Here is a 72,089-nt window from a genome sequence, read left to right on the forward strand (position 1 = left end):
TATTTTGCATGTAAGATAATATTTACAGGTTTTTAAGATGAGGAAATAAATATATCTTTGGGGGATGATTTATTTAGCCTACCACACTAAGATTGCTTGACATAGTTGATTGCTTATATAGTTGATAAATTTAGTGGCTTATATGACTTGAGCAAGTCTCTATCTTTCATCTGAACTCTAATTTTCCCATATTTAGTCTGAGAGGGTTGGATCATTTAACCAGTTTGAATTGATGTGAGATGGAACAACAGTAGAACATTTAATGAAGAAAAATCTCATGAAATACAGATTAATCCAGGTGTAGGGTTGAGTTTGATGTTGTTCATCCCATACTTTACTCATTCAGTAAGAGAAAGAGATGTGTCTGTGTCTTCCTATTTCTGAGTTGGTTTGTTATAACATATCAGTCATTAAAGGCGATGTAATAAGATTTGATAGACTTCATTTGCTAATTGTTTAGAAAACACAGAGATGTTCTTACTGTAAATGCATATGTGAAAGTGGGAGAAATCTCTGTAACCATATGATACTCACAATATGTTTGGTATAGTCCAGAGCCTCAAAATTCTAAACCATAAAGAACCCTATTTGAATTATTTTCCCAAATATTATGAAACCTAACACTGTAGGGGAAGTATAGTGCCATACCAGAAAAAACCATCTTTTTGATAACTAAAATTTTAGTGAAATGCAAATAGCTCACAGTGGCTATGATTTCAGAACATTGGAATTGTTAATATTTTAAAATAAAACTTATATCACCATTTCAAACATTTATGAAATCTAAATGCTATAGAAATTTGATACCTGCTATTATTTATTTAAAAATATGCAAACTTTTACTTCAGAACATCTGAATATGTAGGAAATTTCTATTTGAATTCATATTTCCATTTAACTACTCACAAAAGATTAATATATATTTGTTTGAAAATTTCATACTGGTTTTCAAAATTGCTGCTGGAGCAACTGTACATAAGTGTGTAGCTTACAAAACATTTAATATTTTTTGTATTTATGTATTTATTAAAATTATTTTTTAATTGGAGAAAAGTTGCTTTACAATGTGCTTTCTGCTGTCAAAATATTTAATACGGAATGCTGGGCTGGATAAAGTACAAGCTGGAATCAAGATTGCCAGGAGAAATATCAGTAACCTCTGATATGCAGATGACACCATCCTTATGGCAGAAAGTGAAGAAGAACTAAAGAGCCTCTTGATGAAAGTGAAAGAGGAGAGTGAAAAAGTTGGCTTAAAACTCAACATTCAGAAAACTAAGATCCTGGCATCTAGGCCCATCACTTCATGGCAAATAGATAGGGAAACAGTGGAAACAGTGGCAGACTTTATATTGGGGGGCTCCAAAATCACTACAGATGGTGACTATAGCCATGGTATTAAAAGATGCTTACTCCTTGAAAGGAAAGTTATGACCAACCTAGACAGCATATTAAAAAGCAGAGACATTACTTTGCCAACAAAGTTCTGTCTAGTCAAGACTATGATTTTTCCAGTGGTCATGTATGGATGTGAGAGTTGGACCATAAAGAAAGCTGAGTGCTGAAGAATTGATGCTTTTGAACTGTGGTGTTGGAGAAGACTTTTGAGAATCCTTGGACTGCAAGGAGATCCAACCAGTCCATCCTAAAGGAAATCAGTCCTGAGTGTTCATTGGAAGAACTGATGTTGAAGCTGAAACTCCAATAATTTGGCCACTTAATGAGAAGAGCTGACCTATTGGAAAAGACCCTGATGCTGAGAAAGATTGAGGGCAGGAGGAGAAGGAGGCAACAGAGCACATGATGGTTGGATGGCATCACCGACTCAATGGACACGAGTTTGGGTAAACTCCGCAAGTTAGTGATGGACAGGGAGGCCTGGTGTACTGCAATCCATGGGGTCACAAAGAGCCAGACATGACTGAGCAACTGAACTGAACTGAATTGAACTGAGAGTTTTGAATTTACAGATAATTCACAATAATTTTTTTTTTCAAAATCTAAGTAAATACATGATGAGAATAAGTGAGTAGACTATTCACTGAGGAAAGACAGAAAACAGAAGACTCTTGCCAGAGTTTAAACAGTGGATACACATTTACAGTATTCAGTAACCTTTCAAGAAATGGGCATTGTTTATCCTCAGACTTAATAAGTGTTTAAAATATAAAATGCTGAATTTTTTGGATACATTCCTTTTGCTAAAAATGTTCTGTTAGAAGAAAATTGTAGACCTTCACCCTCCTCTTCCAAATCATGCGACATTTAGACACAATCTGAAATAAAGTTATGGCAGTAATCTCTAGGCTGTTATATATGAGGATGCTGAAAATGCAAGAGCATGCTTTATAGCAGATAGGTATTAATATTTCCTGTGATGCTCTTATAAGTCTTAAAATATTTCAGTTATAAAATAGACAGTTAACAAAGCTTTGCATATATTTGTTACCTGGATTTAAAAAAGGACAATATTTCTTATTGTCTCTTTGCTTTACTTGGAGTCTCCTTTAAAAGCTATACATTCTTTGAAAATTCTTGGAAGGTTGAAGAAGCAAAGTCATTAAACAATAGTTATCCCCACTGTTTTACTCTTTAATATATTTCATTTTCATCACACAGAGATCAAAATACTGTTTCTAACCAGTTATTTGTTACTAACCCAAATATGTATAAACATATGAGTTTATGGGGCCTTCATTAAAAAAGGCTTTAAAAGCAACATTTCAAACTGTTACTTTGTCAGCCTGGAGATCTTTAAGCCTGGCATAGTATAGTAAGATTTGTGATACATGGAAATATACCTTTATTATAAAGTATGCAGGGGATAACTACAGACATATTCTCAAGTACTTTATTTTTAGGAAACAAAGTGACACGTGAAAGCGTTGGTCTCTGAGTCATGTCTGTTTCTTTCTGATCCTATAGACTGTTGCCTGCCAGGCTCCTGTGTCCATGAGATTTTCCAGGCAAGAATACTGGAGTGGGTTGCCTTTCCCTTCTCCAGGGGATCTTCCTAACCCAAGGATGGATCCCAGGTTTTCTCCATTGGAGGCAGATTCTTTGCCAACTGAGCCACCAGGGAACAGACACATTCTCAGGTACTTCATTTTTAGGGAACAAATTGTATGGCAATTGAGTAGCTAGAAATTGAATCTTTAAAAATAATTCTCATTTTATATCCCTTGGAAAATACCAGGGTACCACCAGGCTTATGTGCTCTCCAGTTAGAGACCAGTAACTTAGTAATAACGGTTCACTAGAAGGCTACATCACACAGCAACAAAAGAGTCAAATATTTCAGTCAAAACTTTGAATAAATAATTTGAGATTCAGGGTATATTTTTGGCTGATAAGAGAAAGAGTCATTCAGATTAGTTGTTTGGTTTCATATAAATTAATTTGCAAACTGACTCAGAAACTTACTTTTCTACTGGTAGATGAACTGCCTTAATAGTTCAGGGTATTTGTTTATCTACTCATTTGCCCAAAATAAATACTTAAGGCTTAAAGAACTATATTTGCTGCTATGTGTTTTTTACTGGTTTTCTTCCTTATCTTCCAGGAAGTTTGAGTACATTAATTATCTACAAATCACTTTCTTTTAAAATATATATTTAGTATAATAAATTTTACCATAACCCATATCCTCATATTTAGAAATTCTTTATTAATGCCTCTGAATTAATGAGATTTGTTGTTTACTTGTTTTGCATTTCCAGCTTTATTGAGATATAATTGACAAAATAGTGAGGTATTTAAATTGTATATCATGATGATTTGATGTACATATATATTGTGGAAGAACTCGTCTTATCTACTTAATTAACACATACATCACCTCAAGTTTTTGTGTGTATATGAAAACATTTCAATTCTACTCTCTAGCAAATATCAATTATAAAATATAATGTTTTCAATTATGGTCTCAATGTTATACATTAGATACTCAGACTTTATTCATGATATGGCTGAAAGATGATACTTCCTTACCAATGTCTCCCTTTTCCTCTTACCCATGAGACACTGACAACCATGTTTCTATTCATTGCTATGAGTTTTCTTTTTTTTAAAGATTCCACATATAAATTATAACTTGCAGTATTTGTCTTTTTGTGTGTCACTTATTTCACTTACCATAATGTGCTGAAGTGCCATTTCATTTTTTCTTAAACTACAGGATTTCCTTCTTTCTTGTGGATAAATAAGATCCATTTGTTTGTGTATCGTATCTTTTTATCCATTCATCTTTTGATGGTCACTCTGGTTGTTTTCATATCTTTGTTATAGTGAATAATGCTGCAGTATACATGGGATTACAGATATACCTTTGAGATCCTGTTTTCATTTCTTTTGGATACATACCTGAAAGTGAGATTACTTATCATATCGAAATTCTATTTTTAATTTTTTTGAGGCGCTTCCATATTGTTTTCCACAGTGGCAGAACTAATTTAGATTCCCACCAACAGTAGATGAATATCCTCTTATACACACACACACACACACACACACACATATATATATATATATAAAATCCATCTGGAAAAGTCTGTCTAATCTAACGTGTTCTTTGAAGTCAGTGTTTCCTTGTTGATTTTCATTCTAGGTGACCTGTCCATTGATGTAAATGAAACATTAAAGACCCCTATTATTGTGGGCTTTTTTTTTTTTTTTACTGTCAGGCTCTTTATTATTTTTAATATCTGCTTTATGTATTTAGGTGCTCCTTTATTTGGTGCATACATATTTAAAATTGTTATATCTTTTAGTTGGATTGATAACTTTATTATTATGTAATAAACTTCTTTGTCTGTTTATTTTTTTTGTCTTTATTTTAAAATCCATTTTGTTGGGCTTCCTTTGTGGCTCAGCTGGTAAAGAATCCACCTGCAATGCAGGAGACCTAGGTTCAGTCCCTGGGTTGAGAAGATCCCCTGGAGAAGGGAAGGGCTACCCACTCCAGTATTCTAGCCTGGAGAATTCCATGGACTGTATAGTCCATGGGGTAACAAAGAGTTGGGGTCACAAAGACACGACTGAGGGACTTTCACTTGTCCCGCAAAGTATTGCTACCCAAGCTTTATTATTTTTTCCATTTGCAAGAAGTAGTTTTCTCCATTCCCTCAGTTTCAGTATTTGTCTTTAGGTCTGAAATGAGTCTCATGTAGATGGCATATAGACGGGTCTTGTTTTTTCATTTATCACTCTATTTTTTGATTGGAGCATTCACTTCATTTGTATTTAAAACAATTATTTATAGATGTGCATTTATTTCATTTTGTTCATTGTTTTGATGTGTTTTTGTAATTTTGTTGTTGTTTTGTTCCTTTCTTCTTTAGCTCACTTTCATTGTGTGTTTGAATTTCTTTTTGTATATGGTGATCGTTTAATCACTAAACCCACTCTAATCCTACTAATCCCACTCTTGGGACCCCATAGACTATAGCCCATCAGGCTCCTCTGTCCATGGGATTTTCCAGGCAGGAATACTGGGGTGGGTTGCCATTTCCTTCTCCAGGGGATCTTCCCAACCCAGAGATTGAACCCGAGTCTCCTGCACTGCAGGCAGATTGTTTACCAACTGAGCCACCAGGGAAGCCCTTTTGGTATATGTGTGTGATCTATTTGAACCTTTTGGCTTGTGTTTACCATGAGGGTTATATATGGTAACAAGTATAACATGTAAGAGATTATTTTAATTTGATGATCCTGTAAGTTAGAAATCATTCCAACAACCCTGAATTTTTACTCCCCTACCCCATGTTTAATGTTCTTGACATAATATTATATATCTTTTTGTTCTGTGTATTCTTTAACTACTTATTGTAGATATGCATAATTTTGTTATTTTTTTAAAAAACTTCATTGGTATTATGATCATTCTAGAAGTTCTCTAGGCTGGTGAGCAGTGGCAGTGGCAGTTCATGGGTCAGGTTTCTGGGGAGCTTGGAGTAGGTACTAGCCTCCTGTTTGGGGGGCTGTGCCCCCATATGCCTAGCTACTCAGCCTGGTGTGTCATGGGGTTGATGCCAACCAGTTGGTGGGTGGGGCTGGTTTTCAAAGCTATAGTCTGTAGGAGGACTCAAAAATAGTGATTTCTGTCACCAGTGTCATGGTGATAGAACAAGCTCCCATAAAAGGCTGCTGCCAGCATGTATCTCCCCAGGGGAAATCCCAGTAATCTCTCTGGTAGGTTTCTCCAGGATCAGCAAATGGGCCTCAGGATTTTTTAAAGTTACTATCTCTGCACTGTATCTTGGAGTGTGTGAAATTTTCTGTGTACCCTTTAAGGGTGTAATTTCTGTTTCTGGTAAACTTCCAGGTCTGTCATGACATCCTATCTGGCCTATAAAGCCAGATGTTCTTATGGCTTATCTTCCCAGTGTAGGAGTCTTGGTCTGGGGAGTCCAATGTGGGGCTTTGACCTCTTACTTACTGGAGGGAATCTCTGCAATTGTGATTTTGGTTTGATTACCGAGGGGTGTGAATCTTGACTATACTACATTTCTGCCCCTTCTATTTCCATTGTCATGGTTACTTCTTTATACCTTTAGTTGTGGAAAATCTTTTCTGCCAGTTTTCTACTATTGTAAGTAAACTTTATCCAGAGTCAAGATCACAGAACTACTCCCCTATAATTTTTTTAAAGCTTTATAGTTGTGTCTTTTTCTCTAGTAGTTATTTCATCCATTTAGTTTTTCTTTTTTCTTTTTTTTAACCTCATGGAGTAGAGATCAGTCTTTATTCTTCTCCATAGAATAAACTCCTTTTACCAAGCCATTTAGTAAATAATTTTTCTCATTGTTATACCACCTGTGTTCTGTTGTTCTTTCAGTTTCTAAAATAATATTTTTATCATACTGGCTTTATGCTTTCTTAACACCTATGGGGGTAAAATTCCCAACTTCCCATTATGTATTATTTTTATAAGTTTTCTTACTTATAGACTTTTCTTATTTCATGTAAATTTTAGATCAGCTTTCTAATATTGCTAGAATTTTATTGGAATTGAATTGTTTATATATTAAAATATGGAAAATCAACATTTCTATATTAGTTTGTCATATGACCTGAGTAAATCTCTCATTTTGTCAAGACTTTCCTTAAAATACTGTCAGTCTTCAGTATCCATTGGGGATTGGTCCCAGGTATCTCCCACATATACTATAATCTGCAGATACTCAAGTCCCTTAATAAAATATGTAGTATAATTGGCCCTTTGTATGTGTAGGTTTTGTGTCTGCAGATTCAACCAGTTGGGGATGGAATTTTCTATCTGTAGTTGTGAAAAGCCAACTGCACATTTATTGAAGAAAATCCCCATATAAGTGGACCTACAAAGTTGAAAAACCCATATTATTTAAAGGCAATAGTAAATGCAGTTGTTTCTTTGCATGGGTGAGAGATTGATTTGGTACCTTCCAGAGATACCAAAATCCTCAGATGCTCAAGTCCCATAGTCAGCCTTTCATATCCATGGATTCAACCCACCTGAGATTATATTTTGATGTTGGAAACAATAAATTTCTAGGAATTTATAAGGGTGAAGGGCTTATAATGAACAAAGATAACACACATTTCCAACTTGGAAACATGGTTAAAGCATGGTGATGTTACTGAGTAGGGAGCTGCTTTGCATGAGCCAAGAAGAAAAGTCAGACATGGCATATGGACTAATTATTTTTCAGGTAGGGTGAGGACTCTGTGTATACCACCTAGGCAAATGGAATACATGTGAGGTTATAGACTCGTAAGTCCTTAGAAGCTCTAAATCAAAGTTATAAATATGATATTGTATTATTCCTCTTAATTTCTAAGTAGTAGTGTTCATACCTTATTTGATTTCTGCCTCTGAGCAAATAATATAGTGGAAATCTTATGTGTATTAGATATTTCTAAGTTTGAATCTAAGATCTTCCATTTTCTAGCTTTTTGAATTTGGGAAATTATTCAACTTTTCTGAGGTTTTGTTTTCTTATCTATAAAATTATTATACAGTATGTATTTCATAAAATTATTGTGAAGATTAAATGAGAATTTAGTCATAGCACATGTTTGGCCCTGAACATATGTTTGCAAGGTATCTCTTCTCTCATGTTCTTGTTTCCATAGATGAAATCTAGCTAATAAAATAGTAGGACTATTTCAACTTTTAACTTTAAAGGGCAATAACACTGTGATGCTTGATCTTACTTCCTATAAACTGGTAGACTTCACTTTATAAAATTTTGTGCATTTAAAAACTTTAATGTATATTTTCCTAACTAAAACCATTTTCAAATATGTTGAAGATGATGGAATTCTATTATGAACCATATTTAAAGTGAAAGCCACTCTCTCATTCATGTATTCCTTTTCCTCTATTGTGGCATTGTCATTTCATGAGTATGGTTTTCATTAGATGTAAATCTCTTTATTAAGAAAGTTAAATATAAGCAGCTTAGAAATATATGTATTAAAATATATCATTCTTTACAGAAAATTTAAAAGTAAATGCTAAAACACAAAGCACAAATAATATACTGCTATGGAATTTAATTTGGGACTTGTGTAGAAAGAAAGAATACATTTTCTTTACTGCATGTACTTATTGTGACAGATTCCATCACACTACACCAGTGTTTTAAGTCATTTATCCCATGCTGTGCTGTCAGCTGTGATGACTAGAAATGCATATTGCTCCATGACAAGTTTAAAAAATGAATGACCATTATTTTGAGTAACAGTTGTTATCAAATTGTGAGTGCAGTTAAACCTCAAAATGAGAATTTACTATTTTTAAAGATGCTTATGGGGAGGGATAATGTCAAGTGTAAGAGGGCTTTATTTAGTGGAATTTTTGTTTCTCTTTTGTAAAAGTAATAAATCTAGGAAGTTTTGGAAAGTTGGGATCTGGGAATATGCATAAAGGAACAAGAAAGAACACCAGTAGTTATATTTGTGTTAGTATTTTCCAAGTTCTTACAGGTTTTCCTCATTTTTAAAATATAATTAAGATAATCTTCTATATGCACTTCTGCATCCTGCTATAGGAGGGAGGGGGGTTCAGGATGGGGAACACGTGTATACCTGTGGTGGATTCATGTTAATGTATGGCAAAACCAATACAATATTATAAACTAATTAACCTTCAATTAAAATAAATAAAAAAATAAAGTTCTCAAAATTGAATGCATTCACATTGCTATTTTAAATCATTATTTTTAGTAGTGTCAGGGATTCCATTATATATATATATGTGTGTATGTGTGTGTGTGTATGTGTGTGTGTATGTGTGTGTATATACACATATATGTGTGTGTGTGTATCCTAATTTATTTAACAAATTAAGGATCTTAAGGCATTAGAATTGTTTATAGTGCTTGCACTGTTGCCAGTTAGCCATTATAGTCCTGTGGAGTATACCTCATGTTCTTCTGGAAACTATGCCTACTCTAGCAACCTTGTTACCAAAGGTTCTGTCATATTCTGCATGGCGTTACCCTCTGGGCCAGAGTTGAAAGGTCATGGTGCTAGTACCTAACCTCAAGCTTGGGAAATCACTTTCTTCCTTAGAGGCGCTGAATTTACAACGCCAGAGAACACTCTCCCTCTTAATAGCTAAAAGTGTAAGTTAAAAGCTTTGGAAACTATGGGCATTTGCAAATAGGATCATATGCAAGAGCTGATCTGTAGAGAAAGATAGTAAAACAGATATTCAGAGAAAATAGAGTTGAGGGACAGTATTTGAATTCTTGGTTCAGTTGCTCCTGAGGCAAAGTTGTTCCCCTGTCCTTTCCACAGCTTGGTTGATCCCTCTTTGGATCAATGAACTAATAGACTACTTGTTTTTAAAGCTAGTTTTAGTTGAGTTTCTGAAATTTAGAACAAACGAAGATGACTTTTAACACTGCATTTGACATCTTTGAGGATAGAACGTGGTCTCCATTTGAGATGAATTCCTTAAGATACAGTATCAAAATAGAATTACTCTATTAATTGTTTGTATATTTTAAATATCACTCAGTCTTGTCCAACTCTTTGCGACCCCGTGGACTGTAGCCCACCAGGCTTCTCCATCCATGGGATTCTCCAGGCAAGAATACTGGAGTGGGTTACCATTTCCTTCTCCAGGGTATCTTCCCGACTCAGGGATTGAACCTGGGTCTCCTGCATTGGAGGCAGATGCTTTAACCTCTGAGCCACCAGGGAAGCCCAAATATCTGAATAAGGGGATCTAAATATAACCAGGTTTAAAGAGGGTTTCTCTGGTGCCTCAGACAGTAAAGAATCTACCTGCAATGCAGGACACCCGAGTTCAATTCCTGGGTTGGGAAGATCTCGTGGAGAAGGAAATGACAACCTACTCCAGTATTCCTGCCTGGAGAATCCCATGAACAGAGGAACCTGGGGAGCTACAGTCCATGGGATTGCAAAAAGTCTGACACAACTGAGCAACTAAACACTCATGTGTGCATGCGTGCACGTGCACACATACACACACACAGAGGTTTAAAGAAATCAGAGAAAATAGTCATAATGAGCCATCAAGTTTTTGCTTATTCCTAAAGTTAATTAATTGTGAGAAAGAGGCCAAAGAGTTATAGTCACATAAAGAAGCAAGTGAATCTCACCATAAAAGAAGTTTTTGTGAAACATTATGAAGTTTTCTGTGGAGAAAAGGACACATATGAAAGAAATGCATAGAAATAATAGATATTCAACATTTAATATGAGTTCTACTAATTTTAAGTGATGCTAGACAACATTAATTTAGGGATAAAATAGATTTGGTAACATGTTTTTAGAATGCCATGCAAATAATGCAAGTATCTTAAGTGGCCAAGTCTTACATTACTCAAAGCATTTTTCATGGCTGAACCACATGTGACTATAAATCAAAAGTCAACATGAAGAACTTTAAATTTGTTTTAGTGTTGTATCAATGGCAATTTTTCACCAAAATCTGTTGATTCCATTCATGTGTGGATTATAAGAAAGAAACCAAAAAACCCACAAAATAAATAAACAAATGACACCAAATAGAAAGCAATGTAGATACACAGAAACGATTAGTGGTTACCAGAAGGGATGTGGCAGAGGGTGGGAGTGATGAGAGTGAAATGCATAATCAGGGTCAAATGCATGGTGATGGAAGGAAACTAAATTTTTGGTGGTTTTCCTGATACAGTGTAGATAGACATTGAAGTGTAGTGTATATTAGAAACATGTTACAAACCAACGTTACATCAATTTTAAAATGTATTTAATAAAGTCAAGCATCCTGCCAATCTTCTTGTGTAACAGTTTGGAAGAATTTTTAGTTTTGTGATTGGATTCTGTGTCATAGGATATCTTCTTTGAAACGTTTTAGACCAAAACTGATGTTATTCAGATTTATCATCCATTTCTTTTACCAAATTATAGTTTTCTATGACTGTATTTTTTCTCAACAATGAAATTCATTTTTAAAGAGTAAGGTTTCATTATAATTGTGTTACACACATGTATTTAGATGAATGTATAAAGAAACGCTAAAATGTCTAAAAATATCAAGGACACATTGTAAATGTATTTTTGAGCAGTAACTATGATGTTGTAATAACTAAATTACCTTTGATATGACTAGCCTGAAGTGAATGTCACTTCTTTACATACATATGGGGAAAATACACAATTTACTTAGGGGCATATTTCTTTTAGCAAAGAAACATTTCTTTTATATCCTAAACTTCATCCCTGTCTGAAGCTGACTTTGTGACTGATGCCAAATTGTAACTTGATAGCAAAAGCTTCTGTGATACGTAGCACAGTACCTTGTTCATAGAATGCCCTTTGCTACTATTCATTGTATATATGTGAAGTATAATAACATTTCTGTCCTGTCATTCAGCCTTCAGACTGTATACTGCATTCAGATCTCAAGAAAGTAGTACTCCCTAGATCTTTTCAGGAATGAAAAGCTTTTTATTTAATTAAGCAATGTCACATTCCATATGTAAATTAACATATTTCTACCTTTGCAATAGTCTTATTATGAGAATTTATTTTGGTTGCATGCATAAAATGACTGAATTCCATTACCAACTAGAATTTAAAAATACCTAAGGAAGTAGATTAATCACTTTTGTACCAGACTCTATTATTGCTCTCCCTGCAGAATTCTTTTTTCCTGCAGACATCTTTCAGGAATAGAGAAAACTACTGTGGGAAAGAAATGTACAATATACATGCAAATATTTACTTAATCTCTTCTTATCTTGGATTGTCTGGCTGCAACACTTGCCTTAATCACATGTTTTTGCTAAAGCCCTTTAGCAGTGGACCATGGATTGAAGGAAAGTAAGGTTCTCAGCCTCCCTTCCATCTATTCTGATGTCCATCTCCAACTCAGAAATGTACCAAGATCCTAGGAAGTTTCTGCCTTGGTTTTCCAGACTATTTGGAGGGACTTAAGGGACACTCATGTGGTTGGAAGGTAGACTAAAGGGCTTGTCTCATAGCTACCTTTACACAGAATGTGTACAGTTTTTACCTACTCTGTGTACTTATTTGTGATTACTTGAGAATGCAATGATGAAGATTCTTGAAGTACTTTTACCACTTATCTGCTACCACTCCCTGGTTTTACTACTGTCCAAAATCATCACAAGTTTAACCCCCATTTAAAAAAAAAAACATATTTAGCTCCTTGTTATAACTAATAAAAATCTATGGGACATTGAGAAACATTTCTGTTAGGTCCAGGGTACTTATGCTATTTGGCATAGATCTCTATCAGACTGAGTGCCAAGTCACCTTGAATGAGTTGGGAGGGAAGGAGAAGAATCTCTGCCATGAAGGGTGAGAGAACTGCAGTAAGAGAACTTTGTTTAACATGATTTCAGTAGGAGAGATACATTTTATGATTTTTACTTTTGAAGAGTGGTATATATTCAAGATGGAATTAAAATGAAGCAATGAAAAGAAATGTTAAGGTATGATAGGACACTTTTAAATGAAAATTTTGAAATACATATTTTGGAGTATGTCCAGATTTTTTTTTTCTCAGCTGGAATTAGTTTACAAAATTAATACATATCCTCCCAAATATTGCAGGATTGGAGAATAATCAAATTTGACTTGATAAAAATGGAAAATGTCCTTTGATACCTCTGAAAACCTGTACTTTCCAAAGTGAGTGAGAAGACACATAAATCAATAGCCGAGATATTCCCTATCTGAAAAATTTTATGTGTAATTGATATTTTGTGACTCTGGAACAGTCTGTTTCCTGGTGCTCATTAGTGAAACCAGAAAGAAAGAATTAAGGCCCATGAATATGGGATCCAGAGAGGCTGACTTAGAATAGTAGGAAGCAGAGGAGGACGGGCCGTTTGACAATTCTCTGACTGAGGCTGCCTTAGGTTGCTCCATCATTGCTAACTTCTGCCCTCCTCCCTGCCTAACAGTACTAAGTGATAGTTCAGTAGGATGAACTCAGGTTATGTCCCAGCCAAGACTCTGGCTTACTATGACCTCTTCTTCTTCCTATATTTACATCTCTGAGTTTACATTTTGACCCTAATACCCACCCTCACTTTTTGTATGGAAGGAACTGCCTTTCCATTTACTGCATGCTGGGATTGGGAGAAGAGATTTTAATAGACACAATACCCACACTTCCCACCCACCATGGGTTTTTAGGTGATATAAAAGAGATTTTTTTTTTTTCCCTAGAGAAGAAAAGTTAATGTTCAGTTCAGTTCAGTTCAGTTGGTCAGTCATGTCTGACTCTTTGGGACCCAAAGAATTGCAGCACACCAGGCCTCCCTGTCCATCACCAACTCCAAGAGTTCATTCAGACTCACGTCCATCGAGTCAGTGATGCCATCCAGCCATCTCATCCTCTGTCATCCCCTTCTCCTCCGGCCCCCAATCCCTCCCAGCATCAGAGTCTTTTCCAATGAGTCAACTCTTCGCATGAGGTGGCCAAAGTACTGGAGTTTCAGCTTTAGCATCATTTCTTCCAAAGAAATCCCAGGGTTGATCTCCTTCAGAATGGACTGGTTGGATCTCCTTGCAGTCCAAGGGACTCTCAAGAGTCTTCTCCAATACCACAGTTCAAAAGCATCAATTCTTCGGCGCTCAGCTTTCTTCACGGTCCAACTCTCACATCCATACACGACCACTGGAAAACCCATAGCCTTGACTAGACGTACCTTAGTCGGCAAAGTAATGTCTCTGCTTTTTAATATGCTATCTATGTTGGTCATAACTTTCCTTCCAAGGAGTAAGCGTCTTTTAATTTCATGGCTGCAGTCACCATCTGCAGTGATTTTGGAGCCCCCCAAAATAAAGTCTGACACTGTTTCCACTGTTTCCCCATCTATTTCCCATGAAGTGATGGGACCAGATGCCGTGATCTTAGTTTTCTGAATTTAAGATTGGCTATTTAAATTCAATAATCTAAGAATTAAAGATTTTAAAATTTAAAAAATAAAAAACTAAAAACAAAAAAAACAAAAAAAAACCCCAATAAATAAATAAATAAATAAATTCAATAATCTAAATGTCAGCTGCAGTTTCTTGAAAATATCTCAGGCAAGAGATTTCTGTGTGTTTTGTAGAGAATTTGTGAGCGTTCAACCGCAAAATTTACCAAAGTTGCTCTATCAGTTTTACATCGGCTAAGGAGAAGGCAATGGCACCCCACTCCAGTGCTCTTGCCTGGAAAATCCCATGAACAGAGGAGCCTGGTAGGCTGTAGTCCATGGAGTCAGGAATAGTCAGACACGACTGAGCAACTTCACTTCCACTTTTCACTTTCCTGCATTGAAGAAGGAAATGGCAACCCACTCCAGTGTTCTTGCCTGGAGAATCCCAGGGACGGGGGAGCCTGGCGGGCTGCCGTCTATAGGGTTGCACAGAGTCGGACACGACTGAAGCGACTTAGCAGCAGCAGCAGCAGCAGCAAGAATTCCTGAAAGTGAGTCTTAAGTGTCTTCCCAATCTGCGTACATTATTTTCTCTTATTTTTCTCCATCTGTCTAGTCTTGTGTAGAAATTTTACAGTTAAAATTGAGGGCATCAGGGTGAAAATCACGTGTATATTCCATGAGGAACAACTGAAAACGTTTCCATAAATCACTGTAGCAGGGCTGAAACCAGTGGATGGCATTTCTACCTTTTTCCCTCCAGGGTGTCTCCGTGCTCCTGGCGTTGTCCATTCCACTTTGATTGAATGGCCCACCTCTCCTGTTCTTTGCCATCACCAGAAGGCTATGCCACAGTGCCCAGCACAACATTCACTTCAGTTCCTTGGGTGCTGCTGCTTCTGAGTAGCTGGGAAGGAAGGCATCTTGCTTTTGTCAGCTCTTTCCTTGAAACTTGTCAAGTAGAACTGAGCTGCCTATTAGAGCAGTGGTGACGTCATTCTGTATTCTTGCAAGGGCCTGAGTTGGGCTTTGAGAGGTGCGAGACAGCTGAGCATTATTTGAATGCTCTGCCAAAGAAGTACAAGACCAGACGGAACTCTCCTTCAATAGACGCTAGATCAAAAACTTCCATTCCAGTGACAACTGTAGCATGAAAGTTTCTTTCATGACTCTTGTACATTTCCTCCTCTTTTCACTGTGTTGAGCTGGAGAATCTGTGTGTCTCCTTGATGTCAGGTAGCCTGGGGATTTTCAAATAGTTTTTTTTTTTTAATCTGTTGTATGGTAAGCAATACAATTTACAACTGTGCACACATATATACATGTATATGTAACAAATAAAAATTTCACGAAACGTTCAATGTGAGTCTCTGCTGTTTTCTGTTATATCCTATTCTATTAAAAATCTGCTTGTGACCCACACACTGGATTTTAAAACCTACTATTGGGTTGCTATCCAGAAATGAAAAACATTGATCTAGTCCAATAACAGTTTGACCATAAATTCTTTTTTGTGTGTGCATTTATCATTTACTCGTTTTCTTAATGAAACTATCGATTTTTGATCTCTGTGAAGAAAACTAGGCCCTACATTGATAACAGTTTAAAATCCAACAACAAAGAAAGGTCATTTCCTGTGTTTCCTATATTTTCTACGTGTAGAAGAGGGAGTATGATAAAGTGAAAATAGCACTTGTGTCATGTCCCTTCCCTAGGTTTCAATTCCTCAATTGTATTATGAAGAGACAGGATTATAGAAGATTTATGAAATCTGTTTCTAGTAGAGTCTGTTATTTTATGTTGCTTCTTTCAGGGAATTGTTATAATGATGTTAAGAGATAATATAACTTTTAAGTCTAAGTAAAATTTTGTGAGTCTCATTTTTTTTTATAACAGGTAGTGATTTTTTTCTACCTATGTCGTTTACCTGTTGTGCCAGATAGGTGAAGGACTACAAAAATAGAGTGAGCAAATATGCTGGCAAAAATAACAATCTATAAGCTCATAGCTGCTGCTGCTAAGTTGCTTCAGTCGTGTCTGACTCTGTGTGACCCCATAGACGGCAGCCCACCAGGCTCCGCCGTCCGTGGGATTCTCCAGGCAAGAACACTGGAGTGCGTTGCCATTTCCTTCTCCAGTGCATAAAAGTAAAAAGTGAAAGTGAAGTCGCTCAGTCGTGTCCAACTCCTAGCAACCCCATGGACTACAGCCTACCAGGCTCCTCCGTCCATGGGATTTGCCAGGCAAGAATACTGGAGTGGGTTTCCATTGCCTTCTCCGAAGCTCATAGCACTGCTTTACAAATCAAAGCTTCAAGGACTCTTCAATTTAGATCATAGCTCCCTGGTGGCTCAGATGGTAAAGCGTCTGCCTACAGTGCGGGAGACCCGGGTTCAATCCCTGGGTTGGGAAGATCCCCTGGAGAAGGAAATGGTAACCCATTCCAGTATTCTTGCCTGAAAAATCCCATGATAGGAGAAGCCTGGTAGGCTACAGTCCATGGGGTCGCAAAACTGAGCAATTTCACTTTCACTTTTAAGGCACTAATTTAGTGTCTCTGAGTATCACTTTTCTTACCAGTTTTTAAAATACTGGAGATAGAATCACATAATCACAGTGTCAGACGTAGAAAAGAACTGTAGATGATTTAATTTGGAGGGCACAAGTAGTGTGGTCCACAGTATTCCAGACTTGGCGAAGAAATGCAGAGTAAATGTTGATATGGAATTAAATGAGTCTGCAGAATGCGGAATTCAGAAATCTTCCCTAAGTGGAGAGAAACTTGTTTTCGTAGAAACCTAGTTTTAATTAAATCATTCATAAGTTGATTTCGGAGATGGAAAGTAAAATTCTTTTTGGATTTTTGACTGTTTGAAAGAATACTTTGTAATGATACATTAGTTTTTCCCTTTGGACTAAATCCAAGTTAGGTACTTAACTTCAACAGATTTAAAAGTATGATCTCTTTGTGGCTGAGCAGTCTCATAGCTTTCACAAGCAAAGATGAACACTTTAAGATGTCTGTAAGCAGTGAGCAGTCTCATAGCTTTCACAAGCAAAGCTGAACACTTTAAGATGTCTGTAAGCAGTATTCAAGTGAACCTTGTCACACTTGTGAAATGATAAGAAAATTGGTCTCTTTTAACCATAGGAGGACCACTCCATATTAAAGCAACAGATATGTTTGTAAAGTCTATTGTGGGCTGATACCAGGCACAGATATTTTTGACACAGCCTTTTGACTTCCTGTGACTTTTTTGGAAATGACTAAAGCTTTGTAATCAAGGTGAGAGTTGATATACTGTTCAGAATTAGCAAACATGCTGATTTAATTAGGAGTAAGGGTTTTTCAGCCAAATTTCTGCACTTTTCCATTAAGATTCAAAACTAAACTTATTATTTATGATGAGAAAGAGTGCTTAATTTGTTGGGTAGATTTTAACTTCTTGATTCCTCAGTCTAAAGGAAACAAGTTTATTGTGTCAGCAGGAAGAAAGTCTCCCATGTGAGAAATAAAACTTTATGTCTCTTTTAAACTGCATGATTTAACTTATTGACTAAGTTACCTGAATTAACCAGTTGTTTTAACATAATATACACATGACTTTATGATTTAAAATGTGTATGCAATTGATGAGATCAGGATCTCTGAGCTCTGTTTCCCTGTATTACAAATCTGTGGCCCTAAAGGCATTTGCTTCTAATTTCTTGGAGAGATTTGGTAGTACAATATAGGGGCCAGAAAGCTATGGCCAGTTGTTTATTTTGTAAACAGAAAAGTACACCCATGTAGGAATGCATTGTCTATGAATGCTTTTGTTCTATAGTGGCAGAACTTAGGAGTTGCAATGGAGACTGTATGTCTCCAGCGCCTAAATTAGTATTTACTATCTGGCCCTTTATAGAAAAAGTTTGAATGCCTTTGGTATAATATACTTTTAAACAGCATGAAGCAAAAAGTCAATCCTTTTTTATTTTTTTTTAATGGCTGGTAATTCCTCTATCTGGGTTCTCTGGGTTCTTTATCTTATTATCTTATTCCCTCCCTCTGTGGACTTTGTCCAGTGTGTCATTCTCTCTTCTGAGTTTTCAACTTTCTGCTCTCTATTGAGTTTCTAAGAGTCTATAATATATACTGTAGTCTCTCCTAACTTAAAAAACAACCAACACCCCTCCCTAGCTGTAGCCCTATTTTGCTCTTCTTTTTCTGAGATGCTCTTCCTTTTCATTTACTACCAACTCATATTCTTCAACATGCCACATCCTGGTTTCTGTTCTTCCTCTTCAATGAAGCTGGAAAAGGTCACCAATCCAATGGACAGTCACAGTCAGATAGTTACTCAAGTCATTGTCTTGTGTAACCTCTTTGCGACATTTTATGTTACTTCTCACTGAATCCTTGAAAATTTCCCTTCTTTGGTTTCTATGACATTACTCTATCCATAGTTTATTTAACAGTTTCATTCCTCAGTCACTTTTATGAGATTTTCTTTTTTGCTTGCTCTCTCCATAGTGATATTACTATGTGTTCTTTTCTCTCCATAGAATGTGTGTATAAAAGGAGAAAAGCAGAGGCTAGTCTAACTCAGTCATATAAATGGAAGAAATACCTCTGTGCCTAGATCCAAAATACATATCTGCAAACCAAACATTTTTCCTTAAGTCAGGATCACATATGTCTAGTTGAAAACTTTTCCCAGATGTCCTATAAACATACCAAAACATGACCTCACTGTTAAATCTATTTCTTGCTTTATCAAATGGCTTCACCATCCAGCATGACATACCTCAGAAATCTCAGAGTTTTTGCCTTTAAATCATTTTGTATTTTACTCGCTAAACTCATTGATTATCAGGTCTTATAGATTATAGCTACCTCTCTTTAATATCTCATATCTCTTCTCACCTGTCAATCTTATCTAGAATTCTTATCTAAGAACTCTTCAATAGGACATACCTGGTCTTTTAAGATTGCTTATGGTAAAAAAAAATGAAATTTATATGTTTATAGAGTGCTGACAGCTGAAGGAGGGAAGATAGTCACAGAGGCGTCCTGTCTGTGAAACAAATGGATGTTAACTTATACCATAAGCATAGTTAATATACATTTGTTACTTTGAAACAAAATGTATCTCACTGTTGAAAAGGGAAAATTATATGGAATGATGCTAAAGCTGAAACTCCAGTACTTTGGCCACCTCATGCAAAGAGTTGACTCATTGGAAAATACTCTGATGCTGGGAGGGATTGGGGGCAGGAGAAGGGGATGACAGTGGATGAGATGGCATAACTGACTTGATGGACGTGAGTCTGAGTGAACTCCGGGAGTTGGTGATGGACAGGGAGGCCTGGCGTGCTGTGGTTCATGGGGTTGCAAAGAGTCGGACACGACTGAACAACTGAACTGAACTGAACTGATACGTGATATTGGGCTTCCCAGGTGGCTTGGTGGTAAAGACTATACCTGCCAATGCAAGAGATGGCATTTGATTCCTGGGTGAGAAGATCCCCTGGAGAAGGAAACAGCAACCCACTCCAGTATTCTTGCCTGGGAAATCCCATGGACAGAGGAGCCTGGTGGGCTACAGTCCATGGAGGTCAGACATGCTGCAGTGACTAAACAGCAAGAAGAAAAATGGAAAATTGATAGTACTTCTCTCCTTGTGTTCCTCTACTTTTCTCATTTTCTACCACCCTACCCAAAGCAAGGACTATCTTGAGTATTGTGGTCATTAGTCTCCTGTTTGTTAATATTATTTTGCATATTTCTGTGTCTCAATAAAATGTTTAGCTTAGTTGTTTTGAATATTAAGGAAAATATAGCATGTTGTGTGTAATCTACTTGAAATTACTGTTTTCATCCCAAATTCTTTTCTAAAGGGATTGCAGCTTTACATTTCTACTAGCAACATATAAGAAATCCTGTTGACCCATACTGGATATTATAAGAAACCATAGTTTTGTAAATTGAATGCATATAAAATGGCTTCTTATTGTGACTCTGGTTTATATTTTCATCACTGTTAATAGGATTATTCATCTTTTCATATATTTATTGATATATACATTTCTTCCTCTATGGGAGTCCTCTTTATATATTTAGTGTTTGAAAAATAATCTTTGGTTGTCTTTTGTTGTTTGTAGTACTCATATATTTTCCTGATGGTCCCATTTGGCTATATAATTCATAAATATTGTAAATATTTTCTCCCAGTTTCAGGCTTATCTTTTTTCCTTCTTTGAGTTGTTGTTTGCTAACTCAAAATTCTTAGTATAGTAAATTTTATCAATCATTTCTCTGAGATTTAGCACTTTTTATAATTTGTATAATATACCAACTCAATGAGCATATATTTGAGCAAACTCCAGGGATAGTGAAGGGGACAGGGAAGCCTGAAATCTTGCAGTTCATGGAGTCACAAAGAGTTGGACATGACTTAGCAACTGAACAACAACAACAACAAAATCCTTCACTGTCCTGATTACAGAAATATTTTCATTTGTATTTTTTACTAATATTTTATAATTTTTATTCTGAAATTTATGTTTAACTCAAATTGATTTCTTATTTAAGGATAACTATTTTTTTGTACCTCCCTTATTCAAACTGTATATTTTTCCTCCTGATCTGCTATGTCATATTCTTAATACATCAAAATATGTATAATCTTCACTTCTGAGCTCTCTTTTATATTCTACTGATTAGTTTGTCTATACTTATGCCAGGTCCACTCTGCTTTATTGTTATATCTTCCCAATGTTTCCTGTGATCCAGCAAAACACATTTCTGTACAATATTTTGCTCCAGAATAAGAAGTTGATTATGCTTTGAACTATAGTTTGCCACAGGAGTTTTTCTAATCAGCCTATCAAGCTTATCAACAACCCACTTGGTATTATAATTGAAATTTAAGTTAATATTTAAACTAATTTGGGAACATTGATATCTTTATTATGATAAGTTTTCTGTCTCATTTTAATTGGGTCTTCTCTAATGTCATTCAGTAAAACTTTATAATTTCTTATTCACATATTTTACATATCTTTTGTTAGATTTAAGGGCTTCCCTGGTGGCTCAGAGGTTAAAGCGTCTTCCTGGAATGCGGGAGACCTGGGTTCGATTCCTGGGTTGGGAAGATCCCCTGGAGAAGGAAATGGCAACCCACTCCAGTACTCTTGCCTGAAGAATCCCATGGAGGGAGGAGCCTGGTGGGCTCCAGTCCATGGGGTCACAAAGAGTAGGGCACGACTGAGCGACTTAAAGTACTTCACAGTATTGTGACTAATATATATTATATCTTAAACTCTGCTTTGCTAACTATTTGTCTGTAGTATACAGAAATGCATTTGACTTTGGGAGGTCTGTCTTATATCCAGGCTCTTATTAAATTTCAGTTATTTTATTTTTTATTGAAGTATAGTTGATTTAAAATACTTAGTATAATAATCTTTAGGTCCATCCATGTTGCAGCAAATGGCATTATGTAATTGATTTCTATGGCTGAGTAGTGTTCCATTGTGTATATACACCACATCTTCTTTATCAATTTATATGTCTGTGGACATTTAGATTGTTCTCACATCTTGATTATTGTAAGTAATACTGTTCAGAACTGGGGTGCATGTATCTCTTTGAATTAGTGTTTTACACTTACAAAGTTCAGTACACTTACCACTGTAGTATTAGTTAACGTCTCCATCTTGCCACATAGTTAGTTTTCTTTATTGTGTTTAGAAGTTTTAAGATCTATTTTCTCAGCAACTGTTGAGTATATAATATAGTAATTTAAATTATAATAAAACTGCTGTTCAATATGCTTATAGAACTTATTCATTTTCTAACTGTAAGTTTCTACCCTTTGATAGCATCTCTCTAGCCTACAACTCCATTTATTCTCTTTTCTACTTTATAAGCTTGGCTAATTTCACAAATAAGTTATATCATACAGTATCTGTCTTTCTTCTTCTGACTTATCTCACTTATGATAATGCCCTAAAGGGCCCTACATTTGACACAAATGTCAGAGTTTCCTTCTTTCTCAAGGCTGACTATTCCATTACATATACATGCTACATCTTCTTTATCCATTCGTTCACTGATGGATACTTAAGTAGTTTCCATATTGTGCTTGGTGTGAATAATGCTGCAGTAGACATGGGAGATATAGTTTTGATATCCTGTTATTTCATTTGGATAAATACTAAGAAGTGGGATTGCTGGATCAGAGGTTAGCTCTTAAATTTTTGAAGAATCCCCATACTACTTTCCAGACTGGCTGCACCAATTTACATTTCCACCAGCAGTGCATAAGGGTTCCCTTTTCTCTACATTGTTTCCAACAGTTCAGTTCAGTCACTCAGTCGTGTCCGACTCTTTGAGACCCATGAATCACAGCACGCCAGGCCTCCCTGTCCATCACCATCTCCCGGAGTTCACTCAGACTCACGTCCATCGAGTCCATGATGCCATCCAGCCATCTCATCCTCTGTCGTCCCCTTCTCCTCCTGCCCCCAATCCCTCCCAGCATCAGAGTCTTTTCCAATGAGTCAGCTCTTCGCATGAGGTGGCCAAAGTACTGGAGCTTCAGCTTTAGCATCATTCCTTCCAAAGAAATCCCAGGGTTGATCTCCTTCAGAATGGACTGGTTGGATCTCCTTGCAGTCCAAGGGACTCTCAAGAGTCTTCTGAAACACCACAGTTCAAAAGCATCAACCCTTTGGTGCTCAGCCTTCTTCACAGTCCAAATCTCACATCCATACATGACCACAGGAAAAACCATAGCCTTGACTAGACGGACCTTAGTCGGCAAAGTAATGTCTCTGCTTTTGAATATACTACTAGGTTGCTCATAACTTTTCTTCCAAGGAGTAAGCGTCTTTTAATTTAATGGCTGCAGTCACCATCTGCAGTGATTTTGGAGCCCCCAAAAATAAAGTCTGACACTGTTTCCACTGTTTCCCCATCTATTTCCCATGAAGTGATGGGACCAGATGCCATGATCTTCATTTTCTGAATGTTGAGCTTTAAGCCAACTTTTTCGCTCTCCTCTTTCACTTTCATCAAGAGGCTTTTTCATTCCTCTTCACTTTCTGCCATAAGGGTGGTGTCATCTGCATATCTGAGGTTATTGATATTTCTCCTGGCAATCTTGATTCCAGCTTGTGTTTCTTCCAGTCCAGTGTTTCTCATTATGTACTCTGCATAGAGGTTAAATAAGCAGGGTGACAATATACAGCCTTGACGTACTCCTTTTCCTATTTGGAACCAGCCTGTTTTTCCATGTCCAGTTCTAACTGTTGCTTCCTGACCTGCATACAGAAGAGGCAGGTTAGGTGGTCTGGTATTCCCATCTCTCTCAGAATTTTCCACAGTTTATTGTGATCTACACAGTCAAAGGCTTTGGCATAGTCAATAAAGATGTTTTTCTGGAACTCTCTTGCTTTTTCCATGATCCAGCGGATGTTGGCACTTTGATCTCTGGTTCCTCTGCCTTTTCTAAAACCAGCTTGAACATCTGGAAGTTCATGGTTCATGTATTGCTGAAGCCTGGCTTGGAGAATTTTGAGCATTAGTTTACTAGCATGTGAGATGAGTGCAATTGTGCGATAGTTTGAGCATTCTTTGGCATTGCCTTTCTTTGGAATTGGAATGAAAACTGACCTTTTCCAGTTCTGTGGCCACTGCTGAGTTTTCCAAATTTGTTGGCATATTGAGTGCCGCACTTTCGCAGCATCATCTTTCAGGATTTGAAGCAGCTCAGCTGGAATTCCATCACCTCCACTAGCTTTGTTCATAGTGATGCTTTCTAAGGCCCACTTGACTTCACATTCCAAGATGTCTGGCTCTAGATTAGTGATCACATCATCATGATTATCTGGGTCGTGAAGATCTTTTTTTGTACAGTTCTTCAACATTTTTTATCTTTTTTCTTTTAGACAATTGTCATTCAAACAGATAGGATGAAATATTTAATTGTAGTGTTGCTTTGCGTTTCCCTGATGTTTCACATTGTTCAGCATGTTTTTATGTACCTGTTGACTGTTTCTATGTCTTCTTTGGAAAAATGTCTACTCAGTTCCTCTATGTACTTTTTCATTGGATTATTTGTGAGGATTTTTTGTTATTGAGTTGTAAGAGTTCTTTATATATTTTGGATATTAACCTATCAGACATATGGTTTGCAAGTATTTCCTTCCATTCTGATTGCCTTTTCATTTTGTTGATGGTTTGCTTCCTTTGATACACAGAAGCCTTTTATTTTGATGTATTGTCACTTGCTGGTTTATATTTTTATTGACTGAACTTTTGTGTAATATTCAAACAATTGTTGTCAGGGCCAGTATCAAGGAGCTTTTCCCCCAAGAGTTTTATAGTTTCAAGTCTTGTGTTTAAGTCTTTAATCTATTTTATGTTAATTTTTGTGAGTTCTGTAAGATAGGGGTCTAATTTCATTTTTCTACATTTAGTTATACAATTTTCCTTATATCATTTATTGAAGAGAGTGTAATGTTTCCATTGATTATTCTTGGCTACCTTGTTAAATTGTTTTAGTCACTAAGCTGATTCTGACTCTGTAACCCCATGGACTGTAGCCTGACAGGCTCCTCTGTCCTTGGGATTTCCCAGGCAAGGATGCTGGAGTGGGTTGCCATTTCCTTTTCCAGGGGATCTTCCTGACCGAGGGATCAAACCTGCATCTCGAGTTTTTAAAATATAGTTTTAGACTATATATGTGTTGGTTTATTTATGTACTCTAAAGTCTGTTTCATTGATCTTTGTGTCTATTTTTATGTAAGTACACTGCTTTTTGATTGCTATAGCTTTGTAGTATAGTTTGAAATCAGTATGTGATTTCACCTTTGTTCTTCTTTCACAGGATTGCTTTGGTTATTCTGGGTCTTTTGTGATTCCATACAGATTTTAGTATTTTTTATATTTTTGTGAAAATTGTCATTGGAATTTTTATACAGTTTGCATTGAATCTGTATATGGCTTTAGGTAATAGGACATTTTAACAGTGTTAATTCTTTGGCCCATGAGCACAGAGTGTTTTAACATTTGTTTGTTGCTTTTTCAATTTTTCCTAATTTTCAGTATATGAATCTTTCCCTTCCTTATTTAAATTTATTAAGTACTTTATTTTGTTTCTTTGATGCTGTGAATGGGTTAGTTTTCTCTGTTTTCTTTTTCAGTTATTTCATTATTAGTGTAGAGAAATGTACTTGATTTCTGTGTGTTGATTTTATATCCTACAAATTTATTGAATTCAGTTAATTCCAATAGACGGTTGAGTTTTTAGATTTTCATATATATAATCAGGTATAGTGTGCATGGACTGGGTGTCACAGTCTGTCTGAGGGTCAACTGGCAGAGTCTTTACTAAATATGGCATGTCAATTTTAGACTTTATCCTTTATTTTTTAAATCTATCAAACCTCAGAGAAGAGTGTTAGAATCTTCTGCAAGGACTGTGTATTTTCCAATTTCTTTTTAAAATTTAATCTTCACATTGTAAGTTACACATGTGTTATTAGTAAAGTATAAGTTTATAATGTTTACAACACATCTTGAATTTCTTCTCTTTTATTATACATTTATCATCTTTACCTTTATATTGCCTTTTCCCCAGAAATCTATTATATTAGCATCTCTGTATCTACTTTTCTTTTGCTAAGTACTATCCTGGTATTCTGGAGCTTCCCAGGTGGTGCAGTGGTAAAGAATTTGTCTGCCAATGCAGGATGCACAGGAGATATGAGTTTGATTCCCTGGGTTGGAAAGATCCCCTGGAGGAGGAAATGGCAACCCACTTCAGTATTCTTGCCTAGGAAATCTGATGGACAGAGGAGCCTGATGGGCTATAGTCCATGGGTTTACAAAAGAGTCAGATACGATTAAGCAACTGAGCACACACATACTGTTATTTTATTTTCCAATTACCTTCAATCATTTGAAATCCCTGTATCTTTGCCTAGTAGATATATTTTTGTTATGGAAAAGACTACTCTCAGTTTTATTTTTATTTGTTAGTGGACAGGCATCTTTCATTTTTGTTTGAATTTCAAAATATTTTCTTTGTGTTTTATGTTCTGAAGTTCTATGATGTGTGGGGGATAGGTTTAGATTTTACTTAAATTGCAGTTAGAATTATGTTGATTAACATATCTGAGAGTTTCACTAATTTTCAATGATTCTCAAAAGATATGACTTTTATTATTTCCTTTCCCTCATTTTCTCCCTTTTCTTTTTTTATGTTGCCACTTGGATTGTCTCAATTTTCCTTATCTCTCTTACATTCCCCTGCCCCTTCCTCTCTAAGTTGCTTTTTGGTTCATTTCTCTCAATTACTCTCTAGTTCATGACTTTTCTTTTTAGCAGTGTATTATCTGATCTCTAATTGTATTTTTCCTTCTTAGGAACATTACTTTTTAATTTCAAACTTGTCTGGTATTTTAAAAATAAAGAGTTTGCAATTTTTGCTTTCATTTCTTCCTTTTATATATTTACTTTTAGGTAAATTTATCAGAAAAATTTTCATGTATACACAAACACAGGGTCCAACAAATCCCAGGTAACATCACATGCTTTTAAGAACTAACATTTCATTGTACTTATTTTATGGCTCAGCTGGTAAAGAATCTGCCTGCAATGCGAGAGACCTGGGTTCAATCCCTGGGTTGGGAAGATCCCCTGGAGAAGGGAAAGGCTACCCACTCCAGTATTCTGGCCTGGAGAATTCCATGGACTATATAGTCCATGGGGTCGCAAAGAGTTGGACATGAGTGAGCGACTTTCATGTGCCATTTTTTGCTAAAGTATTTTTATATAAATCTCCCAGACATAATTTATCTCCCCCCACCAACCCAAGTACTTCAGTATATATTTTCAAACAAAACAAGAAAGGGCTTTATTTTTCTTTTACATAGCCAAAATGACAACATAGTTAAGAATTTCCTTAATACTATCTAAAGTCATGTTCATTTTCAAATTTTCTTAATTTTTTACCATTTTGTTTTACAGTTAACTTGCTTTCATCAGGATCTGTGCAGGGTCTATTTGCTGAAAACTGTTTTTACTGTCTTATGTCCCTTTAGATCTCCTTCAAAGGACCAAGTCAGATCCTCTTCCCATTGTTAGCTATATATTTGTTGATGAAACTAGAGTACCCCATAGAATGGTCCATATTTGAAATTTAGTTCAATGCCTTATATGTTTAGCACATAAAGTGGCACATATTATCTAAGTGTCTCGTTTGTACTGGTGTACTAGCATTTATTTGTGAATTTAAGTGATGACAGTCTGCTCCTTTTCCTAATGACAATTATTGGCCAAATGTCATTTTTTATTGGAGGTTGCAAAATGTTGATTTTTTTCACCTTTAAAATTTTCATAGCATTTAATGCCTTGGATTTCACTCAATAGAAGATTTAAAAAATCAACTTTACTCTTCCTAGTCCTCTCTCCTTTTATACATTGGAAAATATATTTCTCTTTAATATATAAATTCTTTCAATATCTTATTCAGAATTTTATTTTCTTTTAAATACTGTGAGTTTTTTTTAAGTTTTTTATATTGTGTGAAATTGAGCTTTTTTTAAAGTTTTATAGCTTTTATCATTAGATATTTATATTTTGGGGCTTCCCTGGTGGCTCAGATGGTAAAGAATCTGCCTGCAATGTGGGAGACCTGGGTTTAATCCCTGAGTTGGGAAGATCCCCTGGAGAAGGGAATGACAACCCATTCCAGTATTCTTGCCTGGAGAATCCCATGGACAGAGGATCTCGGCGAGCTACAATCCATGGGGTCGCAAAGATTTAGACACAACTGAGCAACTAATACACATTTATATTTTAATACCTGATGTTTTCTCAGGCCTTCATTACCATTCTTTAGGGTTTGAAAAAATGAATTACATTTATTTATTGTCAGTTTGATCCTAAATCCATACTTTTTAGCTCTGTGACATTCATTATGTTCCATCTTTGTGAAAGAAATTGAAATTTTAAAAGTAATAAACCTCCCTGTATGTGAATATATTAATAGTCTCCATAGTTCATGTTTTTCAACGAAGTTTTATTATTTTCTTAAGATAGTTCATGTATATGTTATTATGCTTCAAAAGCAGGAAAACACCTACAATATCAAAACCTGGTCTTTTCCCTTTTATTACCTTAGAAAAAGTCCTCATGCTGTGGACAGTATAGCTGATATTTACAGTTGACATGCACTAATATATTTTTATTGTGGTAAAATACACTAACTTTAATATAAAGTTTAGCATAAAGTTTACAGTTTCAACCATCTTAACATATGCAATTCAGTGGCATTAAATATGGTCACAATAGTATGCAACTATCATCTATCCCTAGTCTCAGAACTTTTTCATAAACCCAGAAGGAAACTACAGACTTATTAAGCAATCTTTCTCTATAATGCAGTATTTTTTATGCCATTGAACATGAAATTGTTTTTCAGACTTTCCTTTTCAGATTGTTTATTACTAGTGTATATTTCTACTACTGATTTTGTATATTAATCTTAAACCCTGCAACTTGTGCTGCATTCATTTATTAGCCCTAGTAGTTTATGTGTGTGTGTGTCTGTTCCTTGTATATAAGATCAGGTCACCTACAAATATTGATAGGCTTATTCCATTCCACTTTGGATGACTTATTTCCTTTTCTTGCCTTTTTTTTCTTCTGTCTAGGACTTCCTGTACAGTATTAAATAGAAATGACAAAAGTGTGCATCCTTGTCTTTTTCCTGTACTTAGTGGGAAAATTTTCTGCCTTTTATCTTTTATTGTTATGTAAACTTTGGATTTTTTCCATAGATGCCCTTTGTTCTATTCCTAGTTCGTTGAGCGTTTTTGTCATGAGTGTATTTTTTTATGTATCAATTGAGACATGTTTTCTCCCTTATTCTCTTAATGTTATTCTGTTCCATTAATTGATTTCACCCATTTAGACACCTCTTCATTTCTGAGATAAATTCCACTTGATCATAATAATCATTTAACTGTGTTTCTGGATTTGGTTTGGTGGTATTTTGGTGAGGATTTCTAAGGGATAGAGGTGTTTTCTTGTGATGTCTTTGTCCAGCCGTGGTGTCTGGGTTATCCTGGCCTCATATAGAATGATTTAGGAAATGCTTCTTTTTATTTTATTATTTTTCAAGATTTTGAGGAGGATTGGTATTTTTTAAATTTTTGTTAGAATTCATCAGTTGAGGATATATGTGGCTAGGCTTTTCTTTGTTTAGAGACTTTTATGGTTCAGTCTCTTTAACTACTTATAGGTGTATTTCTATTTCTTCTTAATTTAGCTTTGGTAGTTTGTATTTTTCTAACAATTTGTTTCTTTCATCTAGACATGTTAGCATGTAATTTTTCATAACACTCTCTCAAAATCATTCTTATTTCTGAAAGGTTGGTAGTAGTGGACAAACTTTCATTCATTATTTTAATTGTTTAAATGTTTTATTTGCTTTGTCAGTCTACCTAAAAATTTTTCAATGTGGTTGGTCTACTCAAAGAGCCAGGTTTTTTTCCCCTGTGTTTTGTATTTTTCTATTTCTTTTTCATTGAGGTATAGTTGATTTACAATAATGTACTAGTTTAGATGTGAAACAGTGATTCTATATTTTTATAGGTTATATGTATTCTGTATTTGTTTTATCCTCTCTAGTCTATTAATTCCTTTCTTCTGATAACTTTGTCTTTGTCTTTAGTGTGCTTTTATCTTTCTATTTTTATATGAGGCTCTATGTTAGGTGTGTATAAGTTATAATTGTTATATCTCTCTGAAGGATTGACCCTTTTATCAATCTATAATAGCATCCTTTTTCTGTTATAATAGTATAGTTTAGGTACCTCAGCACTCTTTTTGTTTCCATTAGGTGATATCTTGTTCTAGCCTTTTGCTTTGAAAGTATTTGCTTCTTTGCATCTAAAATGAGTCTCTTGTCAATAGCACAGAGATAGATCACATTTTTTTTCATTCTTCCAATGTCTACCTTTTGATGGGATAATTGCATTAGTAACTACTGCAATAGAAAAGACTCTACTGTTTTGCTAGTCTTATTTTCTGTTTTTTATACCTATTTTAAAAATTCTTTTACTACATCCTTCTTTTGTGTTTAACTGAAGCCCACACATAGCCCACAAGTCAAAAAAAAAAAAAAAAACTCAATTTTTAGAACAAGATCTCTATCACAGAACTAAGAATTCACACTGGGAACATTAGCTATTACCTTAAGACAGTTGCAATATTGGGAGGGGTAAGGGATAGGCATAAGGAGAAAAGATAAGGGATAAGGATAATTGATTAGAATAAAGGACTAGGGATAAGGCATAACAGATAAGGGATAATAATTGGGAGGAATAAGGGATAAGTTAAAACAATATGAAACTCAGGGGGTGGTCCTAAGATGGTAGAGGAATAGGACAGGGAGACCATTTTCTCCCCCACAAATTCATCAAAAGATCATTTGATTGCTGAGCAGCTTCCACAAAACAACCTCTGAATGCTGGCAGAGAACACCAGGCACCCAGAAAGACAGCCCGTTCTCTTTGAAAGGAGGTAGGACAAAATAGACAAAAAGAGAGACAAAAGAGTTAAGGATGGAGACCCATCCTGGGGAGGGAGTCATGAAGGAGGAGAAGTTTCCAAACAGCAGGAAATCCTTTTACTGAGGGGTCTGTGGGGAGTTTTGGAATCTCAGAATACAACATAACTGGGAGGGAAAAAACCCCACAGAATACAGGCCTAACTGCAACTCCCAACAGAGAAATAGTCCAGATGCTCACATCCACCACCAGCGAGCCGGGCTGAACAGGGAGGCGCGGGTTACATGCTTTGGGTAAGGATGGGGCCTGAATGCCCTGAGGACAATCTGAGGGAGCTAACTGTGAGATAGCAACCCCAAATGTAGGATAGCCAGAGAGAGGGAGAGATAACTTTCCCAGAACAAAGGATTGAGCAAATACCAGAGGAGAGCTAACCAGCTACGGACCAGCCCATCCCACCACCAGAGGCCTATCCCCAGGCTGGAGGCAACCGCTAGAGCCAGAAGGCAAGGGGCAATCTTGGCCCCAGAGATGGCATCCTCCACCAAATTGTGAACAGGCTCCCAGTTGCTAACCAAATCTTCCTGGGATCCCAGACGGTTGACATCTGCCAGGAGGGTCACAGCCAGAGATTAGCTCCCCAGAGGAGACACAGGGCATACCTGAAATGGTGCTCTCACTGCACACCCAGGAAACTGAGCAGCTGGGACCAGGGAGGTGATTAAGATGCACAGACTACCTAGGACCGTGTGTTCATCAAGAACCTGGTCGCCTGAGCTGCTCGGAACTGGGAAGGGCACAAAACGCATGCCCAACTGACTCTGTGCCTTTGTGGAGTACTGGAGAACCTGAACCTGAGCAGCTTAGACCTAGGAAATGCACGAAACCCAGGGTCTGCTTTGGACAGTTCCCCTGCAGAGCAACCTGGAGCCTGAGCAGTGTAGACTGGGAAAGCACACGTGCCATGAGCTAGGGCAAACCCAGTGTGGTCCATACACTGCAAGCACTCTCCACACATGCCAGTGATATTTTTTTGCAGTGTTTCTCCCTCCCAGCAGCACAATTGAAAAAGTAAGCCTAAATAAGTAACCACCTTTGTGCCGTTGTGTCAGGGTGGAAATTAGACACTGAAGAGGCTTGCAAACAGAAGAAGCCAAAATAAACAAAGAGGGAACAGATTTGGAAGTGACAGGTGCAACAGATTAAAACTCTGTAGTTAGCATTGACTAAGCATTGGAAGGGGCCTATAGACCATGAAAAGAAGTATAAGCTGGAACAAGAACTATCTGAAACTGAACTGACCCCACACAGCCCTCAATAACTCTAGAGAAATTCCTAGACATATTTTACTGTTATCATTTTTAAATTTTTTTCCATTTATTTTAAGTTCTTTATTACTCCTTTAATTTTCATTTTATAACCTACCATCACCTTGCCAAAAAAGACCCTATTTTTAAAGCAAATTTCATATATATTTTAAAAATAATTTTTGTGATTTTGTTTTGTATTTTTAATATTGTATCTTCGAGAGTCTAACCTCTACTCTAGATTTTTAATCTTTGCTTTTTGGTATTTGTTATCAATTTTATACCTTTAACAATCTAATTTTCAGTACCCATTTTTACTTAGGGGTGTGATTACTGGCTTGATTGCTCTCTCCCATTTTGACTCTCCTTTTTGACCCCCAGGTCACCTCTATCTCCTCCCTCCACCTTCTCTTCTGTACTTAATTTTGTGAATCTCTTTGGGTGTTCTAGGCTGTGGAGAACACTTAGGGAACTGATTGCTGTGTAGATTTCTCTCTCCCCTTTTGATTCCCTCTCTTCTGCTCCTGGTCACCTCTGTCTCCCTCCTCCCGCTTCTCTTTTCCAAGTAACTCAGTGAACCTCTCTGGATGTCCCTTATGTGGAGAATCTTTTCAAAATTGACCTAGATGTTTTATCATCGGTGCTATATGGATGGAGAAGTTTTAAGGCTACTGTAAGAATAAGACTGAAAGCCAGAGGCAGGAGGCTTAAATCCAAAACTTGAGAACACCAGAAAACTCCTGACTCCAGGGAACATTAATTAACAAGTGCTCATCCAAAAGGCTCCATACCTACTCTGAAACCAAGCTCCACCCAAGAGCCAACAAGTTTCAGAGCAATACATACCATGCAAGTTCTCTAGCAGCACAGGAAAATAAACCTGAGCATTAATACACAGGTGGCCAAAAGTCACACCAAACCCATAGACATCTCAAAACTCACTACTGAACACTTCATTGCACTCCAGAGAGAAGAGATCCAGCGCCACCCACCAGAACACCGATGCAAGCTTCCCTAACCAGGAAACCTTGACAAGCTACTCGTCCCCCTACCCCCCCCCCCCCACACACACAGGGAGGAACCTCCACAATAAAGAGGAACCACAAACTTCTAGCACACAGAAAGGTCACCTCAAACACAACAATCTAAACAAAATGAAAAGGCAGAAAAATATTCAGCAGGTAAAGGAACATGATAAATACTCACCAAACCAAAGAAAAGAGGAGGGGATAGAGAGTCTACCTGAAAAAGAATTCAGAAAAATGAAAGTAAAGATGATCCAAAATCTTGAAAACAAAATGGAATTACAGATAAATAGACGGGAGTCAAGGATAGAGAATTTGCAAGAAATGTTTAACAAGGACCTAGAAGAAATAAAAAAGAGTTGATCAATAATGAATAATGCAATAACAGATCAAAAGCACTCCGGAGAAGAACTGAGGCAGAAGATGTGAGTTGGAAGATAGAATCGTGGAAATAAATGAAGCAGAGAGGAAAAAAGAAAAAAAAAGAAGTAAAAGAAATGAGGGCAACCTCAGAGACCTCTGGGACAATGTGAAGTGCCCCAACATTCAAATCATAGGAATCCCAGAAGACAAAGACAAAAAGAAGGCCATGAGAAAACACTTCAGGAGATAATAGTTGAAAACTTCCTTAAAATGGGGAAGGAAATAATCACCCAAGTCCAAGAAACCCAGAGAGCCCCAAACAGGATAAACTCAAAGCAAAACACCTCAAGACACATATTAATCAAATTAATGAAGATCAAACACAAAGAGGAAATATTAAAAGTATCAAGGGAAAAGCAACACATAACACACAAGGGGATCCCCATAAGGATCTTTCAATAGAAACGCTTCAGGCCAGATGGGAATGGCAGGACATACTTAAAGTGATGAAAGAGAAAAACCTAGAACCCAGATTACTGGACCCAGCAAGGATCTCACTCAAATATGAAGGAGAAATAAAAAGCTTTACAGACAAGCAAAAGCTGAGAGAATTCAGCACCACCAAACCAGCTCTTCAACAAATGCTACAGGATCTTCTCTAGACAGGAAACACAGAAAAGGTTTATAAGCTCGAACACAAGACAACAAAGTAAATGGCAACAGGATCATATCTATCAATAATTACCTTAAATGTAAATGGGTTAAATGCCCCAACCAAAAGACGAAGACTGGCTGAATGGATACAAAAACAAGCCCCTTTATATGCTGTCTACAAGAGGCCCACCTCAAAACAAGGGGCACATACAGACTGAAAGTGAAGGGCTGGAAAATGATATTTCATGCAAATGGAGACCAAAAGAAAACAGGAGTAGCAATACTCATATCAGATAAAATAGACTTTGTAATAAAGCCCATGAAAAGAGACAAAAAAGGAGACTACATAATGATCAAATGATCAATCCAAGAAGAAGCTATAACGATGAATATATGTGCACCCAACATAGGAACACCACAATATGTAAGGTAAATGCTAACAAGTATGAAAGGGGAAATTAACAGTAACACCATAATGTGGGAGACTTTAATACTCCACTAACACCTATGGATAGATCAACTAAAGAGAAAATTAGCAAGGAATCACAAAATTTAAATGCTAAAATGGACAAATAGGATCTAATTGATATCTATAGGACATTTCACCCTAAAACAATAAATTTCACCTATTTCTCAAGTGTACACAGAACCAGGATAGATCACATCCTGGGCCATAAATCTAGCTTTGGTAAATTCAAAAAAAATTGAAATCATTTCAAGCCTCTTTTCTGATCACAATGTGATAAGGTTAGATGTCAAATACAGGGGAAAAAAACTATTAAAAATACAAACGTATGGAGACTAAACAACACACTTCTGAATAACCAACAAATCACAGAAGAAATTAAAAAAGAAATCAAAATATGCATAGAAATGAATGACAATGAAAACACAACAACCCAAAACCTATGGGATTCAATAAAAGCAGTGAGAAGGGGAATGTTCATAGCAATACAGGCATAGTTCAAGAAACAAGAAAAAAGTCAAATAAATAACCAAATTCTACACCTAAAGCAACTAGAAAAGGAAGAAATGAAGAACCCCAGGGTTAGTAGAAGGAAAGAAATCATAAAAGTTAGGGCAGAAATAAGTGAGAGAGGAACAAAGGAGACTATACCAAAAATCAACAAAACTAAAAGCTGGCTCTTTGAGAAGATAAATAAAATAGATAAACCATTAGGGAGACTCATCATGAAAAAAAAGGGAGAAGAATCAAATCAATAAAATTAGAAATGAAAATGGAGAAATCACAACAGGCAACACAGAAATCCAAAGGATCATAAAAGACTACTATCAGCAACTATATGCCCAAAAAATGGAAAACAGGGAAGAAATAGACAACTTCTTAAAGAAGTATAACCTTCCAAAACTGAACCAGGAAGAAATAGAAAATCTTAACAGACCCATCACAAGCACAGAAATTGAAACTGTAATCAGAAATCTTCCAACAAACAACAACCCAAGACCAGATGGCTTCACAGCTATCTACCAAAAATTTAGAGGACAACTAACATCAATCCTACTCAAACTCTTTCAGAAGACTGAAGAGGAAGGTAAACTTCCAAACTCATTCTATGAGGCCACCATAACCTTAATACCAAAACCAGACAAAGATGCCACAAAAAAAGAAAACTACAGGCTAATATCACTGATGAACATAGATGAAAAATCCTGAACAAAATTATATCAAGCAGAATCCAACAACACGTTAAAAAAGATCATACATCATGACCAAGTGGGCTTTATCCAGGGATGCAGGATTCTTTAATATCCACAAATCAATCAATTTAATACACTACATCAACAAATTGAAAGCTAAAAACTATATGATTATCTCATGAGATGCAGAGACAGCCTTTGAAAAAATTCAACCTCCAATTATGATCAAAATCCTCCAGAATGCAGAAATAGAAGGAAAATACCTGAGCATAATAAAAACCATATATGACAAAACCACAGAAAACATTATCCTTAATGGTGAAAAGTTGAAAGCATTTCCCCTAAAGTCAGGAACAAGACAAGGGTGCCCACTCCCACCACTACTATTCAATATAGTTTTGGAAGTTTTAGCCACAGCAATCAGAGAAGAAAAAGGAATAAAAGGAATCTAGATTGGAAAAGAAGTAAAACTCTCACTGTTTGCAGATGACATGATGTTCTACATAGAAAACCCTAAAGACTCCACCAGAAAATTACTAGAGCTAATCAATGAATATAGTAAAGTTGCAGGGTATAAAACACAGAAATCCCTTGCATTCCAATGCACTAACAATGAGAAGACAGAGAAATTAAGGAAACAATTCCATTCACCATTGCAACAAAAAGAATAAAATACTTAGCATTAAATCTACCTACAGAAACAAAAGACCTATATAGAGAAAATTATAGAACACTCATGAAAGAAATCAAAGAGGACACTAATAGATGGAGAAATATACCATGTTCATGGATTGGAAGAATCAATATAGTGAAAATGAGTATACTAGCCAAAGCAATCTATAGATTCAGTGCAATCCCTATCAAGCTACCAACGGTATTTTTCAGAGAACTAGAACAAATTATTTCACAATTTGTATGGAAATACAAAATACCTCAAATTGCCAAAGCAATCTTGAGACAGAAGAATGGATATAGAAGAATCAACCTGCGTGACTTCAGACTATACAACAAACCTATAGCCATCAAGACAGTATTGTACTGGCACAAAGACAGAAATATAGATCAGTGGAACAAAATAGAATGCCCAGAGATAGATCCATGCACCTATGGACATCTTGTCTTTGACAAGAGGCAAGAATATACAATGGAGAAAAGATGATCTCTTTAACAAGTGGTGCTGGGAAAACTGGCCAACCACTTGTAAAAGGATGAAACTAGAACAATTTCTAACACCATACCCAAAAATAAACTCAAAATGGATTAAATATCTAAATGTAGGACCAGAAAACATAAAACTACTAGAGAAAAACATAGGCAAAAAACTCTGACATAATTCACAGCAGGATCCTCTATGACCCACCTCCCAGAGTAATGGAAATAAAAGCAAAGATAAACAAATGGGACCTAATTAAAAACTTTTGCACAACGAAGGAAACTAAGCAAGGTGAAAAGACAGCCTTCAGAATGGGAGAAAATAATAGTAAATGAAGCATCTGACAAACAATTAGTCTCAAAAATATACAAGCAGCTCATGCAGCTCAATTACAAAAAAATGAATGAATCAAAAAATGGGCCAAATAACTAAACAGACATTTCTCAAAAAAAGACATACAGATGGCTAACAAACACATGAAAAGATGATCAACATCACTCATTATCAGAGAAATCTATATCAAAACCAGAATGAGTTGCCATCTCTGGCCATTCAGAATGACTGCTATTAAAAAGTATACAAACAATAAATGCTAGAGAGGGTGTGGAGAAAGGGAAACCCTCTTACACTGTTGGTGGGAATGCAAACTAGTACAGCCACTATGGAGAACAGTGTGGAGATTCCTTAAAAAACTGGAAATAGAACTGCCATATGACCCAGGAATCCCACTGTTGTGCATACATACTGAGGAAACCATAATTGAAAGAGACATGTGTACCCCAATGTCCATCGCAGTGGTATATATACACAATGGAATATTACTCAGCTATTAAAAAGAATGCCTTTGAATCAGTTCTAATAAGGTGGATAAAACTGGAGCCTATTATACAGAGTGAAGTAAGTCACAAAGAAAAACACCAGTACAGTATCAGTTCAGTTCAGTTCAGTCGCTCAGTCATGTCTGACTCTTTGCGATCCCATGAATCGCCGCGCGCTAGGCCTCCCTGTCCATTACCAACTCCCGGAGTTCACTCAGACTCACGTCCATCGAGTCAGTGATGCCATCCAGCCATCTCATCCTCTGTTGTCCCCTTTTCCTCCTGCCCCCAATCGCTCCCAGCATCAGAGTCTTTTCCAATGAGTCAACTCTTCGCATGAGGTGGCCAAAGTACTGGAGTTTCAGCTTTAGCATCATTCCCTCCAAAGAAATCTCAGGGCTGATCTCCTTCAGAATGGACTGGTTGGATCTCCTTGCAGTCCAAGGGACTCTCAAGAGTCTTCTCCAACACCACAGTTCAAAAGCATCAATTCTTTGGCGTTCAGCCTTCTTCACAGTCCAACTCTCACATCCATACATGACTACTGGAAATCCATAGCCTTGACTAGACAGACCTTAGTCAGCAAAGTAATGTCTCTGCTTTTGAATATACTATCTAGGTTGGTCATAATTTCTCTTCCAAGGAGTGTCTTTTAATTTCATGGCTGCAGTCACCATCTGCAGTGATTTTGGAGCCCCCAAAAATAAACTCTGACACTGTTTCCCCTTCTGTTTCCATGAAGTGATGGGACCAGATGCCATGATTTTCGTTTTCTGAATGTTGAGCTTTAAGCCAACTTTTTCACTCTCCTCTTTCACTTTCATCAAGAGGCTTTTTAGTTCCTCTTCACTTTCTGCCATAAGGCTGGTGTCATCTGCATATCTGAGGTTATTGATATTTCTCCTGGCAATCTTAATTCCAGCTTGTTTCTTCTAGGCCAGCGTTTCTCACGATGTACTCTGCATATAAGTTAAATAAGCAGGGTGACAATATACAGCCTTGATGTACTCCGTTTCCTATTTGGAACCAGTCTGTTGTTCCATGACCAGTTCTAATTGCTGCTTCCTGACCTGCATACAGATTTCTCAAGAGGCAGGTCAGGTGGTCTGGTATTCCCATCTCTTTCAGAATTTTCCATAGTTTATTGCGATCTACACAAAGGCTTTGGCATAGTCAACAAAGGAGAAATAGATGTTTTTCTGGAACTCTCTTGCTTTTTCCATGATCCAGCAGATGTTGGCAATTTGATCTCTGGTTCCTCTGCCTTTTCTAAAACCAGCTTGAACATCAGGAAGTTCACAGTTCATGTATTGCTGAAGCCTGGCTTGGAGAATTTTGAGCATTACTTTACTAGCTTGTGAGATGAGTGCAATTGTGCAGTTAGTTTGAGCATTCTTTGGCATTGCCTTTCTTTGGGATTGGAATGAAAACTGACCTTTTCCAGTCCTGTGGCCACTGCTGAGTTTTCCAAATTTGCTGGCATATTGAGTGCAGCACTTTCAGAGCATCATCTTTCAGGATTTGAAACAGCTCCGCTGGAATTCCATCACCTCCACTAGCTTTGTTAATAATGCATATATATGGAATTTAGAAAGATGGTTAACGATGACCCTATATGTAAGACAGCAAAAGAGACACAGATGTAAAAACAAACTTTTGGACTTCGTTGGAGCAGGCGAGGGTGGGCTGGTTTGAGAGAATAACATTGAAATGTATAGTAGCATATGTGAAATAGAATATCAGTCCAGGTTTGATGCATAAGACAGGGTGCTCAGGGCCAGAGCACTGTGATAACCCTGACGAATGGGATGGGGAGGGAGATGGGTGGGGGGGTTCAGGATGGGGAACACATGTATACCCATGGCTGATTCATGTCAATTAATGGCAAAATCCACTACAATATTATAATTAGTCTCCAATTAAAATAAATTAATTAATTTAAAAAATATGAAATTATTCTACTGTTTTTCAGTTGCTTTTTATTTTACTTTCCTTATTTGAATTTGATTTATAATATTATATTTGTTTCAGGTATATTGCACAGTGAATTTTTTTATGACTGTTCCATCTCTATGGAAAATGTATTTGTATTTTGATCGGAATTTCATTGAATTTATAGATTGCTTTTAGTAGTATGGCCATTTTGACAATATTAATTCCTACGATCCAAGAGCCTAGGTTATCTTTCCATTTCTTTAAATCATCTTCAATTTCCTTTATGAGTGTTTTACAGTTTTCAGTATATAGATCTTTCCACTGTTTCTCCATCTATTTGACATGAAGTAATGGTACCAGATGCCATGATCTTTGTTTTCTGAATGTTGAGCTTTAAGCCAACTTTTTTACTCTCCTCTTTCACTTTCATCAAGAGGCTCTTTAGTTCTTCTTCACTTTCTGCCATAAGGTTGGTGTCATCTGCATATCTGAGGTTATTAATATTTCTCCTGGCAATCTTGATTCCAGCTTGTGATTCATCCAGCCCAGCATTTCTCATGATGTACTCTGCATATAAGTTAAATAAGCAGAGTGACAATATAGAGCCTTGACGTACTCCTTTTCCTATTTGGAACCAGTCTGTTGTTCCATGTTCATTTCTAACTGTTGCTTCCTGACCTGCATACAGATAACTTCATGCGAAATAGATGGAGAAACAGTGGAAACAGTGGCAATCTTTATTTTTGAGGGCTCCAAAATCACTGCAGATGGTGACTGCATCCATGAAATTAAAAGATGCTTACTCTTTGGGAGAAAAGTTATGACCAACCTAGACAGCTTATTAAAAAGCAAAGATGTTACTTTGCCAATAAAGGTCCATCTAGTCAAGGCTATGGTTTTTCCAGTAGTCGTGTATGGATGTGAGAGTTGGACAATAAAGAAAGCTGAGTGCCGAAGAATTGATGGTCTTGAAGTATGGTGTTGGAGAAAACTCTTGAGAGTCCCTTGGACTGCAAGGAGATCCAACCAATCCATCCTTAAAGTGATCAGTCCTGATGCTGATGCTGAAACTCCAATACTTTGGCCACCTGATGCAAAAAGCTGACTCATTTGAAAAGACCCTGATGCTGAGAAGGATTGAAGTCTGGAGGAGGAGGGGATGACAGAAAATGAGATGGTTGGATGGCATCACTGACTCACTGGACATGAGTTTGGGTAAACTCTGGAAGTTGGTTTATGGACAGGGAGGCCTGGCATGCTGCAGTCCATGGGGTCACAAAGAGTTAGACATGACTGAATGACTGAACTGAAGTGAATTGATAATGGATCTTTCATCTGCTTGGTTAGGTCTATTCCTAGGCATTTTTTGAACACAATTTTGAATGATTTTTTAAATATAAATCTCTTTATGATTTTTCTTTATTAGTATAAAGAAATGCAACAGATTTCTATGTTTCAGTCTTGTATCCAGCTATCTTGCTGAACTCATTTGTGGAAAGTTTAAGATTCTCTATATAGGCTATCATGTCATCTGCAAATAGTGACAATTTTACCTTTTTCCTTCAAATTTAAATACCTCTTTTTCTTGTCTGATTGGTATGGCTACAACTTCCAATACTTCATTGAATAGAAGTGGTGAGAGGGACACTCTTGTTTCAAAATATAGCGAGAAGGCTTTCAGCTTTTCACAGATACTTGGTTGCCTTTTTCTTGATTTGTCATTCACATTGTTGCTATAAACATTTTACTATTTTTTAGAGTTTGAACAAAGTTCATTCTGACAATTTTGCCAGATTTTTTTTCAGTATGTCTTGGGAGTGATCAGTCCTTGGAATTCACTAGTCTGAAGTTTCAGTCTCCTTGTTTCTTGTTGACTCTTTTTGTAAATGAAGTTTTATTGGAACACTGTACCATTTGTTTGTTGATATAGTGACTATGGCTACTTTTGCTCTACAATTACAGAGTTGAATGGTTGCAACACAGACTGTTTGGTCTCATAACCTAAAATATTGTCATTTTCCCAATGAATTAAAATGCTAGTTTAATCAGTCAAATATACACTTATTTTCTTAAGCTGTCTATTACTACTTGTGTTCAAAAGCTCTGTTATTGTAAGGGTATGTACTCTTAATTATTTCACTGTTAGTTAATGTTGATCAATATGTGTCATTTCATTATTGTTTTTTTTTCAATTTTAATATATTGCTCATTGCTATAGATGGAAATTAGAATTGTTTTATCAAGATTCTCAAAATCCACATAGTCCCTTAGGAAATTGAATATCATGTGATATGTAATCTTTGAAATATCAGGCTTTTCTTTCCTAGAAAATAATGTGTGTCAATTTATCCAACTTGTTTTCATTTCTCCCAGTAAACTCTTCTCATATTTAAATTGAACTTGTATATTTATTCTCATTAATTCTTATACTTTTATGTTTAATTGTTATTTTGTATATGTTAATTCATTTCATGTTAAATAATAGTTGAGTTATACAGGCAATATTTTTGATACCATATTTCATAAGAATGCTCTTAGTGCTCTGATAGATGAAACAGGATTTGTCTCTTGTGGCAAATGTTATATGCTGATATGTCTACATAGATTAGTGATTTAGAAAGATTTTTAGGTGCATTGTAACTCAACTGTACAGAGGACTTTTATAGCTAAATTCAATAATTTCATGGATATATATACTAGGAAATGGAAATACATGTCTTAATTTCAGATACCTGCTCTTCTATTTCACCATTAAGCATGATCAATAACTACTAACATCACTTACATATTATCAACAAGTTAAAGAAATTTCCTTCAAGTTTTCACTTTACCTAGTGTGTTTTGGTCTGAAATTGGTGTTGAAGTTTATCAAATAAATGGCCTATAGCAACTCTCAAAAACCATATTTTTTCATTAAACTAAAACAATATACAGAGTAGTTTAAAAATTCCAAATGATAACTGACCTGTCATCTCCTGTGATAAGTTCAGATTAGTCATAATAAATTATTTTTTAAATTAACATATGACTGGATTTGTTAGATATTTGAATTTTCATGTTATATTTATTAGTAAAATTTATCAATGTTTTTATTCTTTTCGTGACAAGGTATATCAGATGTAACAGCTTGATAAAAAATAATTCCAATATTTCTTTTTGTTCTATACTCTTAAACATTTTGAATAAAATAAGAGTGTCTTTTACCTTGAGATTTGAAAGACCCTGGACAACAGCATTGAAGTATAGTGTCACTCTTGGGGTTATTTCTTTCAGAAACTTCAAAATTGTTTCATGGTTGTTGCTATATTTTTACACTTTTTGCTTAGTATAACTTGGTCATATATACTTCCTGATAAAATAGTCCATTATATCATTTTTCAGAGAAGGCAATGGCACCCCACTCTAGTACTCTTGCCTGGAAAATCCCATGGGTGGAGGAGCCTGGTAGGCTGCAGTCCGTGGGGTCGGTAAGAGTCAGACATGACTGAGCAAATTCACTTTCACTTTTCACTTTCATGCATTGGAGAAGGAAATGGCAACCCACTCCAGGGTTCTTGCCTGGAGAATCCCAGGGATGGGGGAGCCTGGTGGGCTGCCGTCTATGGGGTCGCACAGAGTCGGACATGACTGAAGTGACTTAGCAGCATATCATTTTAAATTTTTTATTCGAATGAAGTACAGAATTTGTATTCTTCTCTTCTAATTTTATTAAATATAATTTATTTTATCAGGATAATATATATGCAGTAAGTTTTGAAAGTCATATTTATTAAGGTCATTTACTGGATAATCACAGTATCTTGATGGAAATGTCCCATTACTAAGCCTTGTTCTTCAGATAGAACAACTTTAAACCTTAAGGTGTTTCTTCTAGTGTTACCTCTGGTTTTCAAAGGAATATGCTCATGTCATTATTTATTTAGTGATTTAGAAATTATGCATTTATTTCCAGTTATGGCATAGGAAAAATTAGACTCTATTATACAAGTCAACTTTTTTTTCTTCCATCTTTCAAGTATAATTATAATTTTAATAAAATTTTGATGTTTACATTATTATGACTGTTATTATCATTAACTTCTGAGCCATCTATAATGTTTGTTTTTTATACTTCTGAATTGTCATATATTTAATAATTATCTTATTTTCTAAGTGAATTCTTATTAGTTATTTCAGTACAGAAGTAAAATGCTCATCAATATTAATTTTTAAACAGTCCAATACATTGTTTAGTCTAGTATTTCTGTTTTTTCCCTGGAGATCTTTTTGATTCTTTAATCCCTCCATTCTTTTCCATTCCATACTTTCTGGATACACTGTAGATTTTAGTACTTTTATTCATCTCCTATGTTATACTACATGTTTTCTAAATCTCATGACTATCCAGTTTACTTACACATTTTGTTGGAGTAAATTTACCAGTAGCCTTCTGTGAAATGACATGTACAGAATGTAAATTTTTAAGTCATGGTAAGCTTGAAAACCTCCTTATACTGTCCAGAAAATTTATTTAGAGGAATGATATTTCAGAATTTTAAAGACATTGCTTCATTTTATTCTAGCAAATAATGTTACACTTGAGAATTTTGATGCTATTCTATTTCCCAGTCCTTTTAGGATCATCTCTTTTATTTCTAGTGTTCTCAAATTTTACAACTATGTGCTTTGGTATATTCTTTTCCCCAGTCATTTTGTTGATAGTTCATTGCTTCTTTTCTTTAGGAGATCCATATCCTATAATTCTGTGAAATTTTCCATTTTATTCCTTTGATAATTTTGTCTTTTCTATTTCCTTAGTTTTAAATTTAAGATTTAGTGATTCTTGAATTAATCCTTCAATTAAAATCTCCTCCATCCCACTGTCTTATTTTTCTTGTTGCTGTCAATATTATTTAAATTTCTAGGAAATTTAACTTTGTTTTTAATTTCTAATATTTATTCTTTTAAAAACTGTGAGCTTGTTTTTAAATTCCAAGGACTCATTTTATTTTTTCCTATATCTTCCTCTTTTTGTAGCATTCTGTTCTTATTTCAAAGAGAAAGTATGTTCTCTGAAGCTATTAATTATTGACATTTTTGAAGTTTTATCTGTTTCTTGAATTTTCTCTTTTTATCTTGCTTCGTTTTCTGTTGTTTATTTAGGGGGCTATTTTATGTTGGAGAGTTTCCTGAATATTTCATTATCTTTCACTGTTGGATTACATTTAGGAAAGAAACATAAAAGAACTTCTTAGAAACTCTGTGTGTATCAGTTCAGTTCAGTTCAGTTGCTCAGTTGTGTCTGACTATTTGTGACCCCATGGACTGCAGCACGCCAGGCCTCCCTGTCCATCACCAACTCCCGAAGTTCACTCAGACTCACGTCCATCGAGTTGGTGATGCCATCCAGCCATCTCATCCTCTGTCATCCCCTTCTCCTCCTGCCCCCAATCCCTTCCAGCATCAGAGTCTTTTGCAATGAGTCAACTCTTCGCATGAGGTGGCCAAAGTACTGGAGTTTCAGCTTTAGCATCATTCCTTCCAAAGAAATCCCAGGGCTGATCTCCTTTAGAATGGACTGGTTGGATCTCCTTGCAGTCCAAGGGACTCTCAAGAGTCTTCTCCAACACCACAGTTCAAAAGCATCAATTCTTCAGTGCTCGGCTTTCTTCACAGTCCACCTCTCACATCCATACATGACTATTGGAAAAACCATAGCCTTGACTAGATGGACCTTTGTTGACAAAGTAATGTCTCTGCTTTTAAATATGCTCTCTAGGTTGGTCATAACTTTTCTTCCAAGGAGTAAGCGTCTTTTAATTTCATGGCTGCAATCACCACCTGCAATGATTTTGGAGCCCCCCAAAATAAAGTCTGCTACTGTTTCTACTGTTTCCTCATCTATTTCCCATGAAATGATGGGACTGGATGCCATGATCTTAGTTTTCTGAATGTTGAGCTTTAAGCCAACTTTTTCACTCTCCTCTTTCACTTTCATAAAGAAGCTTTTTAGTTCCTGTTCACTTTCTGCCGTAAGGGTGGTGTCATCTGCATATCTGAGGTTATTGATATTTCTCCCGGGAATCTTGATACCAGCTTGTGCTTCTTCCAGCCCAGCGTTTCTCATGATGTACTCTGCATATAAGTTAAATAAGCAGGGTGACAATATAGAGCCTTGATGTACTCCTTTTCCTATTTGGAACCAGTCTGTTGTTCCATGTCCAGTTCTAACTGTTGCTTCCTGACCTGCATATAGGTTTCTCTTGTGTATAAACAGGGCTTTCAAATAACAAACTTCAAATTACAGTGATAGTGCAGTAATCTAACTCTTTCATTAGGAAAACTCACAAATGTCTTTTCTCTAAAGTCCTATGTTTCTGCAGTTAAATTATCTAATTATCTGCCTCATTTAAGACTGGCTGCTCAAATTCTGAAAGCAGGATGACTGAGCCCAGAATTTCCAAGGTTCAGTATATTTATATTTAATTGTTACATATGGAGCTTTGCACTCCACCACATCCTCTCTTATGCTCATAGAAACAAGTGCCTTTTTCATTTGTCATTTATTTTAAATTTGTAGTTTAATATCATTCAGTATAAATTTTAAAATCTTAGACCACTAATATAGTTGTACTGTTCATTGTTGTTTCGTGCAATGCCAGTTTTAAATATAAACATAAAAACATTTAAATCATATATGAAATCACAGAAATTATACAGTTTGTTTTAGTTCATACATGCATGTGGATTTCATTCTTTCCACAGCTGTGAAAATGCTGCACAGAACTGAACTGTTTTTATTTTGCTTATTGATATTTGCTTTTTCTGTAGATACTCTCTGTCTGTGGCTTACTGTTGAGTGAAAAAAATAGAAAATAAATTTTGGTTTCCTTTACTTTTTTGAGAAAATTATTTTCAATGTAAGTAGTTGGCTAATTATGGAAATAATATAAGAAAGGATATGGTAGGATTCTTTAGTTATTCCCATGTCTTAAAATGTCATTGTCTTTGTTTTCTGCATTTGGAGTAAGTTCTGGTTCAAACAGAAAGCATGGTCTTTGGGAACTGTTAGCTTCCTTGCTTAGTTAACAGATATAACACATCTACCTTGTACTCACTTGGGATCTTGCTGAAGTGCAACACATTACGAGTCTCCTAAAATTCTTTGCTCATGGATCACCCACAAATGCTAAATACACATTATGTGCTAATGAAAAACAGGTAGCCTGCATATTGCACCAGTCTCATTTGCTCATGTATATGCTCCATTGTCCCATGGAGTTTCATTTATAATACCCACATTGAAAGGTATAATTATTAAGAACTTCAAGACAGCAACAGCAGAGCTTTAAACCAAAGTGCTGCTATTTTGAGCCCAAGGCCATACTTATACATGGAACCAGATCTGTTTGTATTGGTCTTTTCAAGTAAATGATTTAGAAAATTGATTTTGGTTTCTAATTCATTAATTTCTTCTAAAAAATATTTATTTATCTGCAGCATATGGATCTTCCATCTTTGCTTTCAGCATGGAGGATCTTTTAGTTGTAGCTTGTGAATTCAGTTGTGGCAGCATGTGGGATCTAGTTCCCTGACCAGGGGTCAAACCCGAGTACCCTGCATTGGGAGTGCAGAGTTATCCACTATACCACTAGGGAAATCCCATCTAATTCAGTAATTTCTACTTTTCTTTCTGTCATTTCCTTCCTCCTATTTCCCCTTCATTTTTATTGTTTTCTTTCTTACTTTTCCATTTGAATATCCAGTTTAGTTATTTTCATTCTTGCTTATTTAATAAAAATATACTTGAGGCTATGAATCTCACTTGGGTGTGATTGTAACCAAGGGCTTCCCAGGTGGCACTTGTGGTAAAGAACCTGCCTGCAATGCTGGAAATGGAAGAGACGTGGGTTTGATCCCTGTGTTGGGAAGAGCCCCTGGAGGAGGGCATGGCAACCCAGTACAAATATTCTTGCCTGGAGAATCCCATGGACAGAAGAGCCTGGTGGGCTATAGTCCATGTGGTCACAAAATATGCTTGGTTTGCACACTTGTATAGGACTCATGACCCCTTTATTCCTTTAAATTTCTCCTTTTTGGAATGGGTGTGTCTGTCCTAAGCCTGCCCCACCACTGCATTTTAGAAACAGTTTCTAGTTTTACATGTCACATGTGGAGAGTAATTTTGTCTGAAGTTCAGCCATATCCAGAATATTACCCATACCTGATTAGATGATTTAGAAGATGAGATTTAAGACCTATTGAGTTGACAGCCATAAAAGACAATGAAAGAATGACATTTGCAGCAACACGGATGGACCTAGAGATTATCATACTAAGTGAAATAAATCAGAAAAAGAAAGACAGATACTACATGATATCACTAATATGTGTAATCTAAAATATGACACAAATGAACCTATCTATGAAACAGAAACAGACTCACAGACATAGAGGTTAGACTTCTGGTTGCCAAGGGGAAGGGAGGTAGGGGAAGAAAAGATTGGGAGTTTGGGATTAGATGCAATCTATTGCAACCTATTATATATAGATGCAAAGTATTATATATAGGATGTAAACATATATACATATACTCATACATATACATAAACATATATTACATATGTAGATGCAAACTATTATACAGTAGGAAGGAATTTATTGTTTATTCAACCTATATACTTTGCTATACAGCTGAAATTAATACAACATTATAAATGAACTATAGTTTAATAAAAAATTTTTAAAAGGAATAAGACCTATTGAGTTGATATTTAGATGAAATTTTGGCCTTAGTGTTACTGCTAAAATGAGTTAAGGCATTATTTGTGTTGGGATGAAGTGAATGTATATATTTTGCACATGGGAAAAATGAGAATTGTGAGGAGGAGACAGAAGGCACACTGTAGTGAGTTAAATTGTGTCCTTCCCAAAAATATGTTAAAGTTTGATCTTTCAGGATATAGTCTGCTGCTGCTGCTGCTGCTGCTGCTGCTAAGTTGCTTCAGTCGTGTCCAACTCTGTGCGATCCCATAGACAGCAGCCCACTAGGCTCTGCTGTCCCTGGGATTCTCCAGGCAAGAACACTGGAGTGGGTTGCCATTTTCTTCTCCAATGCATTAAAGTGAAAAGTGAAAGTGAAGTCGCTCAGTCATGTCTTACTAATTGCTTCAGTTATGTACTTACTGGCAGCTTCAGTTATGTACTTGTTCCCAATCTCATAGAGCCTTGCTCACTACAGGGAGCCTCCTGCCCTTTTTTCCTCTGTTCCTAGCTGCCACAGGTATCTGGACTATGCTGATTCTTTCAGCACTCTTGGGGTCTGAAACCAGAACCTTGGTGAGCACATTAAAAGTCCAGAGATGTTAGAGTCATACTTCTCTGCTCCTTTGCTCTCAAATGAGAAGTCTCAGTTCTGCTCTTTCTCCAAGTTTTGCAGAGTTATCTTGGGCTGCAGAAAGGTGTCTACCCCTTCTTTGCTCCTAGTAGCCCCAGGGATTCAGAATGTTTTATTGTTTGATATTTATCTGGCTGGGAGTTAAGCTGTGTTTACTGTTTATTATTTTCTTTATCTGTAAGTATCAGAGGGTGAAATTTGCTCCTTGTTTTTGTCTCCCATGTTGTATAGGAGTCCTCCTGGCTTGGTAAGGCGTTGGGGAAGATGAGACATTTTGTAGTCCTTGATTAAGTCTTAGTCTTTTAGGAAGCCTGTGTTCCTGAGTTGTGACTTTTGCAAGTGCTTCTCAGGATTTTTGCCCCCATTAGGTGAGACAAGAAGGTTTCAAAAGCCTACAATTGGATAGTTTCCTTTTTCTATGTTGGTTAGGTTCCAATAAAACTCATTGATGTGGATCTAGCAAAATGATTTCCTTTGAGGGTGGGCCTTGGTAGGAAGAACAAATGCTCTAGGCATATTCCAGAATGGTTACTTTTTGCTTCCTCCTACTGGAAGAGTGAAGAAATTTTTTATCTTCTGATTTTCACTGTGAGAGCTTAGTGGGGCTCCTGGAGGTTTCAGTTCAGTTCAGTCGCTCAGTTGTGTCCGACTCTTTGTGACCCCATGAAACGCAGCATGCCAGGCCTCCCTGTCCATCACCAACTCCCGGAGTTCACTCAGATTCACATCCATCGAGTCAGTGATGCCATTCAGCCATCTCATCCTCTTTCGTCCCCTTCGTCTCCTGCCCCCAATCCCTCCCAGCATCAAAGTCTTTTCCAATGAGTCAACTCTTCGCATGAGGTAGCCAAAGTACTGGAGTTTCAGCTTTAGCATCATTCCTTCCAGAGAAATCCCAGGGTTGATCTCCTTCAGAATGGATTGGTTGGGTCTCCTTGCAGTCCAAGGGACTCTCAAGAGTCTTCTCCAACACCACAGTTCAAAAGCATCAATTCTTTGGTGCTCAGCCTTCTTCACAGTCCAACTCTCACATCCATACATGACCACTGGAAAAACCATAGCCTTGACTAGACGGACCTTAGTCGGCAAAGTAATGTCTCTGCTTTTGAATATGCTGTCTAGGTTGGTCATAACTTTTCTTCCAAGGAGTAAGCGTCTTTTAAATTCATGGCTGCAGTCACCATGTGCAGTGATTTTAGAGCCCCCCCAAAATAAAGTCTGACACTGTTTCCACTGTTTCCTCATCTATTTCCCATGAAGTGATGGGACTGGATGCCATGATCTTCGTTTTCTGAATGTTGAGCTTGAAAGGTTGTTGTTGAATAATGACGCTGGGATTTTTGGCCCCCGGAGGAGAAGAAGAATTTAATCTGAGGCTAGAGACGAGGCTTGATCACTCAGAGCTTTTGTGTAATAAAGTTTTATTAAAGTATAAAGGAGATAGAGAAAGCTTTTGACATAGGCATCAGAAGGGGGCAGAAAGAGTACCCCCCTGTTAGTCTTTAGCTGGATGTTATATAGTCACCAGCAGTCTGTTAATGAAAGAAAGGAATGTCTCAAAAGTTAGAATGGCACCAGGCCCCTCACCCATAAGATGTATTTTGGGATAATCTTGGCACCAAATGGTTTATCTTGGGCCATAAAAGTATTAACTTGAATCTTGAAGAAGGGCAGAGCACCATACAAACAGTTTTATTTACATAGATTAGAGGAACAATATCGGACTATAACATACTGGTTTATCAAGTAGGTTTTGAGCCCAAAAGGCGGAAGGGACTTGAAGACAGAGTTTGGGGTAAATGCATAGTACATTAGCATAGCTTAAGATAAACATTTTCATAAGAAAAAGGCAATGGTTAACTTTAAGTGAAACCAGGTGTCATAATGGCAACACAGAATTTTAAGAGAAACCTACTTTTAAATTTGTATAGAGAAGGAAAAAATATCGCGTTTGTTTTTTCCTGCCGTTTAAGAGAGATAAAAATGTCTGACACTTGCAGGCTATTTTTTCTCCGTTTGGAGACTCCTGGCTTTTCTGCCTGTTACCCTCTCAAGCTTTAAGCCAATTTTTTCACTCTCCTCTTTCACTTTCATCAAGAGGCTTTTTAGTTCCTCTTCACTTTCTGCCATAAGGGTGGTGTCATCTGCATATCTGAGGTTATTGATATTTCTCTCAGCAATCTTGATTTCTGCTTGTGCTTCCTCTAGCCCAGCGTTTCTCATGATGTACTCTGCATATAAGTTAAATAAGCAGGGTGACAATATACAGCCTTGACATACTCCTTTTCCTATTTGGAACCAGTCTGTTGTTCCATGTCCAGTTCTAACTGTTGCTTCCTGGCCTGCGTACAGATTTCTCAAGAGACAGATCAGGTGGTCTGGTATTCCCATCTCTCTCAGAATTTTCCAGTTTATTGTGATCCACACAGTCAAAGGCTTTGGTATAGTCAATAAAGCAGAAATAGATGTTTTCCTGGAACTCTCTTGCTTTTTCCATGATCCAGCAGATGTTGGCAATTTGATCTCTGGTTCCTCTGCCTTTTCTAAAACCAACTTGAGCATCTGGAAGTTCACGGTTCACATATTGCTGAAGCCTGGCTTGGAGAATTTTGAGCATTACTTTACTAGCATGTGAGATGAGTGCAATTGTGTGGTAGTTTGAGCATTCTTTGGCATTGCCGAAATTCCACCTCTTCCCTAAGATTGATCTCTCTAGTGTTATAACTCTCAAATTTGTCTGCAGTAAGCTTCTCAAAATTCTTCAAGTATAGGTTGTTTTCCTACCTTCATTCTGGATCCCATGAAATGTTCTGCTCTTGTGTTGTACCCTAAGTTGTCATTCTCTGTAAACACTTTGTTTCTCCAGTTTGCAGGACAGCAATTTGACCATTAACCTTTCTTGCTTTGGCCTAAGAAGAGGTGTGGATTTTTCAGAGTGTTCTTATTTGGATCAGAGTGATGAATTCTATATGCTCTTTCTGTTTCAAACTAGAAACTGGAAGGCCCCACCAATTACTTTTTATTACAGAATTAACCTGTGAACAGATTGATCTCACTATGGATGAAAATTTGACCAAATGGTAAAGTCTCCTTTGATCACTCCTCTAAATCTTAGTTCCCATGCTCATTCCAGAGGTAAATGTATGGGCTTAATTTTTAATCTTTAAAAAATGATTGTTTCATTTAAGTTTATTTAACTGTACCCATGGAAGTTATCTTATCATTTTATTTCATAAATATTATTTTATTTATATATTTCTAGTTAATGAAGTACCCCCAAACTTAGTGGCTTAAATCAACAAACATTAACCATGTAACATTTACCATGGAACTTGAATCTGGGCACAGCTTAATTAGGTGCCTCTGGCCCAGGGCCTCTCACAAGTTAACCTCCCTGTGGTCTCAAGTGTTAACTGATGGAGAATTCACTTTGAAGCTTGCTCATATTGAACGTTGGCAGTGCTCAGGTCATAGCTGGCTCTGGATGAAGACATAGTTCCTAGGCACATTCCATAGCACTTGGCTTCTTTCACAGAGAATCAGTGAGAGAATAAGAGTTAACAAAATGAAAGCCAGCGTCTTTTTGCATCATAGTATTAGAAGTGATGTTCCACCACTTTTGCCTTTTTCTATTTGTTAAATTGAGTAACTATGTCATGTTGGGACTCATACTTTATGTATTATTTTGCAAAATGATTTTCTACATGGTAATATACAGATCAGTCCATTATATATATATATTTATATATATTAATATATATATTATTAAACTAAGCATCCACAAATATATATAATATATAATAGCATATAAATATATATTGTAATTATTACAATATTAAATATATATATATATATGGTTGTGTTTGTTGTTTAGTTTGATCTCTGCATAGTGTTCCATAGGATCATTCCACATTTTATTTTGCCATTTCCCTGTTGTTAGGCATTACAATTCATCAGTTATAAGTTTATACTTTGATCTAACTTTAGCATACCTATAATTCAAGTTTCAGGGTTATGGTTTATACATTTTAAATTTTAATAGCTAGCATAAAATTGCCCTCCTCCATGGTAACTAGCATCTTGCACTATCACCATCAGTGTATGCACATATGCTTCTCTACACACTCACCAACTCTTGATATTACTAAACTTTTAACAGTTGTTGTTAATCTGCTAGAATAGTAGTGTTATTATTTCATTAAAGAATCTTGATTGCTAGTGCAAATGAACATCTCTTCATTGTTTTATAGCTATTTGCATGCCCTATTCTGAAAAATTGTTTGTTTATAACTTTTGCTAATTTTTCTATTAGGATACTTATTTTTTTAATCAATGAATTATACAATTTACTTAGATATTCTCAACACCATTTTTTTTGTTATATATATAGTATGTAGTCTTTCAGTCATTTATTTTCATTCAGTCATTTATTTCTTTTAAAAATTAGTTTATATTATTTTTGTCATATAAGAATTTTAAACTTTAACTAGACTTATGAATATATTCCTTTGTTATTTATTTTTCTGTATATTCTTTAAAAATGCTCCCACCACTCAACTATATTGACAATCATTTTTAATAGCACTTATTGCATTCAAGGCACTATTCTAAGAACTTTGCATGCTTCATTTCATTACAACCTCAAGAAAAACTCAACAAAGTATGTTCTCCTGTTGTTTCCATTTTTCCAATAAGGAAAAAGAAGCACGTAGTGGTAAAGTAACTTGCTTCAGCAAATATTAGAACCAGAATTCAAACTCAGGCAGTCTAATTTCACTTTGCTGAACCTGGGTTTTTGTAAAATCATTAGTACATACATGTATATCTCTATAGCTTTTATTTTTACTTAGATTCTTAATATACCTAAAGTTTATTTATTTAGTAAGTTTTATGTTATGGGTTTGAATTGTTATCTTGTCTCAAGACAATTCCTTGTGCAACTTTCCAGTTTTCTTCTTATTGTTGTTTTTGTTTAGTTGCTCAGTCATGTCCTACTCTTGTGACCCCATGCACAGTAGCCCTCCAGGTTCCTCTGTCCATGGGATTTCCCATAATACTGAAGTGGTTAGCCATTTTCTTCTCCAGGGGATCTTCCTGACCCAGGGACTGAAACCATGTCTCATGCTGGGCAGGTGGATTCTTTATGCCAAGGCACCAGGAAAGTGTTCTTTTTATATAAAACACCAATTTCCCATATTTATATGGATCTTTTTTTAGACATATTTGTATATTTTTATATCAGATCTTCTCTTATTAAATTCATGTTATTCTGCTCTTTAGTTCACGCATTTTAAAGTCTCCATCTGATAGAATAAAATCAATGACTAATTTTATGATCTTTCATGCAAAAAAATAAATAAATTACAATAACTTTAAAGCATATATATATATAGTATATATATCTTATATACATATAAGATACATATACATATATGTATATAAGATATATATATCTTATATATGATAAAACAGTCTTCTTTCAGTGATTTTCGTTTTCAGAATCATCTTGGCTATTTATTCCTCCATATAAATTCATATAAAATGTGACTTTATGAATTGATTTTAATAAAAAATATTATAGAGAATTATATTGTGAATGTACTAATTTTTTGATACATTTGAAGAAAATTGATATCCATAAATATTGATTTCGTACATCCATGAATTAAATCTTATTTTAGACACATCATTAACTACACAGAATAACTTCTCTGTAATGGTTTTATTCATTCCTAGATAGATCTATTCCATGATATTTAACTATTTATTTTCTACCATTAAATACCAGTAATAAGTTTCATCAAAATTATTTTAAATGATCCATTATAGTATATAAAAATTATTTTTTGTTTTGATTTTCATATTTAACCACTATATTTTAATGAAATTTGTATTAAATAACTGTAGGTTCACAAGAAGTTATAAGAAATAATAGATATATTTTCCCCTTCATATCCTTTACTTTATTTTGCAAATTTATACTGTAATATCAAAGCCAGAGTATTGACATTGATACAGTCCACCAATCTTATGTAGTTTTCCCCACTTGTAGTTTTTTGTGTTGGTGTGCATTTGGTTTTATAAAATTATCTTACATATACAGACTCGTATGTCCATGATCACCGTGAGGATACTGAACAGTTCCTTAAGCACAAGGATCCCTCATGTTACCCATTTATAACTTCACCCATCATACTTCTCCACCACTATCCCTAACCACTGTGAATCACTAATATGCTCTCCATTTTTACATTTATTTTTCATTTAAAATTGTACAAGTATAAAAATACAGTGTGTGTACTTTTGATATTGGCTTTTTCATATAGGACAATTTCTTAGAGATACATCCAAGTTTTTAAGTGTATCAATACTTTGTTCCCTTTCATCACTAAGTAGTATTCCATGTTATGGATATACCAGCTTCTTTAACTATTCACCTGTTGAAGGGCGCTGGAGATGTATTATGATTTTTAGTATTATAAATAAAGCTGCTGTACATATGCTAAATATCCATGTATATCTTTTTATGTGAGCATATGTTTTTATTTCTATGTGATAAATGTCTAAGAGTACAATTACTGGGTCATATAGTAATTATGTGTTTAGTTTTATATGAAATATTAACTTGTGACTATTATTTTACATTCCCACCAATGTGTCAGTGATACAGTTTCTAAACATTCTCAATAGCATTTTGTTTTGTTCTTTTTAAAAATTTTAGCCATTGTGCAGATGTGATAACACATAGTGTAGTGATAACACACTATGGATTTTATTTTCATTTTCTTAATGTCTAATGATTTGAACATAATTATATGTACATATTTGTCATCCATATATTCTTTTCAGTAATGTGTTGACATCCTTTCCCAATTTTGTAATTGGATTGTTTGTTACTGTTGAATATTGAGATAACCTTATATATTATGATATTAGTTGTAGATGTGGTTTTCAAATATTTTTTCTGTAGCTTGTTTTTTCACCTCTCTGTATGGACTTTTGCAGAGGAAAAAAATTTAATTTGGATGAGATCCAATTAAATTGTTTTTTCTTTTGTGGTTCATGCTTTTCATAACAAGTCTAAGAATTCTTTGTATAGTTCTGGATCCTAAAGTTTTTCTCCTCAGTTGTTTGTTGTTGTTGTTATTGTTGTTTTCTACAAGATTTTAAGTTTTTGTTTGTATATTTAAGATCATGATCCAACTTTTACTTAATTTTTATATAAAATATAAGACTTGTTTTGATTTTCCTTTATTTCTTATGGACACTTCATAGCTCCAAAACTGTTGTTGACAACTATTCCTTGTTCCTGAATTGAGTTTGAACCCTTGTCACAAATCAGCTAAGCATAGTTGTGTGGGTCTGTTTCTGATTTTCAAAGGTCAATGTGTCTGTCATCCACTAATACCACTTTCTACTAAGTAATTGTAGCTTCATATTAAGCCTTAATATTGGGAAGAGTGAGTAAAGAGTGGCTTTACTCTTCTTTATCAAAATTATTGTAGTTACTCTTAATCCTTGCCATACACATAAATTTTATAATAAACCTGTCACTGTCTTTAAAAATTTACTGAAAAAATGACAGGATTTGCATTAAACCTATAGATTAATTTAGGAATAGATATCTTTAGTATGTTGAGTCTTCCAATATATGAACTTGATAAGTCTCTCCAATTAATTTTGTTTCATTTCTTTACCCAGTGTTTTGTCATTTTTAACATACTTTGAAATATGTCATATTTTGTTTATACCTAAATGTTTCATTTTCTTTGAGAGATTTTACATGGTACTTTCTTTTTTATTTTGTTTTCCACATATTGATTGTTAGTCTATATAAATATAATTGATACAAGTTGATCTTGTGTCCTTTTTCTTGCTGAACTCATTTACTCATTCTAGGAATATTTTTGAAAAATTCCTTGGGATTTTATTTGTAGTTGATCATGCCATAGGAAAATAGAGGTAGTTTTATTTTTTCCTTTGCAATCTGTATTTTTTTTCTTCCTTTATGACAGTGACTGAAACTTCTAGTATTGATGTGACTAAGAATAATAAGAAGGGGTTAATCCTTTTTTGCCATTATGTAAAATCTCTCTCTTTTTCCATTAATTTTCTTTGCTCTAAATCCACTTTACAGATATGAATGTAGGTACTACTGCCTTCATAGAATTAATGTTGCATGCTTTATGTTTTTTCATTCTAGTACTTTTGACCTGCTTAAATTTTTATATTTGAAGCGAGTTTTTTTGTGGATAAAGTCTAGTCATTTTTTATTGATCTAATTACCAAATTCTGTCTTTTGATTGACTTATTTGAGCTGTTTACATTTAAAGTAATTCTTGATATGCTAGTGTCTGTCATTTTATTGTTTGTTTTTTCCTCTGGTTCTTGTACTTCCAATTCTATTTTCTTGCCCTCTAATGAGTTACTTGAATACTACTTTTAGGATTCCATGTTGACTTATTTATAGTGTTTTTCAATATATTTTTGTAATTTCTATAGTAACTGGCCCGATTATTAAAATATGCATAGATAATTTATCATTGTCTACTGGAATCAGCTTTTTACTACTTTATGTGAAGGTAAAATATTCAATTTCATTCAGGATGCTTAGCCTTCCCCATTTAAAATACCATTTCTTTTATTATCACATGGTGCTATAATTTTTGTTTTACTCATCAAATATATTTTATAAGGCTCATAAACAAAGACAGAGTCAATTTTATGTACCCATATTTCTTTTCTTTCAGTTGTCTTTTCTTTTTACCTTATGCTCGAAGTTTCTTTCTTTTACCATTACTTTTCTGTTTAAAGAATTTCCTTCAGCCATCTCTCTAACAAATCTTCTAAACAGAGAGCATAATAGTGGCTACTATGGGCTGGACGATGGAGAGGATGGGGAGAAGGTTTTGTTGTTGTTGCTGTTCAGTTCCTAAGTCGTGTCCGACTCTTTTTGACCCCATGGACTGCCGCATGCCAGGCTTACATGTCCTTCATTATCTCCTAGAGTTTGCTCAAATTCACGTCCATTGAATCAGTGATGCCATCCAACCATCTTATCCTCTGTTGCCTCCTTCTTCTCCTGTCCTCAATGTTTCCCAGCATCAGAGTCGTTTCCAATGAGTCAGCTCTTCACATCAGGTAGCCAAAGTTTTGCAGGTTCAGCATCATTTCTTTTTTTAAAATATAAATTTATTTATTTTAATTGGAGGCTAATTACTTTATAATATTGTATTGGTTTTGCCATACATTGACATGAATCTGTCACGGGTGTACATGTGTTCCCCATCCTGAACCTCCCTCCCACTTCCTTCCCCATACCATCCCTCTGGGTCATCCCAGTGCACCAGCCCCAAGCCAGCAACTATTTGTTTCACATATGGTAATATACATGTTTCAATGCCATTCTCCCAAATCATCCCACCCTTGTCCTCTCCCACAGAGTCCAAAAGACTGTTCTATACATCCGTGTCTCTTTTGCTGTCTCACATACAGGGTTATCGTTACCATCTTTCTAAATTCCATATATATGCATTAGTATACTGTATTGCTGTTTTTCTTTCTGGCTTACTTCACTCTGTGTAATAGGCTCCTGTTTCATCCACCTCATTAGAACTGATTCAAATGTATTCTTTTAAATGGCTGAGTAATACTCCATTGTGTATATGTACCACAGATTTCTTATCCATTCATCTGCTGATGGACATCTAGGTTGCTTCCATGTCCTGGCTATTATAAACAGTACAGTGATGAACATTGGGGTACACGTGTCTCTTTCAATTCTGGTTTCCTCGATGTATATGCCCAGCAGTGGGATTGCTGGGTGGTATGGCAGTTATATTTCCAGTTTTTTAAGGAATCTCCACATGTTCTCCATAATGGCTGTACTAGTTTGCATTCTCACCAACAGTGCAAGAGGGTTCCCTTTTCTCCACACCCTCTCTAGCATTTATTGCTTGTAGACTTTTGGATCGCAGCCATTTTGACTGGCATGAAATGGTACCTCACTGTGGTTTTGATTTGCATTTCTCTGATAATGAGCGATTTTGAGCACCTTTTGATGTTTGTTACCATGTGTATGTCTTCTTTGGAGAAATATCTGTTTAGTTCTTTGGCCCATTTTTTGATTGGGTCATTTATTTTTCTGGAATTGAGCTGCAGGAGTTGCTTGTATGTTTTTGAGATTAATTCTTTGTCAGTTGCTTCATTTGCTATTATTTTCTCCCATTCAGAAGTCTGTCTTTTCACCTTGCTTATAGTTTCCTTTGTTGTGCACAAGCTTTTAACTTTAATCATGTCCCATTTGTTTATTTTTACTTTTATTTCCAGTATTCTGGGCAGTGGGTCATAGAGGCTCCTGCTATGATTTAAGTCGGAGAGTGTTTTGCCTATGTTCTCCTCTAGGAGTTTTATAGTTTCTGGGCTTAGGTTTAGATGTTTAATCCATTTTGAGTTTATTTTTATGTATGATGTTAGAAAGTGTTCTAATTTCATTCTTTTATGAGTGGTTGACCAGTTTTCCCACCACCACTTGTTAAAGAGATTGTCTTTTCTCCATTGTATATTCTTGCCTCCTTTGTCAAAGATAAGGTGTCCATAGGTGCATGGATTTATCTCTGGGCTTTCTATTCAGTTCCATTGATCTATATTTCTGTCTTTGTGCCAGTACCATACTGTCTTGATGACTGTGGCTTTGTAGTAGAGCCTGAAGTCAGACAGGTTAATTTCTCCGGTTCCATTCTTCTTTCTCAAGATTGCTTTGGCTATACGAGTTTTTTTGTATTTCCATACAAGTTGTGAAATTATTTGTTCTATCTCTGTGGAAAATACCATTGGTAGCTTGATAGGGATTGCATTGAATCTATAGATTACTTTGGGTAGTATACTCATTTACACTATATTGATTCTTCTGATCCACAAACATGGTATATTTCTCCATCTATTATTGTCCTCTTTTATTTCTTTCACCAGTGTTTTATAGTTTTCTATATATAGGTCTTTAGTTTCTTTAGATAAATATATTCCTAAGTATTTTATTCTTTTTGTTGCAGGGTGAATCAGATTGTTTCCTTAATTCCTGTTTCTATTTTCTCATTATTAGTGTATAGGAATGCAAGGGATTTCTGTGTGTTAATTTTATATCCTGCCTATTTACTATATTCATTGATTAGTTCTAGTAATTTTCTGGTGGAGTCTTTAGGGTTTTCTATGTAGAGGATCATGTCATCTGCAAACAGTGAGAGTTTTACTTCTTCTTTTCCAATTTGGATTCCTTATATTTCTTTTTCTGCTCTGATTGCTATGGCCAAAACTTCCAAAACAATGTTGAATAGTACCGGTGAGAGTGGGCACCCTTGTCTTGTTCCTGACTTTAGGGAAAATGCTTTCAATTTTTCACCATTGAGGGTAATGTTTGCTGTGGGTTTGTCATATATAGCTTTTATTATGTTGAGGTTAGTTAGTTCAGTTGCTCAGTGATGTCCAACTCTTCGCGACCCCATGAATCGCAGCATGCCAGGCCTCCCTGTCCATCACCAACACCCAGAGTTCACTCAGACTCATGTCCATCGAGTCAGTGATGCCATCCAGCCCTCTCATCCTCTGTTGTCCCCTTCTTCTCCTGCCCCCAATCTCTCCCAGCATCAGAGTCTTTTCCAATGAGTCAACTCTTCGCATGAGGTGGCAACGCAAAGAAAGGCAATGCCAAAGAATGCTCAAACTACCGCACAATTGCACTCATCTCACATGCTAGTAAAGTAATGCTCAAAATTCTCCAAGCCAGGCTTCAGCAATAAGGAAACCGTGAACTTCCTGATGTTCAAGTTGGTTTTAGAAAAGGCAGAGGAACCAGAGATCAAATTGCCAACATCCGCTGGATCATGGAAAAAGCAAGAGAGTTCCAGGAAAACATCTATTTCTGCTTTATTGACTATACCAAAGCCTTTGACTATGTGGATCACAATAAACTGTGGAAAATTCTGAAAGAGATGTGAATATCAGACTGCCTGACCTGCCTCTTGAGAAATCTGTATGCAGGCCAGGAAGCAACAGTTAGAACTGGACATGGAAAAACAGACTGGTTCCAAATAGGAAAAGGAGTACGTCAAGGCTGTATATTGTCACCCTGCTTATTTAACTTCTATGCAGAGTACATCATGAGAAACGCTGGGCTGGAAGAAGCACAAGTTGGAATCAAGATTCCCGGGAGAGATATCAATAACCTCAGATATGCAGATGACACCACCCTTATGGCAGAAAGTGAAGAGGAACTAAAAAGCCTCTTGATGAAAGTGAAAGAGGAGAGTGAAAAAGTTGGCTTAAAGCTCAACATTCAGAAAATGAAGATCATGGCATCCAGTCCCATCACTTCATGGGAAATAAATGGGGAAACAATGGAAACAGTGTCAGACTTTATTTTGGGGGGCTCCAAAATCACTGCAGATGGTGACTGCAGCCATGAAATTAAAAGATGCTTACTCCTTGGAAGAAAAGTTATGACCAACCTAGATAGTATATTCAAAAGCAGAGACATTACTTTGCCGACTAAGGTCCATCTAGTCAAGGCTATGATTTTTCCAGTAGTCATGTATGGATGTAAAAGTTGGACTGTGAAGAAGGCTGAGTGCTGAAGAATTGATGCTTTTGAACTGTGGTGTTGGAGAAGACTCTTGAGAGTCCCTTGGACTGCAAGGAGATCCAACAAGTCCATTCTGAAGGAGATCAGCCCTGGGATTTCTTTGGAAGGAATGATGCTAAAGCTGAAACTCCGGTACTTTGGCCACCACATTATGTTGCGGTATGTTCCTTCCATTCCTGCTTTCTGGAGGGTTTTTTTTTTTTTTAAATCATAATTGGATGTTGAATTTTGTCATAGGGTTTCTCTACCTCTATTGAGATAATCATATGGCTTACATTTTTCAGTTTGTTAATGTGGTAGATTACATTGGTTGATTTGTGGATATTGAAGAATCCTCACATCCCTGGTATAAAGCCCACTTGGTCATGATGTATGATCTTTTTAATGTGTTGTTGGATTCTGTTTACTAGAATTTTGTTAAGGATTTTTGCATCTATGTTCGTCAGTGATATTGGCCTGTAGTTTTCTTTTTTGTGGCATCTATGTCAGGTTTTGGTATTAGGGTGATGGTAGCCTCATAGAATGAGTTTGGAAGTTTACCTTCCTCTGCAATTTTCTGGAAAAGTTTGAGTAGGATAGGTGTTAGCTCTTCTCTAAATTTTTGGTAGAATTCAGCTGTGAAGCCATCTGGACCTGGGCTTTTGTTTGCTGGAAGATTTCTGATTACAGTTTCAATTTCCATGCTTGTGATGAGTCTGTTGAGATTTTCTATTTCTTCCTGGTTCAGTTTTGGAAAGTTGTACTTTTCTAAGAATTTGTCTGTTTCTTCCAAGTTGTCTATTTTATTGGCATATAGTTGCTGATAGTAGTCTCTTATGATCCTTTGTATTTCTGTATTGTCTGTTGTGATCTGTCCATTTTCATTCCTAATTTTGTTGATTTGATTTTCCTCCCTTTGTTTCTTGATGAGTCTGGCCAATAGTTTGTCAATTTTATTTATCCACTCAAAGAACCAGCTTTTGGCTTTGTTGATTTTTGCTATGGTCTCTTTTGTTTCTTTTGCATTTGTTTCTGCCCTAATTTTTAAGATTTCTTTCCTTCTACTAACCCTGGGATTCTTAATTTCTTCCTTTTCTAGTTGCTTTAGGTGTAGAGTTAGGTTATTTATTTGACTTTTTTCTTGTTTCTTGAAGTATGCCTGTATTGCTATGAACCTTCCCCTTAGCACTGCTTTTACAGTGTCCCACAGGTTTTGGGTTGTTTTGTTTTCATTTTCATTCATTTCTATGCATATTTTGATTTCTTTTTTGATTTCTTCTGTGATTTGTTGGTTATTCAGCAGCATGTTGTTAAGCCTCCATATGTTCAGATTTTTAATAGTTTTTCTCCTGTAATTGAGATCTAATCTTACTTCATTGTGGTCAGAAAAGATGCTTAAAATCATTTCAATTTTTTTGAATTTACCAAGGCTAGATTTATGGCCCAGGATGTGATCTATCCTGGAGAAGGTTCCGTGTGTACTGTAAAAAGGTGAAATTCCTTGTTTTGAGGTGAATGTCCTATAGATATGAATTAGGTCTAACTGGTCTACTGTATCATTTAAATTTTGTATTTCCTTGTTAACGATCTGTTTAGTTGATCTATCCATAGGTGTGAGTGTGGTATTAAAGTCTACCACTATTATTGTCTTGTTAATTTCCCCTTTCAGACTTGTTAGCATTTGTCTTACATATTGCAGTGCTCCTATTTTGGCTGCATATATATTTATAATTTTATGTCTTCTTCTCGGATTGATCCTTTGATCTTTATGTAGTGTCCTTCTTTGTCTCTTTTCACAGCCTTTGTTTTATAGTCTATTTTATCTGATATGAGTATTGCTACTCCTGCTTTCTTTTGGTCTCTATGTGTGTGGAATATCTTTTTCCAGCCCTTCCCTTTCAGTCTGTATGGGTCTCTTGTAGGCAACAAACATAGGGGTCTTGTTTCTGTATCCATTCAGTGAGTCTTTATCTTTTGGTTGGGACATTCAACCCATTTACATTTAAGGTAATTATTGATAAGTATGATCCCATTGCCATTTACTTTGTTGTTTGGGGTTGAAGTTTATACACTTTTTCTGTGTTTCCTGTCTAGAGAAGATCCTTTAGTATTTATTGAAGAGCTGGTTTGGTGGTGCTGAATTCTCTCAGCTTTTGCTCTTGTGTAAAGCCTTTGATCTCTCCTTCATATTTGAATGAGATTCTTGCTGGGTACAGTAATCTGGGTTCTAGGTTTTTCTCTTTCATCACTTTAAGTATGTCCTGCCATTCCTTCTGGCTTGAAGAGTTTCTATTTAAAGATCAGCTCTAATCCTTATGGGAATTCCCTTGTGTGTTATTTGTTGTTTTTCCCTTGGTGCTTTTAATATTTGTTCTTTGTGTTTGATCTTTGTTAATTTGATTAATATGTGTCTTGTGGTGTTTCACATTGGGTTTATCCTGTTTGGGACTCTCTGGGTTTCTTGGACTTGGGTGATTATTTCCTTCCCCATTTTAGGGAAGTTTTCAACTATTATCTCCTCAAGTATTTTCTCATGGTCTTTCTTTTTCTCTTCTTCTTCTGGGACTCCTATGATTCTAATGTTGGGGCGTTTCACATTATCCCAGAGGTCTCTGAGGTTGTCCTCATTTCTTTTAATTCGTTTTTCTTTTTTCCTCTGTTTCATTTATTTCTACCATTTTATCTCCTACTTCACTTATCCTATCTTCTGCCTCCATTATTCTACTGATGGTTCCCTGCAGAATGTTTTTGATATCATTTATTGCATTATTCATTATATATCGACTCTTTTGTCTTTCTTTTAGGTCCTTGTTAAATCTTTCTTGCATCTTCTCAATCCTTGTCTCCAGGCTATTTATCTGTAACTCCATTTTGTTTTCAAGATTTTGGATCATTTTCACCATCATTATTCGGAATTCTTTATCAGGTAGATTCCCTATCTCTTCCTCTTTTGTTTGGTTTCGTGGGCATTTATCTTGTTTCTTTACCTGCTAGGTATTTCTCTGCCTCTTCATCTTCTTTATATTGCTGTGTTTGGGGTGGCCTTTCTGTATTCTGGCAGTTTGTGGAGTTCTCTTTATTGTGGAGTTTCCTTGTTGTGGGTGGGGTTGTGTGGGTGGCTTGTCAAGATTTCCTGGTTAGGGAAGCTTGTGTTGGTGTCTGGTGGGTGGAGCTTGATTTCTTCTCTCTGGAGTGCAATGAAGTGTCCAGTAGTGAGTTTTGAGATGTCAGTGGGTTTGGAGTGACTTTCAGTTCAGTTCAGTCATTCAGTCGTGTCCGACTCTGCGACCCCATGAACTGCAGCACACCAGGCCTTCTTGTCCATTACCAACTGTGAGAGTGACTTTGGGCAGCCTGTATATTGAAGCTCAGGGCTATGTTCCTGTGTTGGTGGAGATTTTGCTTGGTATGTCTTGCTCTGGAACTTGTTGGCCTTTGGGTGGTGCTTGGTTTAAGTGTAGGTATGGAGGCCTTTGATGAGCTCCAATAAATTATCGTTCCCTGGAGTCAGGAGTTCTCTGGTGTTTTCAGGATTTGGACTTAAGCCTCCTGCCTCTGGTTTTCAGTCTTATTCTTACAGTAGCCTCAAGACTTCTCCATCTGTCACTTCCAAGGTGGTTCCCTCTGTTTGTTTTAGCTTCTTCTGTTTGCAGATCTCTTCAGTGTCTAATTTCTGCCCTGACACAAGGGGGCGGTGGTGAACACTTTTTTAGGCTCAGTTGTTCAGTCATGCCGTCTGGAGGGAGGGACGCTGCAAACAAATAACTCTGGTGTGTGTTCGCAGTGTCTTGGCCACACTGGGTTTGCCCCTGCTCATGGCGTGTGTGCTTTCCCAGTCTGTACTGCTCAGGCTCTAGGTTGCTCTGCCAGGAACTGTCTGAGGCTGGCCCTGGGTTATATGCACTTCCCAGGTCTAAGTTGCTCACATTCAGGCACTCAGGTAGTCCTCAGAGGTGCAGACTTGGTTGGGGCTGCATTTCGTGCCCTTCCCAGGTCTGAGTAACTCAGGTGACCAGGTGTTTGGCGAGCACAGTCCCTGGCCCTGCCGCTTGGTTTTCTGGGTGTACAACCTGGGCACCTTCTCAGGCAGATATTGACCGTCCAGAATCCCAAGAAGTCTTGGTTAGCAATGAAGCCTGCTTGCAGTTTGGTAGATGATGCCTCTCTGGGGCTGCAATTGCCCCCTTCTGGCTCTGGCTGCCCTCGCCTGCCTGTCTCAGTGGGGGATGGGCCAGTCCGCAGCCAGCGAGCTCTAGTCAGTCCTTTGTTCTGTGAGCGGGCCTGGTGGTGTCTTAGGTTAGGGCTTTTCCGGTGATAGCTATCCCACAGTCTGGTTTGCTATCTCAAGTTAGTTCCCTCAGATCGCCCTCAGGGCATTCAGGCCTGGTCCTTACTCTAAGCGATGCAGCCCACACCTCCCTGCCCAGCCCCCGCTTCTTAATGGGGGATGCGGGTGTCTGCGCTGCTTCTCCACTGGGAGTTACTGTTGGGCACATAATCTGTGGGTTTTAATTATTTATTTATTTTTCCTCCTGGTTATGTTGCCCTTTGTGGTTCCAAGGCTCCGCACAGACTTGCCAGTGAGAGTGTTTCCTGGTGTTTGGAAACTTCTCTCTTTTTTAAGACTCCCTTCCCGGGACGGATCTCTGTTCCTACCTCTTTTGTCTCTCTTTTATCTTTTATATATTTTCCTACCTCCTTTCAAAGACAATGGGCCTCTTTTCTGGGTGCCTAATGTCCTCTGCCAGCTTTCAGAAGTTGTTTTGTGAAATTTACTCAGCGTTCAAATGTTCTTTTGATGAATTTGTGGGGGAGAAAATGGTCTCCCCATCCTATTCCTCCACCATCTTAGGACTGCTCCCAGCATCATTTCTTCCAATAAATGTTCAGGGTTGATTTCCTTTAGGATTGACTGGTTGGATCTCCTTGCAGTGCAAAGGACTCTCAAGAATCTTCTCCAACATCACAGTTCAAAAGCATCAATTCTTAGGCACTCAGCCTTCTTTATGGTCCCATCCACTTGCGAATGCAGGGAATGCAAGAGACTCAGGTTAGATTGTAGGTCAGGAAGATCTCCTGGACTAGAAAATGGCACCCCACTCAAGTATTTTTGCCTGGAAATTTCCATGGGCAGAAAAGCATGGCGGGCTACAGTCCACAGGGCCTCAAAGAGTGGGACATGACTGAGCACACACATGCACTAGTGGTTGAAGGATACAAGACTTCATCTGTGAGTTAAATAATCTCTGAGGATCTAATGTACAGCATGGTGACTTTAGTTAGTAATACTGTGTTCTATACTTAAAATTTCCTAAGAGAGTATACATTAAGCATTCTCACCAATTCTTTTCAACCCCATAGACTATAGCCCACCAGACTCCTCTGTCCATGGAATTCTCCAGGCAAGAATACTGGAGTGGGTTGCCATTCTCTTCTCCAGGGAATCTTCCTGACCCACCAATCAAACCCAGGTCTCCTGCATTGCAGGTGGACTCTACCATCTGAGCCACCAAGGAAGGCCCTTTACCTGCTGAGCCACACTCTATTATTTTTCTCAACACACATGCAAAAGAAGATAACTATGTGAGGTGATGGATATGTTAATTAACCTGATTGTAAAAATCATTTCACAAAGTATATGTATGTCAAATCATCATGTTGTATACTTTAAATGTATACAAATTTGTCAGTTATACCTCAGTAAAGCTGATAATAAAGGATAAATCCACTAGTGACAATTTCTTTTTGTTTTCTCTTATATGGGGAATGCTTTTCTATTCCCTTCATTTCTAAAGTGGTAAGCTGTTCTTTTAGCGTTTGAAATAATTTTGGTAGCTTCCTTCTGGCCTCCAGGGTCTCAAATGAGAAATACACTGTCATTTGCATTGGTGTTTTCCTATAGTTTATGTTTTGTTTTTCTCTGACTGCCTTCAAAATGTTTTTCTTTGATTTAGTTTTCAGAATTTTAATGGTGATGTTTCTTGTCAGGTGTATCTTTGAATTTATTCTATTTTATATTTACTCAGTTTTGTGAACCTGTAAGTTCTTGTTTTTCATCAAATTTAGGAACTTTAAAGCTGTTATTTATTTGAATATTTAGTCCTACTTTCTCCTCTCCCTCTGGCACTCTGACACATTTTTGTTTCCCAGATCACTGAGACTCTATTCATGTTCCCCCCACCCCTACATTTTTCTCTGTATTTAGATTAGGTAAATTCTACTGATCTGTCCTCAAGTTTACTGAGTTTGTCATCTGTTATTCCCACCCTATTATTGAACTTCTCTAGTAGGATTTTTATTTATTTGGCAAGTGTTATTTGTAATAACATGTCTGTCCAGAAAAATAAAGAAATAAGAAAAAAAATTTAAATTGTAGGGTTTCATCTAATCTTTTCTAATCATTACACTTTATATTTATTTCTGTTTGCTTATTGTGTTGGCTAGGACCATCATTAAAATGCTTAATAGTAGAAATTATATCTTTAGTTTATTTATGACTTTATTAAAAATTCTTTGAAAGTTTTATCAGAAAGATTATCTTTTATGCATATTTCTTTTTTTGTAGTCATCTTTTAGTTTAGGAAGTTCTTCCTTTATTTTGCTAGACATGTTTGTAATGTTGATGCATTGAATTTCATCGAGTCCTTTTTTAATTCACTGAGATGTTAATAATTTTCCTTTTAATCTGTTAAAGAAGTGATCTACTTCTCTAGTGAGATTAACAAATCTGTGTGCCATCCTGCAATGTGGGAGACCTGGGTTCTATCTCTGGGTTGGGAAGATCCCCTGAAAGAGGGCATGGCAACCCACTCCAGTATTCTAGGCTGGAGGAGCCTGGCAGGCTACAGCCCATGTGGTCACAAAGTCAGACACAACTGAGCTACTAAGCACACACACACACACACACGCGCGATACATTTGACTTTACTATTTCAAAACAGATTCAGTCATTCAGTCGTGTCTAACTCTTTGCGACTTTGGGTTACCACATGCCAGGCTTCCCTGTCCATCACCATCTTCTGGAGCTTGCCCAAACTCATGTCCATTGAGTCAGTGATGACATCCAACCATCTCATCCTCTGTCACCCCCTTTTATGCTATTTCAAATCTTTCCTGAAATCAGTTTGCTGGTATTTTGTTTAGGATTTTTACTTTTATGCTTATACCTGAGTTTGATTAATAATTACATATAATACACCACTTGTTCAATTTTGACATTAGGATTATGTTAACCCCCAAAAGGAGTTTATGTTGTTGTTTAGTCACTAAGTTACATCTGACTCTTTTGTGACCCCCATGAACTATAGCCTGCTAGGCTCCTTTGTCCATGGAATTTTCCAGGGAGGAATACTGGAGTATGTAGCCATTCTTTTCTTTGGGGGATCTTCCTAACCCAGGGATTGAACTCTGTTTTCCTGTATGGGCAGGCAGAGAGTTTAGTCTTTTCTTTTTTCCTAAGCTCTGGAACATTGTACCTAAGATGAAAGTTATATGTTCTTTGAAGTTTTTGTTTGAATATCCCACAGAAGACATGAAATGGTAGTAAAAGATATTCTTTCAAAGATTTATATATTTTATAGCTTATTGGCCTAATCAGGTTTTTACTTCTTATTTGGAAATTCTGGTATACTTTTGTTTCTAAATTATTGTCCACTTTATGTGTGCAAATATATTGTCATAAATATGTATACATTAGTCTTCGATGTACTAGTCTAATGTTTTTGTATTTTACCTTCTCTCTTCTTTTGTTTATACTTGTCAACATTTGTATTTGTAATTAGTTCTCTGAAATAACCTTGTTTTATGGGCAATTTCCACTGATTTTTCTATTTTCTCATTTTCAGCTTTTATATTTATTAGTTTATTTACCTTTATTTGTGTTCATTTTGTAATTCTCTTTCTAGTTTTACATTTCAATACATTATACATGTATTTCCAATCTCCTATTTTAAAGTACATACATCATCTTCTTAATATTCAATTGGCTACATCTCACACATAGTGTTTGTATTATCATTTATTTCTAATTTTTTTTAACACTTATTCTTCAAATTCTCTTTAACCAAGGCTATTTTACAACTGTCTTTTTCTTTTAATTTTTGAGTTACATAGGACTTAGGGACCACCTTTTGAATATTGATTTCTAAATTTGGTGAATTATCGTATGTGGACAGGGTCAGTACAATGTGATTACTTTTAATTAGTTAAGACATTCTTTGTCAACTTTTGAAAATATTCCCCAAATTTTTTTTATCCTAACTTCAAATAAAGATTATATATTTTTCCCCATTGTACTTGTTAATTTGGTATTATTGAAGTCCTCTATAAAACTTCTTATCTGATTTATTGGTTTCTGAGAAAGATCTACCCAGGTCTCCTATTGTTACACATTTGACAAAGTCTCCCTTGAGATTCAGTCAATATTTGCTTTTAGTTCAGTTCAGTCACTCAGTTTTGTTCGACTCTTTGTGACCCCGTCAATATTTGCTTTTAGTTCAGTTCAGTCACTCAGTTTTGTTCGACTCTTTGTGACCCCATGGACTGCAGCACACCAGGCTTTCCTGTCCATCACCAACTCCCAGAGCTTGCTCAAACTCATGTCCATCAAGTCAGTGATACCATCCAAACATCTCATCCTCTGTCATCTACAGTAAATTTGCTTCTTGCCTGGAAAATCCTATTGACAGAGGAGCCTGGTAGGCTGTAGTCCATAGGGTCACGAAGAGTCAGACACGACTGAGTGACTTCACTTTTCACTTTTCTGCACTGGAGAAGGAAATGGCAACCCACTCCAGTGTTCTTGCCTGGAGAATCCCAGGGATGGCGGAGCCTGGTGGGCTGCTATCTATGGGGTCGCACAGAGTCAGACACGATTGAAGCGACTTAGCAGCAGCAGCAGCAGTGAAAGTATGTTGGATACTTAATGTTCATGACTTTTACCAATATACAGTATCTTACTTTTTCCCACTTAATGCTTTGTATAGTAAAACCCATTTTATCTACATCAGCTTTTATTTTAACATTTACTTGATCCACATTTTTATTTATATTCCACCTTTTTGCTTTTTAAGTTGCCACTCTTATGAACGCTAATGCTTGAACTTTAAAAAAATCAATTTTGAGCACCTCTGTCTTGCAATAGATAATTTTATCCAATTAAAATTTCTGTGATTACTGATATAGTTGGCTTTATTCCTGCCAGCTTAGTTTGTGTTTTCTCTTTTGTTGTTTTATTTTATTCCTTTTATATGTTGGATGATAAAATTTGTTTGACTTTACTATAATTTGTTTAGAATCAGAGTACGTGACTCTAATTCTTCTAGAATTAATCCACATATTAATATACTTTCAATATCCTTAAAATAGCATCTGTCTTCTGCATTTCTTCTCTTCTCCCTGCAGTGCTCCTATTTATTTGTGCCAGTTATCCATTTCTAATTGCAATTTCAAATCTCTCTTCATTTTAAATATTTACTTCCTTTATATATTTGAAGTCTCTTCTCTTGGAACACTTGTGAATTTGTTCTTTATATTCCTTCTTCTATGCTATCACCTCTCATTTATTGTCTTTATTTTCTGCCTTGTTCTTCTGTACAATTCCAGAAAGCTGTTTTAGGTGCTGTGCACATAACTAATTTATGTTACAATAATAATCCTTGTTTGTAATGCTTTTTTGAAATATATTACAGTATTTGTTTCCCTCTACACTTTTTTTATTATATTACCTGTATCCTTTATTGTTATATTTCACTTCATCAGTGTAGCTTTCATCTCCTCTACAGAATTTGCTTCTTTTTGTCAGCACGATGCACATGCTAGCTAAAATTTCCTCTTATTTTAGCAATCATTTTAACAAACTATGTTCTCTTCAGTGTTACTTCTATTTCTTTATATTATTCTGAAAAATCTTTTGGCCCACTTGTTAGTTCTTTCTGTTGGAAACTTGAATGTGGCCTGATATTTGGCCAAAAATGTGGGTGGATTCTCTCTGTGTTGCCTCATTAGTCTCTAGGATACTCATAGAATCCTTTGCTTATGTCTTTAATTTTAAAGTTGATTAAAATAAGGTTCTGTTATCAGTCTTTTGATTGAGTAACCTCATGGTAGTGGTGGGATGCTATTGCAGTGAGCAGCCCTATACAGCAATTTTATTTTTTCATAGATTCTATTTCAACAATTCACTTTCTGCATCTAGTTTTCTCCTTAGCCTGACTTTTG

This window comes from Capra hircus (assembly GCF_001704415.2).
Source record: "Capra hircus breed San Clemente chromosome X unlocalized genomic scaffold, ASM170441v1, whole genome shotgun sequence".
In the NCBI taxonomy this organism is placed as follows: domain Eukaryota; kingdom Metazoa; phylum Chordata; class Mammalia; order Artiodactyla; family Bovidae; genus Capra; species Capra hircus.